At 34.0% G+C, this 69,431-nt stretch overlaps 9 protein-coding genes and 1 pseudogene across 23 annotated transcripts in view; 5 read left to right on the forward strand and 5 right to left on the reverse strand.

Moving 5' to 3' along the window:
* The window catches only part of LOC125419850 (small ribosomal subunit protein uS2c-like), a 697-nt pseudogene extending 327 nt beyond the window's left edge, over window positions 1-370 (forward strand).
* A 2,616-nt stretch (window positions 371-2,986) lies between these two features.
* LOC107426194 (uncharacterized) lies at window positions 2,987-19,120 on the forward strand. Of its 5 annotated transcripts, none has more exons than XR_007243040.2 (19): window positions 2,988-3,827; window positions 3,987-4,121; window positions 5,120-5,191; window positions 5,467-5,537; window positions 5,639-5,738; window positions 5,842-5,940; window positions 7,885-8,071; window positions 9,554-9,687; window positions 9,771-9,830; window positions 10,265-10,500; window positions 11,670-12,099; window positions 12,882-13,205; window positions 13,361-13,963; window positions 14,145-14,318; window positions 14,987-15,217; window positions 15,306-15,589; window positions 16,523-16,807; window positions 17,129-17,243; window positions 18,757-18,989. XR_007243040.2 is itself a non-coding variant. In XM_048480856.2 (19 exons), exons 1-19 carry the CDS (start codon window positions 3,678-3,680, stop codon window positions 18,887-18,889), a joined length of 3,831 nt encoding a protein of 1,276 aa, XP_048336813.1. In that variant the 5' UTR covers window positions 2,988-3,677; the 3' UTR covers window positions 18,890-19,120. The 5 variants fall into 5 exon arrangements, 2 of the variants coding, with proteins under 2 accessions (XP_048336813.1, XP_015891789.1); XM_048480856.2 differs by having other exon boundaries at window positions 17,121-17,243; window positions 18,757-19,120; XM_016036303.4 differs by having other exon boundaries at window positions 2,989-3,827; window positions 7,885-8,011; window positions 17,121-17,243; window positions 18,757-19,120.
* A 1,145-nt stretch (window positions 19,121-20,265) lies between these two features.
* On the forward strand, window positions 20,266-23,105 carry LOC107426195 (uncharacterized). Of its 4 annotated transcripts, none has more exons than XR_007243043.2 (8): window positions 20,266-20,424; window positions 20,545-20,703; window positions 21,492-21,560; window positions 21,666-21,788; window positions 22,055-22,128; window positions 22,236-22,387; window positions 22,481-22,540; window positions 22,625-23,105. XR_007243043.2 is itself a non-coding variant. In XM_016036305.4 (7 exons), the coding sequence occupies exons 3-6, from the start codon at window positions 21,513-21,515 to the stop codon at window positions 22,369-22,371; spliced, it is 381 nt and encodes a 126-aa protein (XP_015891791.1). In that variant the 5' UTR covers window positions 20,268-20,424; window positions 20,545-20,703; window positions 21,492-21,512; the 3' UTR covers window positions 22,372-22,387; window positions 22,625-23,105. The 4 variants fall into 4 exon arrangements, 2 of the variants coding, with proteins under 2 accessions (XP_015891791.1, XP_015891793.1); XR_001582188.4 differs by having other exon boundaries at window positions 22,236-22,373; XM_016036305.4 differs by lacking the exon at window positions 22,481-22,540 and having other exon boundaries at window positions 20,268-20,424.
* A 1,108-nt stretch (window positions 23,106-24,213) lies between these two features.
* Window positions 24,214-28,158, forward strand: LOC107426196 (cathepsin B-like protease 3). Its single transcript, XM_060820384.1, is given in 10 exon segments — window positions 24,214-24,460; window positions 25,199-25,261; window positions 25,626-25,706; window positions 25,887-26,054; window positions 26,216-26,335; window positions 26,417-26,542; window positions 27,187-27,405; window positions 27,520-27,633; window positions 27,718-27,753; window positions 27,838-28,158. Coding segments are annotated over 10 exon segments (1,143 nt in total). The 5' UTR covers window positions 24,214-24,379; the 3' UTR covers window positions 27,973-28,158.
* Window positions 28,159-32,067: 3,909 nt separating this feature from the next.
* Window positions 32,068-35,279, reverse strand: LOC107426177 (protein COP1 SUPPRESSOR 2). Its single transcript, XM_048480243.2, has 7 exons — window positions 35,172-35,279; window positions 34,927-35,067; window positions 34,562-34,843; window positions 33,551-33,674; window positions 33,335-33,408; window positions 32,848-33,005; window positions 32,068-32,683 (listed from the first exon to the last, which is right to left on the reverse strand). Exons 2-7 carry the CDS (start codon window positions 35,043-35,045, stop codon window positions 32,520-32,522), a joined length of 921 nt encoding a protein of 306 aa, XP_048336200.1. The 5' UTR covers window positions 35,046-35,067; window positions 35,172-35,279; the 3' UTR covers window positions 32,068-32,519.
* Window positions 35,280-36,907: 1,628 nt separating this feature from the next.
* LOC107426167 (protein phosphatase 2C 32) lies at window positions 36,908-39,929 on the reverse strand. Its single transcript, XM_060820297.1, is given in 9 exon segments — window positions 36,908-37,258; window positions 37,871-37,984; window positions 38,411-38,538; window positions 38,541-38,600; window positions 38,603-38,738; window positions 38,740-38,835; window positions 38,837-39,055; window positions 39,057-39,785; window positions 39,909-39,929. Coding segments are annotated over 9 exon segments (1,746 nt in total). The 3' UTR covers window positions 36,908-37,015.
* On the reverse strand, window positions 39,909-43,595 carry LOC107426226 (uncharacterized). 3 transcript variants are annotated; one of them, XM_016036347.4, is made up of 3 exons: window positions 43,116-43,595; window positions 40,745-40,912; window positions 39,909-40,215 (listed from the first exon to the last, which is right to left on the reverse strand). In XM_016036347.4, the coding sequence occupies exons 1-3, from the start codon at window positions 43,593-43,595 to the stop codon at window positions 40,033-40,035; spliced, it is 831 nt and encodes a 276-aa protein (XP_015891833.1). In that variant the 3' UTR covers window positions 39,909-40,032. The 3 variants fall into 3 exon arrangements, with proteins under 3 accessions (XP_015891833.1, XP_015891834.1, XP_048336201.1); XM_016036348.4 differs by having other exon boundaries at window positions 39,981-40,490; XM_048480244.2 differs by having other exon boundaries at window positions 39,981-40,503.
* Window positions 43,596-44,555: 960 nt separating this feature from the next.
* Window positions 44,556-47,379, forward strand: LOC107426227 (peptidyl-prolyl cis-trans isomerase). Of its 4 annotated transcripts, none has more exons than XM_048480247.2 (8): window positions 44,556-44,697; window positions 44,929-45,123; window positions 45,338-45,479; window positions 45,743-45,831; window positions 45,927-45,981; window positions 46,114-46,199; window positions 46,501-46,592; window positions 47,154-47,379. In XM_048480247.2, exons 1-8 carry the CDS (start codon window positions 44,656-44,658, stop codon window positions 47,155-47,157), a joined length of 705 nt encoding a protein of 234 aa, XP_048336204.1. In that variant the 5' UTR covers window positions 44,556-44,655; the 3' UTR covers window positions 47,158-47,379. The 4 variants fall into 4 exon arrangements, with proteins under 4 accessions (XP_048336204.1, XP_048336203.1, XP_015891836.2 ...); XM_048480246.2 differs by lacking the exon at window positions 47,154-47,379 and adding an exon at window positions 46,890-47,068; XM_016036350.4 differs by lacking the exon at window positions 47,154-47,379 and having other exon boundaries at window positions 46,501-46,864.
* LOC107426191 (uncharacterized protein C24B11.05) lies at window positions 47,054-49,702 on the reverse strand. 3 transcript variants are annotated; one of them, XM_016036300.4, is made up of 8 exons: window positions 49,422-49,699; window positions 48,786-48,857; window positions 48,603-48,668; window positions 48,375-48,472; window positions 48,141-48,266; window positions 47,791-48,048; window positions 47,615-47,680; window positions 47,054-47,226 (listed from the first exon to the last, which is right to left on the reverse strand). In XM_016036300.4, exons 2-8 carry the CDS (start codon window positions 48,841-48,843, stop codon window positions 47,071-47,073), a joined length of 828 nt encoding a protein of 275 aa, XP_015891786.1. In that variant the 5' UTR covers window positions 48,844-48,857; window positions 49,422-49,699; the 3' UTR covers window positions 47,054-47,070. The 3 variants fall into 3 exon arrangements, with proteins under 3 accessions (XP_015891786.1, XP_024932771.1, XP_024932772.1); XM_025077003.3 differs by lacking the exon at window positions 49,422-49,699 and adding an exon at window positions 49,166-49,357; XM_025077004.3 differs by having other exon boundaries at window positions 47,108-47,226; window positions 47,539-47,680; window positions 49,422-49,702.
* A 19,602-nt stretch (window positions 49,703-69,304) lies between these two features.
* Window positions 69,305-69,431, reverse strand: part of LOC125424078 (uncharacterized) — a 2,046-nt gene continuing 1,919 nt past the window's right edge. Inside the window, exon 3 of the mRNA XM_048480390.2 lies at window positions 69,305-69,431. This exon is cut by the window's right edge and continues 2 nt beyond it. Coding sequence (XP_048336347.2) covers window positions 69,305-69,431 — 127 coding nt within the window.

Below are 69,431 nucleotides of genomic sequence, written 5' to 3' on the forward strand. Positions count from 1 at the left end.
CTACAAAAACGAGACTTCACAAATTCAAGGACTTGAGAACAAAACAAAAGACGGGGAGACTCAATCGTCTTCCGAAAAGGGATGCGGCTGTGTTAAAGAGACAATTATCTCACTTGCAAACATATCTCGGCGGGATTAAATATATGACCGGATTGCTCGATATTGTAATAATTGTTGATCAACAAGAAGAATCTACAGCTCTTCTTGAATGTATGACTTTGGGCATTCCAACAATATAAATTGTGATCCAGATGTAGCAGATATTTCGATTTTGACAAATGATGACACTATAGCTTCAATTCGATTAATTCTTAACAAATTAGTATTTGCTATTTGTGAGGGTCGTTCTAGCTATATACAAAATTCTTGATTAATAATAAGATAAGTAAATTATTTTTGGAACTCCATAGAATAGATTTATTGAATCGGTTACTATTTCTGACTCACACAAAAGAGATAAAAATAACTAAGGATATTATGCGATTAGTAGGTATTCAAAATATCCAATGCAAGTATGCAAATCGAAAATGAGATGGTTGAATCAAAATAATTCCTTTTAAAGTTCTATTTCCTTCAAAGGTTAATATGAATGTTTTATTATGTTCCATCAACACACTAAAAGAGTTATATGATCTATCCGATGTGGAAGTAGGCCAACATTTCTATTGGCAAATAGGAAGTTTTCAAGTCCATGGCCAAGTACTTATTACTTCTTGGGTCGCAATTGCTATCTTATTAGGTTCAGCCATTATAGCTGTTCATAATCCACAAACCATTCCAACTGACAGTCAGAATTTCTTTGAATATGCTCTTGAATTCATTCGAGATGTGAGTAAAATGCAGATTGGAGAAGAATATGGTCCCTGGGTTCCATTTGTTGGAACTATATTTTTATTTATTTTTGTTTCGAATTGCTCAGGGGCTCTTTTACCCTGGAAAATCATACATTTATCTAAACCCTAAACCCTAAACCCTAAATCCTAATCCCTAAACCTTAAACCCTAAACCCCAAACACCCCAAACCCCAACCCCTAACCCCCCTAACCCCAAATCCTAAACCCTAAAACCTAAACCCTAGATTTTAAAGGATTTAATGGATTGTAATGGAATTCCATAGATTTCATAAAGAATTTATAAGAATCCAATGAAATCTTTGGGATTAAGGCTAAATTTCATATTTGCAATTTTCTTCAAAATTTCATTGTTAAAATCCTTTCAAATCCATTAAAATTCATCATTTTTTAAAATCTTCTAAAATTAATAAGTTTTTGAATACCATTAAATTTTAAAAAAATTCTACAAAATTCTAATTGAATACACCTGGATTTTAATGGACTTTTATAAAATTTATTAAAATCTTAATTGAATATTATTGGACTTGTATAGACTCTTTTAAAATTTAAATCGAATACCTCCAAAATTTTAAACACTTTTAAAATCCTTCAAAATCTAGATTGAATACATCCCCCAAAACTTTATAGAATTCTTTTCAATTTAGAAAAAAAAATTTTAAAAAGTCATTGATTTTAAATTTTTTTTAAAAATAATGGATTTTAATGAATTTGAAATGTTTTTAAAAGTGAAATTGGGAATAAAATTGTCAATATGAAATTCATCAAATCTGAATTAAATATCATTGGGCTTGTATGAATTCTTTTAAAATTTAAATCGAATACTTTTAAACTTTTAAGTACTTTTAAAATCCTTTAAATTTTAAATTAAATACAATCTCCTTAAAGTTTAACTGATTTAAAATAAGTTATAGACTTTGAAGGATTTGATTGTTGTTATAGAATTACATAGACCCCATAAAGAATTCATTAGAATCTAACGAAATCTTTGAGGTCAAGATTGGATTTCATATTGACAATTTTCTTCACAATTTTACTTTTAAAATTCTTTCAAATCCATTAAAATCTATTATCTTTTAAAATATTTTAAAATCAATGACTTTTTGTATACTTATAGATTTTAAAAGAATTCTACAAAATCATAATCGAATACCTCTAAACTTCTAAATACTTTTAAAATTCTTCAAATTCTAAATTGAATACACCAATTTGAAGAGGTGAAATACTTATTTTTTGTCAAGAAATCCATTTTGAATACTTTTATTTAAACTTCAAAGTTCCAATTCTCTAAAAAATTATATAATAAAGACTTAGAAAAATAATGCGAAAAAATTATAAATATTTGGAGAAATTTTGAAAAACATTTAATAAAGTTTAGGGTCTGTAAAACATTTCTAGAGTCTTAGTACCTATATTTGATCAAGATGACCATCTTTCTATGGAGAAAAAAAAAATCTTTTTTTTTTATTATAATGTGTTTGTTATTTATAATTTGTAACAAGTTATATAAATAGCAAAAGTTATTCCAAAAAAAAAAAAAAGTGCTATAAAAGTAACTAAAATATATGAACGTATATAGATCAACATACAAGAAAAGAGAGAAGCATTCTATGCTTTTCTTTCATTGATCTCAACGTTTGTATTTTTAGGATCATACATTGACATATAGTATTTATGGATATTAATGAGAATTTTTTAATATAAAGAAAGCATTTAGATTTAGCTAGTTAAATGTATTTATGTTTTTTGATTCATAATGTACGTAATAACTTCATATTATTTAAGTAGAATTTATCAAATATTTAAGCAATGTTGGATAATCTAAAACTAAATATTTTGTCTTAAATGAAAAGAAAAAGAAATGAAAATTTACATAAATTGTGACGGAAGGAGAAAAAATAGTTTTCTCTTTTCTTTTTTTTTTTTTTCCCCCGAATAAGGAGAAAAAAATAATTGGTGAAAAGAAGAGTAGTTTTGAATGGGCTGCTCGGCCCGATACACTTACATTGGGTCGGGGACATCGGGACGTTGGGACAACGTAGGCCGTAGGGAACATCCACGGTAGGGTGGTTTTGAATGGGTAGGCGAGAATAAAAGAAAAAGAATAAACAAATAGATAAATGAAATTCTCATAGAGCACGCAATTCACGTTGTGGTGTCGGGATAGGGGTGGGGGTAGGCATTGGGACGCTTTACACCCCACTTTTACTGACGCACACAGAATTGAAAATATAGAATTGAGAATTGAGATAGTTGGAGAGAAAAACCCTCCAGACTCCACACTTGCGTCTCTGAAAGAAAAGAATAAATTCGTGGAAAGGCATGGCATGTCCATATCTCACCTGAAACCTGGAAGTGAATGAGGTTTTGGGATTGGAATTCCTTTTTTTTTTTTTTCTTTTTTCTTTTTTCCTCTCCAATTATGCTTGTTGGCGATTTATTCTTCTAATTTGATTTGTAATTGATAATTGGGTGGGTGAGGGATCGCCGCCACTGTCGTCTCCATCATCTTCGTCTATATTCATATCGTATATAGTGGCTTGTGTTGCAGTGGAGTGGCAATTGGCATTTGGGGCGGCATTGCTTCACTAATTTAAATTCCCCAATTACAATTACAATCACAATTGCAGTGGTTGGTAAAGAGAGAGAAATTTATATAATCCTTCCTTCCTTCCTATCTAAAACACATCCACCAGCAGCAGCGGCAGCGACAAGTAGCAGATAGAGGATAGAGCTGCTGTGTGTCGGTGGGCACTTGGACTGACTGAAGGGGAGTAATAGTATCAGTATACACTGTAGAGTAGAAAATCTTCTTTTAAATGAGCGATGTCCATACCCAAGGAGCCGGAGCAGGTGATGAAGCTCAGAGGAGGATCAGTGCTGGGCAAGAAGACCATTCTCAAGAGCGATCATTTTCCTGGCTGCCAGAACAAACGCTTGTCCCCTCATATCGATGGCGCTCCCAACTATCGCCAGGTTCTGTCTTATCTCCATCATCTTTTTATTATAATTTAGCGATCGCTTCCAGTTTCTTTTTTTAGTTTTTATTTTTATTTATTTTATTGTAATAAAAATGTATACGTTGTATGCCAATTCCCCTTATATTATTCACGACTGATTGGTTTTTATTAATAGGCGGACTCTTTACATGTTCATGGTGTTGCAATTCCAACAATTGATGGGATCCGGAATGTTCTTAAACATATTGGGGCTCAGAAAATAGATGGCAAGGGAGCGCAAGTTCTTTGGATTAACCTTCGTGAAGAACCGGTACGTACTCGTTTCTTGCCATCACATCTTTGTGTTGCTAGTTTTCTTTTTTTAGTTGAAAATTATTTCATTATAAGCTACTGCATTAAGATAGGATGAACATGAAATCATTGTAGGGAATGCTATCACAATTGTACTCAAAGAACTTGGAAGGTTTTTCCTATTTTTCAGAGCAATTAATACAACTGAAGTCACAAGGGTCTTAAAAGACATCATATTCTGATAGAGCAACGGCATTTGCCTGTACTTTGCATCTGTGGATTCTAAACGGGTTGTTTATTCTCCTAGCATGAATAGTTTGCTAGACCCTTATCCAAAGAAATGTAGCCTATGAGGTGTTAGGCAACAATTATGGACCACATTTTGCCACCTAGTGCGAAAATTGTAAGAACCAATGTAGGTTCACCTCCAAAGCTTCCTCTACACTGACTGTGGAACTGTTTGGTATAATTTACTTGTGAGAAGCTTCCTATTAGAGGACATTTCAAATTACATTACCCTGGTATCTGGTAGCGGCCAGCCTTGTGTATACTTGAAACAAGAGCTTTCATCCTTATTATTGAAATGATATGTTTTTTGCCGACGATTGTGGTAAAATGTTGACATTATGATGAGAGCATATATTAATCTCTCAAGGAAATACTGAATTGTAATGTGGTACTATTTGTTGCCCACTTGGAAAAATTCTTAAGTGTCATAAAGCATCTTGCTATTACATTACAAGCATTAAGCATATTGGACCAGATGAAGTTTTTATATATGTTCAAGAAATCTTAAGAGAAACCAATCTAATGCATTCATGATGCGATGGAATTCTAAAATAAAGGCAGTTTAATTAAAGATTAACACTTGTTTACTTGCAAATTCTATTTACAATATGGTCTACAGATTGACACTCTGGTGAAACTTTTACCTGGTGTTGCATGTCCAATGTTTTTAAGATCCTTTTAGTTGTGTATTTTGACAAGCAATATTGTTCCGTTATTTTCTGCACGCAGGTGGTATACATTAATGGGCGACCTTTTGTTTTGCGTGATGTGGAAAGGCCTTTCTCCAACCTGGAATATACGGTGTGATATGATAAAGTAGTTTTGCCATTAAAAGTGGGAATATGTTTTATCAATTTCAAAGTTCTAGCATTTGTTATTTTGATTTCGCAAAATAAATTATGAGTTCTTCTAGCCGTATTGCTACAGTAAAAAGTTTGGACTTTGAGAACGTATTTTTTTATGTTGTTTCCCTGTCTCTTAACTCGGCTATTTTGGGATATCACTTTATGACACTTGTCTCACCTATGTTAGAGGACCTTCCTAATTGATTGTTGTGCCTTTGATAATGCCATTAGGGAATCAACAGGGCTAGGGTTGAACAAATGGAAGCTCGACTGAAAGAAGATATCCTAATGGAAGCTGCAAGGTATGTTCATTTGTAATCACTAATTATTCATAGTTATCTTTACCATTTGATACTTATTTTCTGCATGATAGCAAGTTTTATTTCCACATCTGACATAGCAGATACGGAAATAAGATCCTTGTAACTGATGAACTACCAGATGGTCAGATGGTGGACCAGTGGGAACCAGTTTCTTCTGATTCTGTGAAGACACCATTGGAGGTATGTTTGCCGATGCTTATTTTGTAGGGTCCAATTAAGAGCCAGATTGTTTCACCAATAGTTACACAATATCTTTTTCTTTTTGTCCTTTTCTGTTACTTAGGTATATGAAGAACTACAAGTTGAAGGATACCTTGTTGATTATGAGCGTGTTCCCATAACTGATGAAAAATCACCAAAAGAGCTGGATTTTGATATTTTGGTGAGTGCTTTTGAAAGATATTGAATTCTAGTAATTTGTGAAATATTTGTTTGCATGATATCATCATTGATTTTCTTTTCTCCTTTTATTACTAGTTGTTATATGACTTTTTGTTAAACCACCACTTTTCTTTGCATATAACTTGGATACCATGTAAGGCCACCACCTTTTCCAGAGTTAAAGATATAGGAACTGTGTCCAACTTTGTAAATTGAGCTAACACAGTAGCTAGTCTAATGACATTTATTATTTAGGGATGAACATAAGGTTTGTATTTGAGTGAAGGTTATCAACTTTCGTGGTTTCTTCCAATCATTCATTTCTATATTTGAATAGGACATATATTATCAAATTGTCTAAACAATTAACTTAAAGGCAAGATGAAGATGATTACTAAAATATATAACAATAGAGACCCATTATTTGCTATAATCACATTGACAATCTGTCCTGATTAAACTACTTTGATAAAATATGGCGTAGACAAGTTTAGGATAGTAGAGGATTCAAGGTAGCATGAGTGGATCACACACTGTTAACATGAAAGAAATAACTAAACATTGCTGGTAAATCCTATAAGAGACTCCATATGAAAGCCCCCTTGATTGACGTGGTTGGTGAGAGGCGTCCTCTACTTTGAGCAGCAGATTAAAGTGTTTTAGCTTCTTAATCTTGATTTTGGTCAAGACATTCAATATAAGTTTTGTTAAGTTATCCCAAAGGCTTAAAATCTTAGGAATGTAAGTCCATCCAATTACAGGACAGAAATTGGGTGTATAGGTTTGCAGAATTTGAACACAATATTGTGTAGGTAGATAGACGTTGATATTATGTTAAGTTACCTCTATTTCTTAAAACTTGTACTATTAGGAAGTAAGTGCAACTATGTTTATCAAGTAATGTAATTGACAGTTTTAACAAGTTTTATAGACTACTGTTGGTGAATGGAATCTAAGTTATGATTAGTTCTTTTTTGGCTAGTTTTATGTTTGAATAGAAAGACATTTGATGAAATATTGAATAAAAACAAGTTTGAAGTATGAATGCTAAGTTACAATCAATCCCAAACGTTTAAGCAAAAGTGAAATGTGTATTTTAAGCAAACAAAAAAAGACACTAACAATCCCCTGCACGAGTAGGTCTAAACTTTTTGATAATAAACAACCTTTTTGATAGGAAATCAATAAAAAAGGTAAAAGAGACGATAAGAAATCCTCAGAAAACAAAATAAATAAATAAATAACTAAAGCAGTAACATTAAGACATTAATATAGACACATAAACCACCTGTAACATCTTTCCAATTAAGAACAATCAAAGAAAAATGGAAATCTTTGAAAGCTTTCTCTGTAAAAGCCCAGAAAGCAGATCTTTGCAGGGGCAATTGTGGGATTTTTTTTCTTCTTTTTTTCCTTTTTTTTTTTTTTTTTTTTTTGTCTTCTTTTTTTTTTTTTTTTTTTACCTGCTAAGATATTTTAGATGTTTTGCACATGCCATTAAGTTATTTCTTGAGATGATATAGATGTTTTGATGAGGAAAGCAATTACATTGTAAGTGTTGTCCTCTTTGCTTCTATGTTTTTTTGTGGATACAAAGGAGGTCACACAGTTTCTAAGGGGTTCTACTATTGTAGTGAGGGATTATTTCAAGAATATTGTTTGCATTTTATTTTTCTTCCAAGTGCGTGTCTAATTCCTGTTTGTGGCAAGCAGTGGTATTACCTGCTTATCATTTAATTCAACGGTTAAGTCTTAGTTGGGCATCAGTAATAGTAAATTTGATTTTCTTTTCTATGTTCAGACTGTGGACTATATTTTGTGCATGGATAACACTTGTATTTCAAGTCTTCTTCTTTTCCATTTTTTACTTTCTTTGTATAAGGTAATTTTTATCATTCATGTTTGGTGCCTTTTGCTTTATCATCTATTTCTTCTGCATTTTTAGGTTCATAAAATATCTCAAGCTGACATAAATACAGAGATAATTTTTAACTGTCAAATGGGACGTGGGCGAACTACAACTGGGATGGTGATTGCTACTTTGGTTTACCTCAACAGAATAGGATCTTCGGGTAGTCTTGTTACTTTCTGTAAACTCTATCTTTTTACTTCTAGTATCAGCATTGGAAATGGTAACTATCATTCATCGATTATTGTAATGATCATAATTACAGTTTAATATACCTATTTTGAATTGTTTGATCTCATATTTTCGATGATTTTGGGGAGTATTGATGTGTTTGAGATGACTCGTTTTCCTGCTACTGCCTCTGCTTAACGCTATTTTTCATGTAATCATAGAGACTAGAGTACATGGATGCTTTTAGATAGGCCTAAGCATTGGAAATACAGATTGATGCCAAAAGAAAAAGAGGGGTGAAGGGGCTTCCCATGTCAATAAGTTGGAGTACAATATATTATTGTTTAGTTGATTACTTGACTAAATAAATATATCTTGTGATTGGGGATCGTTACATCCTTGTTTTACATTGTCTAACAATAAGATGGACAATCTAGTAGGATAGATCAGTGAAATAGTGGGGAAGACATGGAGAAAGGGTCTGGCTGCTGTTGTCTAGATCACTTTCAGAGTTCCTGTTTATTTGGAAGATTACGGTTCATGTGCAGCATATGAGAGCGAGGAGAATATAGTTCCAAGGTCATATCACAAGGAGTATCCAATTGCTGCCATATCACAAAAGAAGTCATTGGTTAAAGAATTATATTTTTCTTTTTTTCCCTGCTTATGGAATCAATGATTAAATCTGTTTTCTCCATCTTTATTATAATTTTACAATCGTTGATAAACGTTGCATATCTAAAGATGCTGTGATTTAGTACTTGGCCTGACATTTTGAATTGCATTTCCTTATTCTCCCTTCCTTTCTTAGTTTTGGATGCGAAAAAACTTCAGAATGATAAAACCAGCCCTTCCATTACATACTTTATTGTATCTGCCATAGCATGCATTTAGTGTAACTGAGCACTAAATAAAAGTTGGTTGATACTCTTCCCAGCTTTTTTCCACATGCATGCATCATGAAATTAAAAAATTTAAAGGTAATCATCTTTAAAGGATGCCTTTGTGTTTGTTTTGTCCGCTTGAGTTGGGGTACGGCTAAGGGATTACTCTTTGGGGTGGCTTTAGACCTCTGAAAGATGCATTTGCCTTTGGTTGATCGCTAAATGTACTCCTTTGAAAGGAAAAACTCCAATGTAAAGTAAGCGGCAGGATATGAAGGTGTATAGTTACCATCTTTTCATTTATTAATGACAGCTATAGTAATGAATATGAGGGATTAGTAAATAACCTGGATAACTTGAATGAAAACTGAACTGGCAATTCTCCTAATCGCATAATTGAATTTACAAACCAACAATCAAGATATTTCCTAAACTTCATGAAAAAGCTAAATATCGGAATGTTCCACGTGCCTGTTTGAAAATATAATAAGGGCTCATATCAATGTTAACTTGCTCAGTCAGATTTTCTCTTGTTTCTTGTTTCATTTTTCAAAACCCCACCCCCAACCCCTTTTTCATTCTTATGCAAACCACTTCGGTTGCTATGACATTGCTTGTTTCTCATGTCATGTTTTTTATTATATAAATAGGTATTCCAATTACCAATTCTATTGGAAAGGTTTCTGAATCCAGTGCTAATGTCACGGACAATTTGCCAAACTCAGAAGAGGCAATCCCTAGAGGAGAATATGCAGTTATAAGAAGCTTGATTCGAGTATTAGAGGTATTTGACATCACTTATTGTTGCTTTTAATTGAACAGTTAACATAACCTTAAATTTTTCATTAATTATTTGCATACCTGTAGGGTGGTGTTGAAGGCAAAAGACAAGTGGATAACGTCATTGACAAGTGTGCCTCCATGCAGGTATATCTCTCTATTATTGTCTGTTATGGTATGGCTTCCTATGTTACATGGGCTCTTCTCTATCCCACCACACCCATGTTGGATTTTTGGAAACTGACAAGGGTATTGCCGTTGAACACACCAAATACATGGAAAAACTTTAAAAAATAGAGATCTGACGCTTGGATACATATCTAGACCTGGCACTGACACCTGAGTTCGAGCAACATAGACGGCTTCTAAGTTCATTTAGTAATATTCCATTCTAATCTTGCACAAATTGGTATTTTTTTCAATTATATGGTCCCTTTAATAATGCTTTTTCTTAGTCTGAAAAATTATTCTAAGTTTGGAAGATTATATTTTATTGTCATAAAAAAGTTCTGTGGTTTATTTTTAGGTTATATTTATGGTTTTGTATTTCTTGAAATCTGCTTTTTTTGAAATAACTGCAGAACTTACGTGAAGCAATTGCTACTTACCGCAACAGTATTCTTCGCCAACCTGATGAGATGAAAAGGGAGGCGGCACTTTCTTTTTTTGTGGAATATTTGGAAAGATACTATTTCCTTATATGCTTTGCGGTGTACATTTATTCAGAAAAATCAGCCCTCCATTCTAGAACCTTGGGTAATAATAGTTTTGCTGACTGGATGAGAGCAAGGCCCGAACTATATAGCATTATTCGCAGGTAACAGAAGGAAAAGTCCTTTATGGTACAGAGTAGAGTCTCTGCTTTTTTCTATTTTCTAGCCACCCTCCTACCCCTCCTTTTTGGTTCCTCTTTCACACTGTTACTAGTTGGAAGAGTTGCATGCTTTTGACTCATATGAGTGACCGCTAACTGATGATCTCAATTCGTCAGGCTGAGTCAAATTCTTGACCCATTTGAGTGACCACTGACTGGTTGCAATATCTCAGTGATTTAGTCTTCATATTGTATAACAGCATAGGTATGATGTGGTAATACTATACATTCCACTAATATGCAGGTATATGGCTAGAGCATAGTAAAAGTGCTCTAGTGCGAACCCTTCTTCTTTATATGCACAAGATAGCAACAGGAAAATACGTAAGGAATCTTGCCCGCCATTCCTGATTAAAGGAATGGAGTAAAGGGGTTACAATATCCCACTGAGGTGGAATTGGGGGAGGGGAGCGCGGGTTTTTTTTTCGCGCGGGGGGGGGGGGGGGGGGGGGGGGGTGGTGGGGGGGGGGGGTGGTAACGTACTGCTTCTACTACTCTCCCTGAGGGAGAGACTGGGGTAATGTTCCTTATATGAGTTATAGCTACCATGAATTCTAATTAGACTACTGTGAGCTCTAGTAACTCTACCTCTTTGAGTTAGAGCTTCACTAATTCTATCGCTATTTCTCCTAAGGAGAAAGTAGCATTTCACGTACCCTGGTTAAATAAACCATGGTTTCTTGCCATAATGATTTTGGGTTGAATTCGGATTAGCAAAATGACAGGGTGCATATGCATGTTTGCTAAATGCTTCAATCTGTTCAGATTGAAGTATAGTTCATCAAATGCTGAAAGGGGCCCAAAAAAAAAAAAAAAAAAAAAGGGTGCTGATGTGCCTTGGAAATCAAAGATGATTATTAGTGTTGTATTGTATGGCTTTTTATCAATACAAAGCTACATTAGCTTTGTCCATTATGCCTTAATTGGTTTAAGAAACTGTGTGCCACATCCATCATGTTACAACTGTCCACCATTTGGAATTAAAGAATGAATTGTGGAGATATTACTTCTTTTCTTTTGGCATCCAGTTCACAAGGAACTAAGGCATCTTTGGCATTTTCTACTGGCATGCATTGGCGGCTAACTTTTTCTGCAATTGGATGTTGTTGCAGGTTGCTAAGGAGAGATCCAATGGGTGCACTTGGATATGCAAGCCTAAAGCCATCTCTGATGAAGATTGCTGAATCTGCTGATGGCCGCCCCTGTGAGATGGGTGTAGTTGCAGCCTTGAGAAATGGTGAGGTTCTAGGTAGCCAAACTGTTCTGAAAAGTGACCACTGTCCAGGGTGTCAAAACCCAAATTTACCTGAAAGAGTGGAGGGTGCCCCAAATTTCAGAGAAGTCCCTGGCTTTCCTGTTTATGGAGTGGCAAATCCAACAATCAATGGTATACGATCTGTCATACAACGGATTGGCAGCTCCAAAGATGGTTGTCCAGTTTTTTGGCACAATATGAGGGAGGAACCTGTTATTTACATCAATGGAAAACCATTTGTTCTCCGTGAGGTTGAAAGACCATATAAAAACATGCTTGAATACACGGTAAATAGTCCATGTCATATCTATGTAAACATCCTTGAGGTGTAGTTCACGTTTTATTTAGACACTTAGCTTGCTATGTTAAATATCCTTGAGGTGGAGGTCACGTTTTATTTAGACACTTTGCTTGCTATATTATTCCTGGAGCAGTACCTACATAGTTTTGGCATTGAGGACATATTTTGTTATGCTGTTTTGTGTTGATCAATCTTTTGAGGACCTGTATCTGAGTTATCATAATCTTCTATCCTAGTTTTGTCAAAGCATGCATAGTTAGATACATAAAATGGTGTATAGTTAATACAGTGCACACATGACTGAAGTATGTCAATAAAAATGTTGGAGTTTCAGCGCTGCTGGTCCCAACATGGGCAGGAACCTACAGAACCAAATTACCAGTAGTCAAGCACAAAACAATAAACACTTGAACATATACATGATTTGCCATTGTGCTCACACTCAAGAGTAAGTTTGATGAAAGTATTATAATAAGATTGTTCTCACAACTCTAATTTATTGCTTCCATATCCCCCAAAAAAAAAAAAAAATTGTTTATCTCTTGGTTCCACAGTTGATTTAAAGCAAATAAGAATTTCAGGCACAAAGGCTGAACAAAGCATATAGCATTTTGATGGGCTAGAACCCTGGAATGTTAACATAAGTCTTGACCACTATACTTGTTGAAGTGCTGTTTTTCCTTTTATCTTACAATTGTTAGAAACTGTTTCTTCTTAATTTATGCTGGATGTTGTTGGTGATAGTAAAACTTTGATCTCTTCTTACAGGGAATTGAACGTGAGAGAGTGGAGAGAATGGAAGCTCGATTGAAAGAAGACATCCTGCGAGAAGCTGAACATTATGGGGGTGCCATAATGGTTATTCATGAAACAAATGATGGGCAAATATTTGATGCTTGGGAACATGTAAGTGCTGATTCTATTCAAACTCCACTTGAAGTTTTTAAAAGTTTGGTGGCCGATGGTTTTCCAATTGAGTATGCTCGTGTGCCCATAACGGATGGTAAAGCTCCCAAAAGTTCCGATTTTGACACATTGGCGATGAATATAGCTTCTGCTTCCAAGGACACTGCTTTTGTCTTCAATTGCCAGGTTAACTTTTTTACTGTTTGCCTACTTTACTGTAGATATCCATGTAGATCCTAGCAAAAGTGTTGTGGATCTATAACACGTGTGTGTGTGTGTGCGTGCGCTTTTTTTTTTTTGGGCCTTATATTCTCTCAATGCCTTTTTTTCCTTTACCACAGATGGGTCGAGGAAGGACAACCACTGGTACTGTAATTGCTTGCCTTTTAAAATTACGGATTGATTATGGTAGACCTATTAAAGTTCTGCTGGACAGTATGATCCAAGAAGATGAGGATGGCGGTACCTCAAGTGGTGAAGAAACTGGAGGTACTGTGGCTGCATTAACTTCCAGCATGGAGAAACCAAAAACTGAAAAGGAGCAAGGTCGAATTTTTGGCATAAATGACATCTTGTTGTTATGGAAAATAACAAGATTGTTTGATAATGGGGTGGAATGCCGGGAAGCCTTAGATGCTATTATCGATAGATGTTCTGCTCTGCAGAACATTCGCCAAGCTGTTTTGCAGTACAGAAAGATGTTTAATCAACAACATGTTGAACCAAGGGAAAGGAGAGTGGCGTTGAACCGTGGTGCCGAGTACTTGGAGCGGTACTTCCGTTTAATTGCTTTTGCAGCATATTTGGGAAGTGAAGCATTTGATGGATTTTGTGGACAAGGAGAATCCAGGATGACATTTAAGGATTGGTTGCATCAACAACCTGAAGTCCAAGCAATGAAATGGAGCATAAGATTAAGGCCTGGGCGATTCTTTACAATCCCTGTAAATTCCTTCTACTTGTTGACCAAGGGACTTCCTTTTTTTTGTTCATTTTTTCTTCTTGTTGCTGGGTGACTTTAGATACTTAGGGCTCATTGAATGCATCATATCCTCCATTCCAGTTGTTTTCTTGTTTAAATTGGCGTGGATTTAATTGAATTGGTAATTTGATTTTGAATATCAGGAGGAGTTGAGAGCTGCCCAAGAGTCCCAACATGGAGACGCTGTGATGGAGGCCATTGTCAAGGCTCGTAATGGTTCTGTTTTAGGGAAAGGATCTATACTTAAAATGTATTTCTTTCCTGGTCAGAGAACTTCTAGCCACATACAAATTCATGGAGCACGGCATGTTTACAAGGTACACTTGCATAAATAATCCTACAACTCTCAATAATTAATGTCTCATGTGCCATGCATGATGGTTTTCCTATTGATCACTAATCGAAGGACATAATATTTGGAGGACTCTTTTGACCAAACGAATAATTGTCAGCAAAGTTTTCTCTCTCTTTTTTTTTTTTTTTTTTTATATATAATTTTGTCCTCCCCTCAAATACAAAGAATTCTTCTTACTTTATACATAAGTCATTGATTCAGCATTGGATAAAAAAGACATTTAAAATAAAAAAATAAAAAAAAGAGGGGAGGGTTGAAATATCCATTTTTCCTATTTTTAAAAATCATACAAATAACAGGTTCAAGTCATTTTTTTATCTTCATGAGTGCTTTATATCAATAAAAAAAATTTCCAACTCTTTGAAACCATCTCTGGATTGACATTTCTGTATTAACATTCCAAGCTAATGACTGCTAGTAAGGCCATCTTGGCTCTTTAAAATTATTGGGGTTATGTCAGGCAATCTATTATTATGTTTCAATCCCTTTGCTCTTACATGAATCAGACACATACATCTATGTGGACAAAGGTTTCTTGTAGAAGCAGTATATTATGTGTTTATTTGTCAAATAAACTGCATGGTATGATGAGCGTTTGATAATGCTTTTTAAGTGTCCCGTTCTCTTCAGGTTGATGGATATCCTGTTTACAGCATGGCAACTCCAACAATTTCTGGTGCCAAAGAGATGCTAGCATATCTAGGTGCCAAGCCCAAAGTAGAAGGATCTGCTACTCAAAAAGTGATATTAACTGATCTGCGAGAAGAGGCAGTTGTTTACATTAACGGGACACCATTTGTCCTCAGGGAGCTAAATAAACCTGTTGATACGCTCAAGCATGTGGGGATCACTGGTCCGGTGGTGTGTTCTTAAAACGTGTTTTCTATTCTAAGGACAAGTCAGTAAGCCAAATATGTTTCCCAGCTTCATTTCTTGCAACCATATGCAGGTGGAACACATGGAGGCACGGCTGAAAGAAGATATATTGTCCGAGGTTGGACACTCTGGTGGTCGAATGCTTTTACATCGTGAAGAATATATCCCAGCATTAGATCAGTCCAGTGTCTTAGGATACTGGGAAAACATATTTGCAGATGATGTGAAGACACCTGCTGAAGTATATGCTTCTTTGAAAGATGATGGTTATAACATTGTATACAGGAGAATTCCATTAACAAGAGAGAGAGAGGCATTGGCTTCTGATGTTGATGCTATCCAGTACTGTATAGATGAGTAAGCATCATCCCTGGCACTCTTATTTTCAGCATTGCAGCTCCAAAATTTTTATTTCCTTAAGTATGGTATGTTAGAAGTTATTGTTCCACTGTTTGCATCATAGTTTAACTGACAACATCATCTGTATGTTTGTTGGTGCCAAGGCATATACCAACCAATCTATGGTCATAAACTGCATCTGTCACCACCTTCTGACTTGAAATTACATGATTGGAACATTGAAATATCTCTATTAGGTAGTCTGGTGTTTCTATGCCCCAGGCCTGAGTTCTTGTTGCCCTTGGAGTTTCATTTTCATGAGAAAAACCTTAGCATCCAAATTTGATTTGGCTTTTTTTTTTTTTTTTTCTTTGGCATTTCTTCATGCATGGACATTTTAAATTTTTATGTTTAAGTTACCATCGATTTTAAAAACTTAAATGATCAGGAAGTGGACCCTACTATGTAAAACAAGATAACACAGCACATAAATATGTTAACGCAATTACCACCCCTTATGTGCAGTATGATAAATTAACAGATATAAGGATTAGCACGATTCAAACACAAGACAAAGACATATTTATATATTTTGATGCCATGTTAACATAAATCTCAATTGTTTAAGCTAATAGGAATTAAATTCAACCATGTATATCAAGCTAACAAAGCACTATGCACTAAGCACCTTATGTTGCAAAATTGCACTATGAAAGGATGTTGCACCGGTTTAAATCTCTACATCTTAAACTTGACAAAGTCTTCCACTAGTCAAGGTCTTTGATTGATGGATCACTTTTCTTCTATATTGAACTAAGAAGCTTCTCTTCTAGTCTATTATCTTTTCCTTTTAATTTGGGAAGTGGGAAAGGAGGGTAGAATTTTATGAATTGAAATAATTTTCTCCTTATTTAGAAATTATTCTGAAGCTAAAGTAACTTATTTTTATAGCTCTGCAGGGTGTTATCTTTTTGTGTCACACACAGGATTTGGAGGTGTGGCATATGCAATGTCAATCATTTGCGTCAGACTTGGTGCAGAGGCAAACTTTGCTTCAAAGATGCCACAATCATTTGTTGGCCCGAATCGAATGTTTTCACCTCAAGAGGACTTGCCTTCCCGGATGTCTGATGAAGAAGCTCTTAGGATGGGTGATTATCGTGACATACTAAGCCTTACGAGAGTTCTCATGTATGGTCCCAAAAGCAAAGCAGATGTTGACCTTGTCATTGAAAGGTATTTATCAGAAATTTACGTAGAGTGTGCCACTTTTATGTTATGACCTACCTGTCTAAATAGAATAAATGATTTATGGTTTAGAAAAGCAAAAGAGTGATGTGTTGGCTATATAATCTTGTGTATTGTGCAGACTGAGAAAACTTACCTCCGTACTTGTTACGGCAGGAGAATTAATCAATTAATATTTGTTTCAATTACAGTTTTTATTTATTTATTTATTTGTGGGGGGCTTTATCCTCCAACATAATTTAGCATGCTTGCTTTTGGTTCTTTATTTCATAAAGTGCTGAATTTGTTCTTTGTTTAAAAGGTGTGCAGGTGCGGGGCACTTACGGGATGATATTCTTTACTACAGTAGGGAACTCGAAAAGTTTCCTGATGTTGATGATGAGCATCGGGCATACATTCTGGACATGGGTATCAAGGCTTTAAGGTAAAACATATACCTCAAGAGTTGAATCCTGCAGTACTTGCTGATGGCTGGTTGTATTTCTCCTTTTGCTATGTCTATAGGAACCTGTGTTAAATCAATTATTGTTAAGAGTTTAATGTTTAGTTGTTTGTGGTAGTTGGCTGAGATGGTTGGCTTGTTGTCATTTGTCACTCTTATATGGTTCCTAAGGACTTTATGTATTGCATTGGAATTGTGTTTTCTTTGGCTTAAGCATTGAACAAACATAATTAGCAGTATGCATGATCTTGCACCCACAGTTTCTCCATCTATGATAATAGCTACTTATCTTACTTTAATGTTCTGTATTTCAAGAGAGAAATCACCTTCTATCTTTCTGCTCTCCCATGGTCAGTGGTAGGAAAGTATACTATGGAGCCATTCTTGGCATTCAATGTTCTTTATCTATCTCTTCTCAAGTCTTATGTTACTTATTCTTTTGGTTTGATGTCATTTAATGATGAGAATGCCATCTAAAGCATCGATAAAAATTGCTGTATAGATTGTAGAGTGATGAAAAGGCAATAGGTTTACCATAACAACAGATGTTACATTTGAAATATGCATATCATATATAATTTTACTATAGTGGGTTTGCATATATATATACTTTATGATGGATGTCTCACGTCCAACCACATATAGTGTGACTACTGTAAAAAAAAAAAAAAAGAAAAAAAAGAAAAAAAAAGGGGGTTCATGTCCCATCTCATCTGATGGGATGTAACATGCCCACCATAAGGTAATCATGAAAGTCTACCATAATAGAACTATATATATATATATATATATATATGAATCGCTCTCATCAGGTTGACTTGATGGTTACCATTAGGAGTTTTTTATCAACCTTTGTATCACTTCAAAGATTGAGATTTTTAAAATGCATTAGTGGCCTAATTCAGGTTTACTAAAATACTTGGGCATAGTGAACCCTATATGGACCGAGAGAATAATTAGTGTATGTCTAAAATCTCAATACTTGAAGTGATTAAAAGGCTAAAAAAGGAAATCCAAAGGTAAAACTATAACCTCGACCTGATATGAGATTGGTGATATATATGGTCCTATATTAATAGGCTGGCATGCTCACCTTATGGTGAGCATCTCACGTCCTACTAGATTTGGTGGGATGTGAAGAAAAAAAACTTGTGTATAAATCATACGTCTCACAAGATGTGTTGGGACGTGAGACAGCTACCATAAGCTAAGCATGCAAACCCACCATTGTGAAATTAATTGTATATATATATATATATGTATATAAATTGTTATTCATAGATTTTCTGTCATCTGTAACCTGCATTTCACACAATTTACGTTTGAAGTTAGTCTTTTTGTTCATGTAAACGCATGCATAGTGAAAGCACAGGCCTTTGTCTTTTTAGCTGTAAATTTTTTTTCTCGTGGAATGCAAGCATATAAAATTTTATTGAGTGCACAAAAGCCATTATTCTGTTATGTGTGACTATTCCGTTTTGATGTCCATTTGCAGGCGTTACTTTTTCCTTATAACATTCAGGTCCTACCTCTACTGCACTTCTGCAGCCGAGGTGAAATTCACATCATGGATGGATTCTAGGCCTGAACTTGGACATCTATGTAATAACCTCAGGATTGATAAATGATTTCTATTTTATGAATATACATGAAGATATGTATAGGAATGAGATATAAATTAAGGTACAGAGGGCATTGCCACTAAGAACTTCCTGCTATTATTCACAACTTCTCTCTCGCCCTCTCCTACTGTCCTCCCTGGGCAGTGGTCGTGAGGCACCATGCGGCCCTAAGTTTTGTATGCTAAATGCAGGTAAATTATTGGCAAATGATGTTATTGGGAATTTGGGATTTCGTTAGTTCTGGTCTCTTGTTTCTTCGGTGCACGCAATGGAATTCTCCTAGTGTGTGGCTTTTTCTTTGTTAGGGCCCTCGGGCGCCATTCTTACTCCCCAAAAAAATTATAAAAAAAAATAAATAAATAAAAAAGAAAAAAAAAAAAAAAAAAGACATATTTCCATCACACATTTCCCATGCAACTGCAGAAGGGTTGTTGTGTATGGTTACAATCTATACTTTTTTTTATTATTATTTTATTTTTGCAGCAGTTTTAAAAATGTTTGCGTTTTTCTTTATTTAGAAGATTAAAAAAAATAATAGTAATCATAATTTGTCTGTCTATTTTTTTTCTAAATTTCCAAGCCCGAGGATGGTGCTTGGCCTAAAAAATAAACAAAAGCTGGCTATGTCCCCAAAAAAAAGTTAGTCTTTACCCTTTCGCTTTTTCCACCACCCAATTGGCCCGACATGAGTGAAAATGTACTTAGAATTTTATTTATTTATTTATTTTTTTCCCTGTTGGCTGGTAACTTGGAAATTTTAATTAATTTTTTAATGTTTCATTTTTGGCATCACTGTTCCCTTACTTTTAGACTTTATTTGGATGTTTCAAGACGGAAGAAAAAAACAAAATAAATAATAAAAATAAAAAAAAATTGAGAGGAAAAAGGAAGAGAAAAAATAATAAAATATTTCTTAAGTTTCGTTAAAAAAAAATAAATAAATAAATAAAAATAAAAAATTAAAAGATGAAAAAGAGTAGAGTTTATAGGACCATTTTAAAAGCGAGAAATGGACAGAACGGAGAGAAGAGAGCACGTAGAAGAAGAAAGATTTATTTAAAGCGAACTTGATAAATTCTACAGTTCTAGAATGATTTTATAAAACTTCCAGATGGATAAAATTTGGTTAAAAAATAAAAAATTATTTTATAATAATTATGTTATTAGAAACTCATCAATTTAATAATTCTATAAAAAGTACTAAATAAGTGACTTTTATAAAATCGGATAAAAAACCACTTCCAAACAAGTCCCTAGTTTTCCACACTGAAAATAACATAAAATTATAATTCTCATGCCTTAATGGTTTTCATTTCCTTTCTCGGTTGATTTTTTTTTTTCTTTGTTTTTCTGTAGCCAAACAAACAAAACTAAAATCCTCCCATCATTTTTTCCCTTCTCCATTGTAGTCCAAGTTCCAAAGATAGCATTAATAATTTTTCACTTTACCTGCAACAATATTGAAATAGCACTACCGCCCCTTGAAATTTGTAAATATTGCTATATCAGTGCAAAACAACCAAATAGAATTCTCATTACTGGTAGGAAAAATGAATATTTTTATGTGCGGGTTTTTTTTTTTTTTTTTTATAGAAAAATTTATTTATTTAACCACTAACTAGTAGGGAATTGGTGTAAAAACCCTTTATTTTTCCTTTCAGCGCTATCCGCAGTTCCTTGGGCGCCAACTTTGCGAGCGAGAATATACGAGCTATCGAAATTTCATTTTGAGGTCCGGACGTTTCAGTTGCTTCCGTCTCCTTCTTCACACTCTGGGCAGAGCCCTCTACCGTATTCTCGCCTATCGTGACTCGAACAAGGTACAATGATGATTTCCTTTCCTGATTGTTTCCATTCGCCGATAGAAGAAGTTTTGTTGTTCTAAATCCATAACCGGTCAATTATAAAATAATTCCATTTCTCGATCAATTCAGTCATCTAGATTCTATAATTTCTTTATTTCGTGCAACCAACAGATGCATAAAAGAAAATATAATGTGCAGATTATTTCAAGTATGAATCAGACGATTCATTTCCTTTTTTCCTATCATTCTTTCTTTCCTGGTGTTGTTTTAAATCCGTTTCCTCCAAATTCAGGCTGGCTTTCGTACGAACATGCATAATTATGGTATCTTCACTGTTTGTTTGCTTGTTTTTTTTTTTTTTTGGTTGCGTTTTTTGTCCGTCCATACGTGTGTCATAGCAAGCGTTAATCGTATCATTCTTCTAGATTCTTTACTTTTTTAACACTGCGATGAATCAGAAGGTGATTTGATCATTGCAATTTTTTTTTTCTTTCAAAAAAAAAAAAAAAATTTGTTAACTTGTTATTCTTTAGTTGTCTAACTTAAATCATTCCTTAAAAGGTTGACTGCTACGATTGATTAAAAAACAGCAATTCAGTTCTGCTTTGCTTGTGCATTGGTCTACTACATATTTACTCTTTCCTTGTACATTCCTTTTCACGTATATAAATGCATCATTTGTCATATGCATGCCAGTTTTCTGATTTGAGTACAAAATGATATTCTGCCTCTCAGTTATACACTATATCTTTTTCTCTTTTAGTGCCATATTTATATTTACTCAATTTAGTGCTCCCTTGCAGCCTTAAGTAACATATATTCAAATGGAAAGCAAAGGAGCTGAAGTTACGAGGAAACGCTTTAAACCAGCTGTATCTTCAGCCCTCACTATTCACATTTTGTTATGCACAGAATGACAAATTTAATCTACTTTCCGCTGTGTTATTATGTGAGTGACTGATTATTGGAGTTAATAGGTGGAAGAGAATGAAGGAGGTAGGAAGTTTGTAGAAAAGGTTGAATTTGCGACGGAAATTGCAAGATCTGAGGAGATGGATCTTAATCACATCCTTGAAAAGATTGAAAACTTCACTGAGCTGGTAACTATTCACAATGACGTTGTTTATGTAGTTGATCAAAAGAAAAGTTTATAATGAAAAAAACAGTGTGGTATATCTAGATTACAGTACTGTAGTCAACAAGTAGTCCATTGTTGGCAATTTTTGGATGATACTATGATTAGATTAATTAAAGTGCAAAAGAAGATTTCTAGATTTACAATTCCTTTTTCACTGGTGTAATTACCCCTGTGAAACATTTTTTGCTGTCAAATATCACAGTTTTGAGACATCATTTCGTGATGTAGGTATCTGAACTGCTGGAATCAGGGAAGGCAATGTTGAAGCAGCTGAGTAATGAATTTGAAGAGCGGATGATCATGTGATCCACAATTTAATAAAATAAATGAAAACATTAGACTAGAAGAAGAAGATTTTTTTTTTTTTTTTTTTTTTTTCGTTTCCTAACTTTGAACTTTATGTGGGCAGGATACATAAAGAACAAATTGAGAAATGGCAGGAAGAAATCAAAGAACTGAAATTGCTTGATGCCTCAAATGTCCAGTCCCATGCTGTTCTGCATGATGCTCGATGTTTACTCCAGAATGCTCATATTGATTATTGAAGGTATCATATATCAGGTGTGCCAATGCTTTTTTATTAGTTTCCCTTTACAAAATCTTCTCTGAAGACACAACGTTGCTGTACTTTCTGTGGATTGGAAAAATTTTCAGACTGTGCCTAATTAGGAATCCAAATGAGGCCAAGCCTGGCCAAGTTTGTCTGAGCTGGCGGTAGGTCATGCTCAATTTGATCTTTACTTGCATTAGTACTTTAACATCAACCTAACGTGTACTTGACCTGGATATGCAATGCAGGATTTCCTAAGCCATCGAGGATCGATAAATTCCAATCCGCCAATGTCAAACATGTTAGGACTGTATGTTGACTGATTTCAAGCTATAAGTAACCTGTAGCGTGTTGAGCATTTTGTTTTTGATCATTTGCCGCTCTGACTAGTACTCATAAACCTCTTCACCAATCTAGATTACAAGATTTATATCAAGAAAAAACCATGTTGTCTAGTTTCTTTTATGGAAAGTGAGTGGTTAACCAATATTTTATCGGTCTAATAAGATGGACAAGTGCATCTGTTACTGACACGTACACATCTGCAGAGAGTAGAAATCTCTATCATTGATATTCCCTGTACTTTGGATCCTCTCTGTGATTTCTTATAAAGTACGCATCTCTCGGCTCACAGAGGGCACCAAGTTAATTGCATTGCCTAGTATTTTACTTATTTTGAGTTTTTTGGACTGGACCAAGTATATAATAATTGATTACCATTTTTACAGATTTCTGATTCTAATATGTACGTCTCTTCATATTTTGAGTTTTTTGGACTGAACCAAGTATATAATAGTTGATTAACATTTTTACAAATTTCTGATTCTAATATGTACGTCTCTTCTCAATACATATAAAAAAAAAAGAAAGAAAAACGATACCAAACTGAGTGGTCCTTTCTCTGGTCCAATGAGGAAGACTTATATTAGATAGTGCCTTTAGCTTACGTGAACGCTTCTTGTAACTCAGCCCTAACATTGAAGGTGTGGCTGCGAACCCTTAAATTTATATGAAAGAACATTGAATAATATGAAAAAACTTTTCAAAACTTTAAAATTTGACAAATAGTTCCGTCGTTGTTGTTTATGTAGGATTTTTATTGTTAAATGATCTCTATTCATTTGAACAGTGGTGTTACAGAGGTTTACTCTTATTTTGTTTGGAGTTCTTTGCTCTTTTTTCTTTTCCATTCGAAATTCCTTTCTTTTATATATTAATGTTGTAAACCAATAAGCTAGTTGTCAAAGGTTGTATTTTTGTATTTTTTTTAAACAAGCTAGAGATCGTTGTCAAAGTTGAGGATTGTAATTGTTTTAAAAAACTATATTGAAGGACCAATTCGAAATTTGTAATAAAGTTAATGAGTGAATATTATACTGTGAATTTTATTACAGCCCCTTCATCTAACGTTTTTCCATAATAAAAAATAAAAAATAAATTAAGTGGGCAATTTCAGTTTATGAAGTAGACGAAGTGGGCAATTTCAGTTAAAAGCATGAATTATGGGATAATTTTAGGTAGTTTATAAATTAAGTGATTTGTTAAAATATATATATATATATATATACATACTTTATAAAGTGGTAACAATACCATAAAATGAATAAATATTTCAAAACTCTTAAATGTTACCTACATGATCAGTTATACGGTTTATGATCCATTCTTTCCAATATTACCATGCATCTATTCTTGCCTATGTAAAGAAAATTTCTACAAGGGCTATATGGAAATTTACCCTCAGGCCACCAATTGAAATTTGCTCTTTCAATCAGTAGGACCCTCCAGGCTTCCAGCAAAGATGGATGACGATGATTTGTACGTCAGTCTTATCTTCCTCCCGAGTCCCGATGGCCGATGCCCAAACCATAAATTAAAGAATAAAATATATAAAAACGTGTAATATTATTATACTAGAAAGAGCTAGTGGCAGACTGGTGGAAGGAAGCGAGCGATCTCCAATCCAAGCAGAAAAAGTCAATCTCATCCACATCGGGAGGGAAATGGCCAGAATTCGGCGACTGGGACTGCATCTGGCGATCCTTGCTCTACTTTTAGGGGTCTTCTCCACTTTAAAAAACCAGGTTCGTCTACTATCTTTGGATTTTGGCCCCGAATCCAATCAATATTATGTATTATACAGAACCAGGCTGTGACGCATCGCATCGGATCGGTAGCATCAACTTACTGATTTGTGATTAGAACTTATATATGTTGTAGTTCCCAATCTGATCTATGTTATATGTATGCATATATTATATACGCGGAACTAGGCCTGCAGTTGATGCATCGCATCGGATTGTTAGCATCCAACTTAGTGGGTTTTTACTAGATTTTTTATTTATTTATTTATTTATTTATTTTATGAACAGATTTTTAATTAGAACTTGATTGAGTATATATATATATATATATATATATATATGTTTGTATATGTATGTGTTTCTGTGCATATGCATGGAGTAGCTTCTTAGCATATGCATTGGTGAAAGATTCAGGAAATTCACATGACAACTATCTGTCTATGATGAGCTCATATACTAAATCAGCAAACAGATGTCTTTGTGGTTTCTGAAAACACATAGGTTGATATGCACAACATACTTCTTCAAAAAATAAATAAATAAATAAATGCAAAACATATGAAAGAGTGCTTTGACTTTTTTAAGTATAAGGTTGACCTAAAAAGAATCAAAATAGAATAAAAAATCAAAAGATAGAAATAAGAATATTAACGAACAAATCAAACCTAATCTACTTGCTCCTTCATGTTTCAAATGCTCATAATCAATACTTGAATTTAATGGTTTGCATCTTGTCAGCAGGCCAAGGCCGTTGCAGAAAGACCGGTGAACAAGATTAAGCTTAATTCTCATATTCTGCAGGTATTCCTCTTTTGGTTATTTACAAGTTCACAAGTTTGAGACATAATTGTTAGTGGTGGTTACATATAGTGATGATTATACTGCTGTTCCCTATTGGTCCTCAATCTCTATTGTCGGATTTAATTTTTTTTGTTATTTTATTTTATTTTATTTATTTATTTTTATTATTATTATTTTTTTTTTGGGTTAAAGGGTGATTGACGTCCCTAGAATTCTTCTTGTTATACTTTTACCCCTTGGTAGGGATAAAGGATAGAACAGAAGAGATGGGAAAGTGAAGGAAAGAAAAATCCCTATAACAGTTATTGTTATATTAAATAAATATATATTATCCTTGATTGCACCTATTACTATGCCGGTGCAGGAGTCAATTATCAAACAGATAAATGGAAACCCTAATGCTGGATGGGAAGCTGCCGTGAATCCTAGATTCTCCAATTACACTGTGAGTCTTCAACTACACAGGACCTTGTTAAATTAAATTCTTAAATTCAGCAGATTTTAACTGCCCTTACTTGCTTGATCGTGTAAAACTGGTGTTAAATGCCCTAAACTGTGGTGGAGAAATTTTTTATTTTATTTTATTTATTATTATTATTATTATTTTTTTTTTTTTAATGCACAGATTGGCCAATTTAGGCACCTTCTTGGAGTCAAACCAACACCTCAAAAGGATTTGAAGAATATTCCAGTTATAGCTCATGCAAAATCCTTGAAGTTGCCAAATAAGTTTGATGCAAGAACTGCTTGGCCTCAATGTAGCACCATTGGAAGAATTTTAGGTTAATTGCTTGTTATTGTTCAGTTATTTTGATTTAACAGTTCTTTTAAGAGAGAAATAAATAAATTGCTGATGGTTCATACTCCTTTATATCGACTGCTGGATCATTTTTTGGTGTTAAAGACCAGGTACACATTTACTGTTTGCTTTTGCCCACGATGATATCTCTTAAGATATGCTTTTTACGTAAATATAACATATGGATTTTGTACTGGCAGGGTCATTGTGGTTCTTGCTGGGCTTTTGGTGCTGTTGAATCTTTGTCAGATCGTTTTTGCATCCATTTTGATGTGGTAATTGAAAATGGATTGCAACTTGATATTTCTCTTTCCATTGTAACCATGAAAGTATATTTCTGATTTGGTTTGTTTCAGAACATATCTCTTTCAGTTAATGATCTCTTAGCATGCTGTGGCTTTATGTGTGGAGATGGCTGTGATGGAGGGTATCCAATTTATGCTTGGCGGTATTTTGTCCATCACGGAGTTGTCACAGAAGAGGTAAGACATCTCTATTTCAAACTATGATGTGGAAGATGCACAAGGTTCTTTTTTTGTCTCTGTTGTATGGGTATGTAGGGTGATTTTATTTGACTTCTGTGGTGGCGGAGTTGTATTCTTCCTTTGTCAATGTTTCAGACAATAAATGGAAAAGGATGCTCTCATCTTTTTCTTCTGAGGTATCGTAATTGTCTGATCTTATAACAGCTATAGATGTGTATATTAACTTGATTTTACAGTTTAGATGTTTAGTCACTGCCACCCAGTTCAGATCTGATAGCTGATACTTAGAATTTTCCATGTTTACTTAAGAATTTTATAAGCCTTACTGCAACATGAGAGCAGTTTATTGAACCCTAAAATGTGGAAAAAGAATAACAAGATTAATTGTCATAAATAAGTGGTTCTTAACTTTTTAGCCATACCCTGTATGAGGTTCGTCTGCATCCTTGCTTTTCTTCTATACATGGTTCTGTTTTAATGTTAAATTTTGTTCTTGTTCGAGTTTTTCTAGATTAGAATTCCTCTACTTGCTTCTTGTTCTTTTCTTTTCTTTTCTTTTCTTTTCTTCTTCTTCCTTTTGTTTTTTTTTCTATTTTAATGATGATTTGTCCTTTATGATGGATAAATTCTGAATATGACAGTGTGACCCATATTTTGATGATACTGGCTGTTCCCACCCTGGTTGTGAGCCTGCATATCCGACACCAAAGTGTGTTAGAAAGTGTGTAAATAAAAATCAGCTTTGGAGCAATTCAAAGCATTATAGTATCAGTGCGTATAGAATAAAATCTGATCCCCACAGTATTATGGCAGAAATTTATAAGAATGGCCCAGTTGAGGTCTCATTCACTGTTTATGAGGTAAGTTATTGTTTCATACTGTTTTTGACATATTTCTTTGTAAAGATAATGCAAATCTCTTTTAATAGTATACCGTTGTACTGAGTCTTATAAGTTTCAATTACTATTTTACAGGATTTTGCTCACTATAAATCAGGAGTTTACAAACATATTACAGGCGATGTAATGGGCGGTCATGCTGTCAAGTTAATTGGATGGGGTACTACTGATGCTGGGGAGGACTACTGGGTACGTTGATATGTTCCTAACCCTATTTCCTTGGGCTTTTCTTATCAGTAGAGTAGAATTGATTCTGTATTCTTTCTGTCGCAGCTTCTTGCAAATCAGTGGAATAAAAGTTGGGGTGATGTAAGTTTCTGTTAAATCTTTCTCAACCTTTAGAAAGTGTATCAGAATATTTACCCTAAAAAAATCATTTATTTTGAATGGCAGGATGGTTACTTCATGATCAGAAGAGGAACAAATGAGTGTGGCATTGAAGAGGACGTGGTTGCCGGGTTGCCTTCATCCAGGAATCTTGTAAGAGAGATAGCCAGCGTGGAGGCCGATGCAGTTGTTTCGTTCTGATTGGAGGTACCAATGGCATGATCGGCCAAATAAAACCTGTAAGATGATTGAAGATGTGACACTACTTTTTATCTTTGCTACCAAACCTGTGAAATTGTTGTTTAATTAAAAGATTGTCATATAACTATAAAAGAAAGCGGAGCATTATATTTTATAAAAATATGTGGAATGTTTAAACTTCTGCTATTTATATTGCTCATTTTATTTTATTTTATTTCCCCGTAACTTTTCTCTTAAGTAAATAATTACCCTTTTCTTGAGGCTTCCAAATATAACCTAAATAATGTTAGAAAGAGAGAAACTGAGATAGGTTTATGAGACAATGAACAATTGGAGCTGAAGATTTTTATAAACAGAGACTGATGAAGCAAAATCAACAGGGTTCAGACTTTTAGTTTCTTCCCTATATATTTTCACCACTAAATTTGAACAAATTGTTAAACTAATCCATTTATTTGTATTCTCTTCCAATTCTTGAAGTAGATATTCTATTGAATATGTATGTTCAATACTATAACTGACAAAGAGCACGAGGTTATATAATTTATTTTAGAGCATTTTAATGAAAAAGAATTTATGCTTGTACCACATCAAAGTTAGATTCTAATCTGGCATAGTTTTTGAAATGCTACGGAAGTTGTTTTTGGGATTTTTTTAAAAAATGCTTCTGGTTTCTAAAAATATTTTTAATCAAAATTAGTAAGAATGACTTCCTTAAAAAAAACATTTCAGCAGCCTAGATATTAACTCTCACTGCCGTTGGCAATTGTGCAACAACTCTGAAACCACTCATGATGGGAATGTCGATATAAAGATGCATACGGTTTTTTTTTTTTTTTTTTTTTTTTTTGAGTCATACTGAAGTATCTTCTATATACAGAAAATATTAAATAGTCATTTATTACCTTTTTTATTAAGTTTTTCTCTTTCAACTATGCTACTAAAACAGGAGAAAACAGTAAGCCAATCTTTTTGTCACTAGTTAGTTCAAGGAATAATTATTCTTCAACCTTGGAAAAAGAATAACTATCTTTTAAATGAAAGAATACTTTTTCTTTTTTGGGGGGTAAAATTTAAATGAAAGAATACTTAATCATAAGAAATGTGTATTTTTTTAACATAAAAATTAACAAAACATAAATTTCATGCATTCCTTCATTTTTGCCAATCAAACATGCCCTTAATCCATAATTTGTAGGACCTTTAGTCATAATACATTTTTCTTCAAAATTAGTGAAGTGGTCAGTTCGAAATAATAAAGCTAATCTGAAAACGTATTATGAGTTATTATAAAATATATATATATATATATATATATATATATATATATGTATATATATATTCTCTATTATTTTGGCCAACTTTTTTTGGATGAAGTATTTGTTAATATAACAAACTTATAGCTAACACAACAAAATGAATCAATTTGTACGAAACTGCTAGCTTTTATAAAAATAATCGAAATCTTCACGTAAGTAGAAGAAAAAATCTTTATATAAACAAAAAAGGATGTAGTTTGTTCAAATATTAATGTAAAATGAGCCAAAGAGTGGGAGGTTTCCGTAATTGGGTAAGTACGGACTAGTGTCAAAGATGTATCAATATTATTGTCTTTCTTAAATGAGTGAGTTTTTTTTAAATAAATCACAGTAGTTGCATTTGTCTATTTGTCATCTATAAAGGAAGAGTGGGCATGTCTCAAAGCTTATCTCTTGATGTGGATGTGAGAGGCTTACTATTAAACCAACTATAAAAATAAAAGTGCCAAAATTGATCCTGTTCGTTCATAATTGGCTTTTAATTTTTCAAAAAATTTTCTAGCCAATTGTGTATAATTTACTTATTTCAATTGTTTATAATTTGTTAGTTTTCTACATTAGAATTCCTCTGCTTGCTTTAATTATTGTTATTATTATTATTATTTGTCTTTTTTTGGTAAATTATTACTTGTCCTTTATGATGAACAAATTTCGAATATGACCCATATTTGATGATGTTGGTTGTTCCCACCCTAGTTGAAGCCTGCATAACCAAAGTAGATGGTAAGGTTCCCCGCCCATTATCCGATATTACATAAAAACTTAAAAACAAATTTTCACAAAAAAACCCAAATAAATAGATCTGAATAGTGCCTAAATCTAAATAGATAAATAAAAAATGACAAAAGCAATTAAATCTAAACTAGGGATGTCAACGGGACGGGACGGAGCCGATTTTTAAAATCTCATCCCCGTCCCCACGAGGAATTTTACATCCCATCCCCGCGATTTTCCCCATTTCTTTAGGTGCGAGGCGTGATTGGGGATTTTGCAGGGCGGGGATGGGACGGGACAGTTTTCCCCATTTTGTTTTTTAATTGATATTTTTTTTTAAAATTTATATAAAAAAATTATTTTATGATTAAAATATAAAGAAAATGACTATAATGCAATAAAAATATAATAAAATACATCAAGGAACAAATTTACAATTATAATAAAATACATATTTAGAAAAATAAATAAAAAAAAGAAGAAAATAATTTTACATAAAGAAAATTTTATAAAAAAAATAATAAATAAATATATATATATATATATCGGGGCGGGGTTATTATTCCCCGTCCCCGGCCCGTCCCCGACTCAGTTTTTAGGCATTTGCCCCTAGCCCGCCCCGCATTCCTGAATTTTCGGGGAAAGACCGCCCCGTTAAGGGCGGTGCACCGCGGTTTTGGGGATGGGCGGGGCAAATTGACATCCCTAATCTAAACTTAGAGATCTTAAGCTTGTAAGAGATTGAGAGAGTTGGCTATGAAAATTTAGGATTGGGATGGTGCTTTAACGTATCTGCAAAGATTTGAGGGCAATGACGGATAACGGTGGCCGATGGATGTGGTAGGGTTAATGAGGGATCAACTGTAGTAACGATGGCATATGGGTGTGGGTCCTGATCTGCAAGAAAATTTATGGAGAGATGGAAAAGAAATGGAAGGTGGGGAGTTCGGGTTAGAGTCTCTAGCTTTTGGTCTCTAGTTTGGTTGTTGATTTAGGATTCGAGAAGTGGAAATCTAGAGGAAACGAGGAAGAAAAGTGGAGGTGCTGTTAGACACAAAGTCTAATATATATAATAAATACATAATAAATTCAGCTTAAGATAAGTGGTAATTTAATATAGTAATTTAACATGGTATTAAAATCAAAATCTTAAATAATGTTAGAAGCTTGATATACATAATAAACATATAATATATTCACATTGTACACACTTAAGCTACAAATTCAAAATGAGAAACTATCATCCCATTCAATCGAATTAGGATGTCCTGGATCTGATAGCTTTTGGGATATAATAAATTCATATATTACAAACTTAAACTTTTAAGATCAATGATAATGTACATGTGCTTATGCAATGGACTGAAGGTGTAGAGGAATCTTAGATTTTCTTATTTTTTTTGTCTTTTGTTAAGTTCAATTGTTAAAAGGTATTTTTAAAAATACAATCATAATACATAAAATAATAAAATATATTTAAATGTCCGCATGCAGACTGCATCCCAAACCGATACATTTTGGATGAAAACGTCGGTTTTGATGTGTACAGTATACTGCAAAGCCAACACTTTCAGCCAAAAAATATTGATTTTGGATGCGTCCACATGCGGACCGATCCACACCATACAACTACTATATATATATATATATATACATATATCGAGGTGGAGATTATGTCCTCCATCCCTGATCCGGGACAAAAAATTCTACCCCGGAGCTGGCCCACCAACTCAAATAATTGGGGAATATCCGCCCCATTAGGGTCGGGTCCCCATGTGTATCTGGTTGAACAGGTCATATTGTCATCCTTAACCAAACTGTGTTAGAAATTAACACTAAAAAAGAAGAAAAAATTGTGTTCAATTTGATTTTTTTTTTTCCCTTTTTTTTTCTCCTTCTTTAACATAAGGTTAACTTAAATGTCTAGTAAACTCCACTAAACTTTCAACGACCCAAAAAAAAAAAAAAAAAAAAAAAACCGCATTAACAAACGACACCAACTTTCAGCTAAAATTATTTTTCATATTGCACTTTGTATGCAGCACATATGACGAATTCAAACTTAAAGAAAACAAAATGCGACTGCATTAAAGTTCCATCCGATGTTCAGTTCCCTCATCAACTAAGCCTAACCTATGGATGCTATCAAAGAAATTCTAAGTAAACAGTCTTCCTTTTTTGTTTTTTGGGTTAAAGAAAAGGCTAGAATGCTGAGGTTGGCCCCCAATTAGACAATTTGCATATGTCTATGTTCATAGTTCTATAGGTATGACAAAGCCTCCAACCTAGGTAGTACTTAAACTTCTGTTCTCTAGGTCAGAATCCAAGTGCACTACCAACCCATATCTTGGCACCTGGATAGCAAACAATTTCTCTAGTATCATAGTCTTGTGATGCAAAATGACATCCAGGAACGTGTAATCTGGCAAATATTACATATCAAATGACAAGGTTACTTCTTTGTACACAAACTATTTTGAAGCTTTACCCCAGATGGAGATCAGCAAGCAAATGCTATCTCCGCATTACACGGTGGCGCTCTCGTTTACGGAAGCGCTCTAGCGTGAATTCATCTGTTGCAGCTTGCCTTTGTCCTGTTGCATCTGTACCAGCATCATTTTTCCTAGATCCGCCACCTTCATCTTGTGAACTTCTGTCTTTGTAAAGCTCTGGATGTTCTGGAAATCATACATTTGTTTCAGTAAAAAACAATACTAGAGGTTGACATAACAGACCAAAATAAGCACAAGTAACCAAAATCTTGACTTGACTTCCTTGATAGGTTATCAATCAGGTACTCCTGATCGTTAAATGGGCAAAAAGAACAAAGATGCTAAGCAACCTCTTCGAAGCTTTTCAGCATAATCCCTTCCACGCTGGAAATAATCAGCACTGTAACTTGATGGGATGCTAAAATCTGATTTCATCCGACCAATGAGCCGCTTCTCCTGTAGAAGCTTTTTGGCAGCCTCAGTTTCCTCAATATTTCTCAACTTGTATCTGCAACCATTGGAAATAATTCAACAAACCAAACTACAGAATCCCATTTTCTAAAGAAAAAGAAAGGACCACCATCATAGCCTTTCTTTTTCCTTGTCTTTGGTCTTTTTCTTCCCATGAGACAATAAACATGGAATGTGCCCACATGACAGGAATTAGCTCTAACCAACTGTAGCATAACATTGATGCCAATATCCACATTCATATTTTCAAGAAGAATTATAAAAAAAAATAAATAAATAAATAAAAATAAAAAAAAAAAGCTAATTATAAAACTAGCACAAGAAAGATGATTAAAATTATATCTAGGGATAGAAAAAGAGGCTTACTCAATGGGAAGCTGAACCTCAGCAATCCCAGTAGTCCATTGGGTAGAGCTTTCTTCTGAGTTTCGCCTTTTCACCTGAATGAATAATCCAAATATTCATAGGTCTACATCTGCTATGAATTTCTCAACTGCAAAGCAGCATCACATAAAGAAGAAAAAAAAAAAAAAAAAGTACAAAGAACTAAGATGGAGAGAACAAGAGGACACACTGACTCACTTTAAGATGCTCAGGGATTTTGTACAATTCATCTTCTGCACGTTTTAAATCATTATCAATTTGATCCTTTGTGTCTATTTGCCTGCCCCTCTTCTTTGCTAATTCTTGTTCAACATACATTAACCTATTAAAAAAAAGTAATCATAGAAAATTTTAACATATATAACCCATATTTAGAGCACATAACACGAAGTACAGAAGCTCCATTAACCTGTTCAACATACATTAACCTGTTAAAAAAGGGAAGCATAGAAAATTTTAACAGAGATAACCCATATTTAGAGCACAGAACACGAAGTACAGAAGCTCCATGAAACTCTATCCAATTTTAATTTCAACATGAGACACTGAGGATGAAATGGTGGTATTCGAGGAGGGAAACAAAACTTTAGAATGAGCTAAAATTGTTTAATTTGAAGAAAAGATTATCTCATCAAGAGGTCTTAGGGTATGTGTGAGGTGTTATAATTTAACGATCGGGTTTATTTGGAAAATTTATCGTAATCGATTGAAAAAATTAAATTAGTTTTAGTGAATCGCTTATTTAATAAACAAAACTAGCTTTTCAACAAACAACAAACAGGATGATTTTGTATTGTGTGTTCTTCATTATTATTAGCCTTGACTCCTAAAGGTTCGTAAAGCGTGTAATACTGTTAATTTCTATAATTTTAAGCTTTTACTTTTGAAGAAAAGTGAGTAAGGTCTTCCAAATTTTTTATCATACCAAATATATTTTATTATTCTAATTTTAAATTGTTCAGATAAGAAAAAAAAAAAAAAAAGGGAACAATTTGCAAGCACTTAAACTTCCTATTAAGACACACAGTAGAAGAAAGAAATGATATTTGAACACATTAAGAGAAGCTGCTAGTGGTAGAGCCTAGCGGGGAGCACAATCTCCGAAATTGCACCGCAGCAGTAGTAATGCGAATTATTAGCAGACTGAGAAATGAGAATTTACAAGTAAATTTAAATTCAAAAGAAAAAAGAAGAAGAAGAGAGCGATACATATTGGGATCTTCAACCATGACAGCAGTTTCCTGAGCAAAGGTATCTTGGAGAACGAGGTCGTCCTTGTCGGGATCGGCGGCATCGCCAGTGTTGGAGGTATGATGAAGAACACCATCGCTGACTTTCTTATTCTTATTCTTATTGTTAATGGCCGTGCTGGTGGTGCTGGCGGCGGCTGCATTACCAACCGCAGACTGCGATGCGCCGGAGCTTAGAGCGGGAATGCCTGACTTCCTCTCCCTCTGTTTCTGAAGGAATCTCACCTCTTCCAGCGCCATTCTGAATACAAGAATTGAAACCCTAAAATCTTAGATATCTTAGTTAGAGAAAGAAATAGAAAAGAAATATAAAGAAATATAAACCTCCTTTCTTCTTCTTCTTGCTGTACGTCGTGGGCCTTCTCATAATCTTCTTCTGTTACTGCGCTTCTCTTTCTGAAATTCTTCTTCCGCTGCTGCCGTCGCTGTTCCTCCTCAACCATTTTTGCCTCTCTCTTCTTTTCCCTTAAAAAAAAAAATATATATATATATATATATATATGTATATAAATAATAATAATAAAATTGGTTATTCTTTCTATGACAATTCCTAAAAGGATCTAGCTTACTACAATTCCTCCCCTTGGGGCTATCACAGAGAAGAGAAGGGATAGATTTATCATTTATGAGAAACAGCGACAGTCGGAGTTTAGCGATATTAACCATATAAATAAATTAATTATAAATAAATAATTAACACTAAAATAAAGGTTTAGATCATTCCAAACACTCTTTCATAAAATATAATAAAAAAAACATCTTTAATGTTTAAAAAGTAAAATTTTTAAAACTTTCCCATTTTTTATTTTTATTTTTTCAAATAAATTAATTTATTATTATGTTTATTATTTCTTTTTTACAATAAATATTTTTAAAATATATTAATTTTATATAATAATTTTACAATTTGATAAATATTAAATAATATTAATATAATATTAAAAATAAAAAATATTTTTGACTTTTTAAATGTGGAGAGCTAAATTTATTTTATATTTTAAAAAATTAAAATATAGAATGTATTATAGCTTATTTTTATAAAGTCAAAAATATAAAATATATTAGAATATATTTTTAAAAATTAATTTTTCAAAATAAAAAATATAATGGAATATAATGGATGAAGAGGTTTTCAAAAATGCTCTTAATTCCCCATCAATGTCATAATGGTTTCCCTTATTATCAAAAATTTATATATATATATATATATATGGTTCAAATATAAAACTGACATAGAATATGAGAAATTGTTTCAAACTTAATATTTACATTCAAATTAATGCAATGTATATTTTTATATATATCTTAATATTTGTTTTTGTCTTCTTTTTGGATAAAATGGAGAGGATTTTACCAGCAGATCTTAAACTTAAATCTTGTGACATTCAAATATTAAATATGATTGACGAAAATTATTTTTATTATTATTATTTGAGGAGAAAAAATTTCATCATCACATCTTAAACACAGCTACTCAAAGTTATCGAGAATTAAAAACTAGAAAATTAATCATAAAAATAAAAATGAAAAGGGATAAAGTAAACACATTTAATCACCTCAACTTTTATTTAAAAAAAAAATTCACCTTAACTTTTTTCTTAAAAGACCCAAAAAAAAAAAAACAAAAAAACAAAAAAACCTCAACTTTATTGTCTTTTGCGCTTTACCTTTCAAACTACAATATCTTTCACATTGTCCTTTAAATTATTATTTTCCTGTTATTTCATACAAGCATGCAATTTTTTCTACTAAATTTTACAAAATTAGTCATAAATATTGTTCAAAAGTAAAATGAAAACATAATAAGAAGATAGTTTTTTTTAAAAGGAAAAACTTACATGTTTAATTTAATCAAATTCACATATTAATATATATTATTAAATACATTATTATATTTAACTCATAGAAAAGAAATAATGCAGACGCAACATGAAGGATTTGAAGGATTTTATAGTATGCTGCAAAGTGCAAAAAATTGTAAAGTTGAAGGTGATATAATTAATAGTCACGGAGCTCAAGTTACCTTGTTAGGAGACAATTAAGCACCCACATATTCTGGCTCCGGCCTTTGGAGAAAATTTCCTGATATCCCAAATGAAAAAGATGGTAGTTTGGTTAAATAGTTGACTTTGATTTGAAATTCTCTATTGCATTTGCATGAAGCCTCAAGACGGTGATTCTGATTTTTAAAAATAATATTCCCAGCCCAAATAAATTATTACGACGTTGATCAATAATGGGAACTTAAAAATAAAAAATAAAAAAAACAAACTCTATTCGACCTAAAAGAATGAAAAGATGATATTTTACGTCGTCTCCGTAAGGTATATCAAGCAGTTCACGAAAATCCATTCCTACAATCAACATCAACCATCATCATAAGATTACCGCCGATAAATGCAAACCAACAAGACTAACGATTCCTTTTGGCAGCACGGAAGAGAAACTCAGCAATGAGATAATGTGCAGGATCACCTTCAGGTACTTTTTCCATGAGCCGTGTGATATGGGCAACTACCTCTTCATTGCTTGAATACCGATAAAGCCCATAGGAAAGTGTACCACAAATCGGGGAAAGTCGATGGTGAATAATAGAGGGATGCAGTTCCACATAATCAACCCGGAATATTTCCAGCAAAGCTCCATTACAAGTTGGCTGCAATAACATTTGTTATTAATGGGGACTCAACTATGACAAGTCAATAAGTGATAGATACATTGTGTCAAGTTTATTCTGAAACAATGCCATTACTCCATAAGCACAAAATTTGTATCACAATCCAAAATGACACTAACAAAAGCTATCTCTAAACACAAAATCCCACCTTTTAGGGAATATGCTTGGCATCAATATATGAATTCTCCCTTAAATTAAAACCCAACCAAGATTGCAGAAAAAAATAAAAGACAACTTGGACCACAGTGGGAGCATACAAAAAATCATGTGGATGGTGTAACTAATAGAATTCATGTTCAAACGCAGACCAGTCAACTTTGACCCCGGTTTCTGAAATGTAGTTCTCTTGAGAAATATGATGAAATACACTTTTAACATTCCAATATCTCAATATTCTAATTGTTTTTATTTGGAAAGAGAAAAGGCCCAACAGCTTATCAATTGTGTCCCTAAGCATTTTAGGGGCACCTAGCATGTCGTCTGTCTTTATAACAGAGGTTAGACTAACCAAACATTTATAGTATATATATACCAACACTGTATCCAAGAAACAAACTTCTTATATAGGTGCAAGGTTCAAGACCAATTGACCCTCTTCAAGAACCCAGCACCAAATGCTTTGGTGACCTTTAATTGGCCCTTCACTCTGTCATTGAATATGGCTTGGTTGTCATCATGGTGTTCTGCTTTTATCCTTAAAACTTCCTGGAGAAAACAATCAAGATAAATATAATTCTTCCAATTATTATTAATGCACTAGTAAAACCATTATTAACTTCCATTTTTTTGTTGATATATTTCCGGAATTAAATACATAACAGTTGGATAAAGCTTATTAATTTTTGTAATAAATCTCAGATGAGGGTAGCTTATGTGTATTCAACTGATAAGCACAAAAATGTGAAAACACACACACACAAAGTGCCATGCAAGCGTGAAATACAGTAGATTGGAAAACTGAAAAGACATAATCACAGCATAAAACACATAATGTGTAGAGTAGAACATTTTGTTCTTATATAAATGAAATGCTAAAACCAAACTTAAAAGTAACCAAAGTAAATATAGTTCTTTTAAGAGAAAGCCCTCAAAAAAATAAATAGGTTGAACAATTCAGAAGTGGCAACACACCTCCTCAATGTTTGTGCTGTGATCTGAGAAAAGTTGAAGTGCCCCCATCTTTAATCTGCATATGGAGATTTCCCCCTTTTTGTTTACCATGTTAACCGGACTGTTTCGATTGTGAATTAGAGACTCTCTGAGGTTCTGTCCAGCTTCATATGAACCAGTGACTCTCTGGATCTATTCCTGTGCCTCACATATCCTTCTCAAAATTTTGATTTGGATGGCTACCATTTGGTCTTTCTTGTGCCAAAATCCCATGGCTATCGCTAAGGTTCATGACATACACATCTTGATCCTTCATTAACATCACTAAAACACATGAACCCATCAAAGCATGTTACTGGGTTTTTGTCAAGAACCTTTTCCAACATTTCCATAAAAGCATTTTCAGTCTGTTCAAGCGCTCGAGCCATTGCTCTTAAAACTGCAGCCATGATCTACAATTCTTGATTTGCATGTCCTAATAGGTCCCATTTGTTCTGCCATTTTCACATCAACACAACTATCTTCTTTGTGCCAATCATGACTCCAAGGAAAAAGTTTCTTACGCAATGACTTCTACTTGATATACATTTTATTAATCTTGGAAACGATAAAAACCTTTCCTATAGTCTGCCTTTGCCCCAAATATAGAAGCTTGAAATCCTGGACAACTGTTTTCAATCCCCACCCGTCTACCTTCTCCTTACGTGGTGGGATCTTCACCCAAGTAGCTAGAACTATCTTCCTTCGGGTGCAATGAGCTAGGTTGTAGCTGTTATAATTATGAGGTTTCCCCATAAGCCAAAGAATCTAATTTCGGCTAACAAACCCATGGATCCTTTATTTGTTTCACAACAACTGAGGCAGGCAAATAACCTGGTTCATCCCAATGTTCCATCTGAAATAGCTCATAAAGTTGCTTGCTTTTTCTGCCTTGACCAGTTATATTTGCAGTTGGAACACAGACAGAAGAAGTTCCTGAGATGCTCGAATTTACGCAGTTAGGTAATTGCTGTTCAAAGCTCATCCCAACTTGGGCAACTATTTCAGAGCTAGCTTGCGGACACCCAAAAAATTCCGGTTTACATGATTCTGCTAAACTACAAGAAATTACTTCCGTTGAAGGAATGTTTGGTTGGTCCTCCCAGCTGCACCCAGAACTAATCTCAGTATTTTCAGTCTTGTGAGGTACAGGTTTTAATGAATTGCCTGGAGATTCATCTTCATAATCCCAAAGCAGTCCTTCTAGTTCCTTATCTACGGTTCTGTATAGATAGCGCATTAAACAATCTGGTGCATCTGACCCACTGAAGCCATCATATAACTGAATATTTAGACTATAAAAATGGAACTCACTTTCAACATCTAAAGTAGAGATCAAATGCAAAATACAACCAACCTAATCTCCGCCAACAACTTGTTATTCTCCTTCCTTTTTAGCTAACAATTTTTTAACTCATTGGTGACCCATCTGGTAATTATAATTACATTTGCTCCATTAGTAAAAGAATTTCTAGTCTACTGCGGTTTGAAACATTTCCATTTGGATTGCATTGAATTGAATGTGCCACAGGCACACTTGCACATTAAAAAATAAATAAAAAATTCACTATTGTAAATGATATTTATCTGTACAACTAGTGAAATTAAAAGACTGCTTTCCGAGCCTCTTCTCGGATACATGCTAAATTCACTTTAATCTCATTGCAGAGTCTTCCCTCAACGAGCCTTACGGGCAACCATAACTTTGGCTTTACATCAACTAAATACGAGAGAGTTGTATGTATTTCTTGGTCTATCCCTGAATCATCTTCTCTTCCTCTGTCCACCTGCATCACTCAACACCCCATCATGATGAATTAATTGCATAATATCTCTTTAATTTATTCAAAGTGGCCAAGCAGGCATAACCATATACTCTTGGATTAGTTACATATCCAGAAAACTCTCAACACATAAGAATCCCTGCTACCAACGAACTCCATTATTTTGTTACTGCCTCTGAGTTCATAGTCACAATATCTAGATTACCTAAACAGCTTAATAGCGATACCATAAAATCCTCAAACCCGATTCAAGTTTCCAAGCTAGAATACTTTCTTCCCTGCATTAAAGACCTGTGAGCTGAGCTTTTATATAGAATTGCTGGAAGGCTCGCTTGAACCAATTATTACAACTTAGAACACAAAATTTAGAGAGGTAGAAAGATAAGAAAGAAATTGTTAATTGAACAAGCATGTAAAAGCATACGAGAAAGAGAAAGTGAGAGATAAATGCATTAGCTATAAGTCTTACAGCTTTGCATATTCAACAAGTATCTACAAGATGCCCAACAACAACAAAACAATAAAATGTTACCTGTTCAATTGACCATTTTCCTTCAAAGATTTGAAAGTCTCCTTCTATCATCTTAAATTCAATATCACGCTTCTGTCCAAAAGGAAGGCTCTCAAGTTCTTTTTCATAACAATCTATAATTCCTCCAGCATTGAATTTCAGCCCAAATGCCAATTTCTGTTCTCCAATCTGTCAGAGGTGTAACATCACAATAAGTATGGCAGAAACCAAATGGTGTGAGCCATACAAAATTGATAGGTCAAAAAAAACAAAATCAAAGTATCTCAAGAAACTATCAAAACTTGCAATCCAAGGGAAAATATGGTGCGTCATAAATGTTGTAAATCTTAAAGGAGACTTTTACAGCTACACACATTATGTTGAAGAAAGAAGGCTTGGACACAAAGGCTTTGTGTCAGATCTGTTAGTTGAGAATACCAGAATGATATCTCAGCATTAAAGCTGTATTACAGTTCAGTTTTCTTTCTTAGAGTAAGTAACATTGCATGCTCTTTCTGTTAATTAGAGGAGGCTAATATAAGCCTGTGTAGTCTCAGTTTCTCATTATCAAAAAATTAATTCAAAGATTCTCTCTCGTTTTCTCTTATTTTCTTGGACTTTCTTTTATATTATAGCTGCGCATTTACAGACCATCATTTTAGTCTTAAATGACCATGTCCTTAATGTATAATGATCTTTTTTTTCCAATCTCACATATTGTTTGCATATTCTCTCCTCAACTTGGAGAAATTTGATTTTGGCAAGTGAATAGAGTGAAATTCTCATGACATTGAAAAATTCACACGGAACAAGCTTACTTCAACAATGACCAAATTCTGATACAAACTTTTTTATGACTTAAAAAAATTTTTTAACACACAGAGAGCCCAATATATAAGCATTCTAGTAATTTATTAAAAATGTTCATGGAGTTAACGTTTCAATAAGCAACTGCCTACACATATTAATTAAAAGTGTTCTAATTATATGTCAATGCGAAATAACCTAAGCTTTTTTGTTTCTTTTTTCCCCCTATCTATCGGGTTTGGAATGCCTATAAAGAAAAATAGCATCAATAGACTAAAAAAGTCATCTCCTCTTGTTAGCTTCCTCTCTCTCTCTCTCTCTCTCTCTTCCCCCCAATTTTCTCTTCTTGGCCAAAGCCCAATGGCTAAGCAATGAAACAAACATCATCCTTCTAAAGTAAATCCAATTTCCCACGCTCTCTCTTCTCTTTCCTAGCACAGTTCGAGTCCTCATCATTGAAAATTGAGGTAAAGCCATGTTAGTTGTCACCTATCTCTCTTTCTCTTTCTCTTTCTTACCAACAACCTTCATATCCATCGCATTCTCTTTATTTCTTGCTTCCCCGTCTTCCTTCATTTCTCTCTCTAACCAACACAAACTAGTAACCTTAGCAACGACAGGAGAGAACTTGAGACCATTCGAGTGGTGGCATGAGTTGAACTTGAACCCCCTCAAACTGAAGTTTCGGGGCTCAAGTTGATTTCATAAGTGGCAAGTTCAAGTGTTTCTCAATTGTATATTCAGATATTGATGTAACTTTGAATATCTATTTTGGTTTTAGTGGTTGATTTTGAGTTTGGGCTCAAGTTTAGCAGCGGAGATATGATAGAGGCTGATATTGTTAAATTATTATTGATCCCAAAAGCTAAAGCTGTTAAGAAGTGGGTTTAATATGTATATCTAGCTAGTGTCTTTTTATGATGCTGTTCACTTTGTGAGTTTTTAGCTATTTTGGCTGATGGAGGTATATCCTGCAAAGGATGCTATAGAGGTGCATGGTGGGTTTGCAATGGAAGTCGAGAAGAAGGGATGTAGAAAGTTTGACTGTATGAGATATTATGTGACGTCTAAGAAAGATAATTGGGTAATCTAGTCATAGGATGGATTAAGTGCAAGGCAAAATAAGTTTTAAGTTAAATAATATTGGAAATGAAATAATAAAAAAGACCATAAAGGGGTTATAACTTATAATGGAAATGAATAATAATAATACGAATAATAAAAGACACCAACTTCCCCTGTATTCATTAATTGGGAATTGAAAACTAATTCCAACTCCTGCTGGCCAGCTGTTGGGATGGATAGGATAGGAGTAACACAGCAGAAATGCTAATAAGCCTAAGGGAAGGAAGTGTGATGACAGAGTAAAGTTGGATACAGAGGAGGGATTGAAAGTGAAATTTAAATTCCTCAGTATGAGCTGCGTCTGGAAATGTTTCATAATGCTTACAGTATTGCTCCAACCCAATTCATTAGAGAATTAATTATAATTATTATTAACTATTATTAGTATTATTGGAAAATAAAAGAATTTACAAAAGAAAACAAAATACAAAGTTGGTACTAGGTCGTGTTAGGTAGGGACCTGAAAGAGTCGAGCAGAATTGGAAGTCTTGTGAAGCAACTGGCTGACGGCAAGACCGGGAATGAAATCCGCCAATCTCTCGTAATCGGTCAATATATTCCACACAATCTCCAGTGGGGCCTGGATTGCAACTCTGGATAGGATTCTCCGACCCTTGTCTCCGAACCTCTCCATCTCTATCTGCACACCATCCGTACATATCGACGATTGCGATTGCGATTTCGACAAATCGTCGACGACGCCGTCGCTGTCGTCATCGTCGTCCTCAGGAGGCAGTAGGGTAGAAGAATTGGTGTTGTTGTTGTTGTTGGAAGAGGAACAGAGCAGACGAGGCGGTGTAAATAATCGAGCAAGGGCAGCGGTTTGACAAGTCCTAGTAGTAGCATGGAATGACGAGGGGAGCGAAGGGTTAACGACCACACGCAATGATGATGAAGATGACTCTGAGACTGAGACTGGAGGAAAGGCGCGCATCTCCATACAAGACAATTACACACACGCTTGCTTGGAGTAACGATCGCATATCCTAATTCATTTTTCGGGGTTTTCTTCTTCGTTAACTTTATCGTCCTGCCTAGACCTGGCAATTTGGATCATGACACGGCGACACGACTCGAAAACGACACGAAATAAATGGGTTTGGGTTTATTATAAATGAGTTCGGGTCATAATCGGGTCAACCCGTTTAACACGATTATTAATCGTGTCATTTTCGGGTTGACCTGTTTAACTCGAAATTGACCCGTTACGACCCATTTATTAATCGTGTCATTTTCGGGTTGACCTGTTTAACACGATTATATACCTATTACAACCCATTTAAATTTAATTTTAAATTAATATTTTATCACTAATATAATATTTAATAACTAAAAAATATTATAAATTAAAAATTTTATAAAAATAATTTTCTATTACTAATTTTTTAAAAACAAAAAATACATCTTTAATAAAACAAAAACATAAAAATAAAAAAAAATAAAAAAAATTTCGGGTTAATAGGTTAATTTTCGGGTTAACGGGTTAATAGGTTAGTTTTCGGGTTAATAGGTCAATTTCAGGTTAACGGGTTAATAGGTCAACACGACCCGTTAAAATAATCGTGTTAAACGGGTCGTGTCGTGTTGACCTGTTTATAAACAGGTCGGGTTAGTGTTTTAGGTACCTGACACGATTAATAAATGGGTCGTGTTCGGATTAGGCATTTTTGACCCGATTATTAAACGGGTTGACACGAACACGACCCACCAACCCGAATTGCCAGGTATAGTCCTGCCCCCTTACCTTTTTGTGTGGCAGGCCAGGCATTGGCCCATGGACGTCCATTGTTTTGGGCTGCATTGGTTAGTTTCTCTTGTTTCCTTCTTGCTTGTAAAATTAAAGCGGCCCGATAGCTGTACTGGCGTGGCCTTCGGACTCGAACGTGTGAAAATGCAGATAAGATGAGATGGGATGGATATATATAATGAATGAAACGAACGCCACAGTCTCCTCTAATAAATAAACAATCCTCATTCATTTCAGACATTACAAGACAGCGATGGCAGATGCAGTTTCTTCCAAATATTTCCACCATGTCCAGGTCTTTCTTTAAAAAAAAAAAAAATGAAAGTTTCCAACACGCGCACACGCTCAAAATAGTGCACTGTGTCTGTGTTTACTCTTAGAATATGCGTCTACATAGCATTTTATTCCAGATAAGAATTCTGGAAAATAATTAATGCTTTCACCACCATTTGGTTGAGAAGCTGAAGTGAACTGAGTCTTTTTTTTAAGTTAGGATCTTTTCATTTGTTTTGTCATTGTTTTTCAGAGCCAACGCACTCTACCAAATGCGTACACATCCAGGGCATGTCGTATTCCATACATATTATGCTGGCATCGAAGAAGAAGAAGGAGATCATCAGCATTTTCCAATGTTTTCGTAAGTTTACCAGATCATCTTCTTCAACCACGACCACCTTCTTTAACATGCCAGAGAATGGTGTGCATCAACTCAATGGCAAAGGTAACTAAGCTCTGCATTTCCTGGCTTATTTTTCTTTAACCGATTAAAATTTCAGGATTTTCGATGCATATATAGAAACCACTCAAGGAAATCTGACATAATATTTTGACGCATGCAATTGGACTAGTCCTAAAAATATCTGAAAAATCTTAATTGCATTCTCTTTTTTTTTTTTTTTTTTTTTTTTTTTTTTTTTTTTGGGGTGAAATTTAAGGATGTGGAGCAGCAAGCCAAAGTAACAACCAAGTGCTTCTTTGATGTAGAAATCGGGGGTGAACCTGTTGGTCGAATTGTATTTGGCCTGTTTGGAGATGTTGTTCCAAAAACTGCTGAGAATTTCCGGGCTCTGTGCACAGGCAATCTTTCCCATACATTTTAATCGATGCACTTTTGTTGTTGTAGTTGTTTGTATCAATTTGAAATTGATGTCTCAATTTTAGATATGTATATTGTTGAATGTTACTGATTTCAAAAAATAAATCTTTAAAATGAAATATCTACTGTTTTGATTGCTTAAGATTGTTTTCTTCTATTGATGTCAACTTCTTCTTCTTCTTATTCTTCTTTCTCTTTCCTTTTGTGCGTAATGTCTTGAAGGTATACTAACTTACTAATGCAGGAGAGAAAGGATACGGTTACAAAGGCTGCTCCTTCCACCGCATTATAAAGGATTTCATGATCCAAGGAGGGGATTTCACTGAAGGAAATGTAACCTCTGTCTTTCTGGATGCGCTCAGAAAGCTGGTTGTCTACTTGGAACATTCTTTGTATTAAGCCAAATTTGTGGTGTTTTCTGCCTGCAGGGAACTGGGGGAATGAGCATCTATGGTTCTAGATTTGAAGATGAGTGCTTTGATTGTATGTCCTTACCAGAGCCTGATTAGGGTTCTTTTATTAGAGACTAAGTTCTATTAAAATTTTAGTGGAGGGTCGTTATACCAATAGCCAATATTAGACTATATTGCTGACACCTAAAGCACCTATTTGCAGTGAAGCATGTGGGACCTGGAGTATTGAGCATGGCTAATGCCGGTCCTGATACTAATGGAAGTCAGTTTTTCATCTGCACAGTCAAGGTAAGATGGCTGCTGAAGTTCTCTGTTCTTTAGATATTATACTTCACGTCAACCAAACTTCTTGCATGTGAAGACAGACTCACCCTGTGCTAATAAAAAAATTTATCAACGTTTGATAATGAAAATGCTTAGCTTGGTAGCCTAGAAAATGTTGCTGTGACTATCTCCTTTTCAGCTGAAGTCAGTATCGAATTAATTCCCTACAACTCTGGTTAATATGGAAACAATTTTATCTTTGATCAAGTTAGTTGCTTTTATTCAAATCTTCAGAAATGTAACATTATTACTTTTGGTTATGCAGACTCCCTGGTTGGACAATCGCCATGTTGTGTTTGGACATGTTATTGATGGAATGGATGTTGTATGGAAACTTGAAACCCAGGAAACAAGCAGGTTAGATATCCCACGTTTGCCATGCAGAATTGTTAATTGCGGAGAGTTGCCTATGGATGGCTGATTAGTTTGCTGCTGACTAATCATACGACTGTGAATTAAAGTATTCTGGTTTGTTCACTCCATTTCTGTTACCAAACAGCAATGTAATCTGAGACTTCGTTCTGTACTAGGCTAGAGATGGAGATGCATGTGTTATGTAACTATGGAAACAAAAAGATGTGTCCCACATGGTACCTTTTTTTTATTATTGTAAACCACTTTTCCCTTTCTGATTCTTGTTTACATTCCAAACAGGTGGAATCCATCACTTGAATTTAGTGCAGTAAAATTTATGATAAGCTGATCGCTGGGATTTCCTGGGTTAACTTTATTTTACCAGTAGCAAAGCCATTTATCATAAACAATAAGTTACATGACAGGTTGACTTACATGTGTGATTAGAAAAATTATGCAAGGTTCTTCTGCAAAAATAAATTTATGCAAGGATCACAGTTTCCACCGACGTGGGCTGTATAACTTGCTCTAGCTGTTTCCTCTCTTCACCGTCCCATATTTCAGGTAGTGCTTCTTTGATATTGTGGATGCTACTCAAGGCATGATCTGCACCAGGCGCTGGTACTGTGCTCCCTACCTGCCATCAAAGTTGCACTTATCAAATCTTACCAAAGATTATTCAAGAGAATCATCAATTTATGCTGATTCAGAGTGCCACACGACTCTGTATCTGGATTTTTATTTTCTGTAATAAATATTTATCTCATCATGGTTTATGAGTTTTTGACCATATATTTGTTTTCCTGTAATTTTTGTGTCTTTGAGCTACCTGAAAATTTTCTTGTGCATCTCAATTTGCAGGTAGCAAATGATTTTCCCTCTTTTTCCTTTTTTTTTATTTTTATTTTATTTTAAAAAAAAAAAAGTCTTTTCGGGAAAGGGAAAGGACTTTTTATCTGTTAGAAGTCTTAGCAAATGTAATCTTTAAGTTGTTGATGTTAATCTATCTTAGCTGCATGCCATACAATAACCGTTTGAAGTCCCGCTTCTTTTCCACTTGCAATGTTTCGGGCACTATCATCAAAGAAAATCTGAGAATGGAAGTAATTAAACAATATTACTAAATATCCGTTCCATACACCACTAGAAGAAAGAGAGAGTAGGATCGAGTCGTGTAGTTGGGGTTAGCATTCAATCATACCGTTGTACTGGGGTCAACATTTGCAATCTGAATAGCAGCTTCAATGGCTTCCACAGAGGGTTTGCATAGGATTTTAGACTTGGAACTGATACCATTGCCATCTCCTGCAGGGAGGGTATTATCTGGTGCAGCCATAGAACCCACTCGTTCAATATGTGGGTTAAGCGTTTCAAAGCATATGATGCCTTCAAAACAATCTTCCAAACCCAACCTATGGAGTACTTGAGCTGCATGTGCTTTGTCAGCATTAGTGAAGATCTGCAAAGGCCGATTTAAAGCATCTTAGAATTGCCATATTGCATATTGTCTTTGAGCATTCTTACCAAATACTTGGAACCATGTTAACATACTATTTTTCGTTGTGGCATGGATAATAAAAGGTTCCTTAACAGCAAATCGGGCTTTAGGACATCATAGGGTAACCTTCCATGGACATAAGCATGAAACTCGTCGTTATCAAATTCATAGCCAAAAGCCTGATTAAGAAATTAAAAGATGTTGGCCACAAATACATGATTAAAAGTTTTGGGAAATCAGAAAGATGGAGGAAAAAGAATATCGACAAACAGATAGCTCCGTTTTACCTTTAGACCAGCCATAGTTGTCCCATATTCCCTATATAATTCCCCGCACATCTTAGGAACTTCACTTTCTTCAATTTGCAAGTGTCGCAGCATGAATTCTACAATTTTAATTTAAAAATAAATTAAAAAAATAATTGAGCAGCTCCATTGGTACTCTTTTTAATTGATCATATTATGTATGATCACCATAGTTAATCGATTGTTTGAGACATATATATATGTACATACCTTGGATGTTCTTGCGGCATGCCAAGTTGAGACCTGAGCTCATGGGGTAGAGAGTATCATCCATATCTGTAGATATATCGAATTTTACATTTCAATTGCTAAAGTTAGGATCATTACAGTTTTATGCATAATTATATATATATATATATATATATATATATATTAAGCTGCTTTATTTCATACCAAAAATCAAGCACTCGTATTTGGCTCCAGCAGTGCTGGACGTCCCAACAGCATCCATCTTTCATGAAATGCCTGCAAGAAGGTTCTATTTATTTTTGCTTATAACTCAGGTAATAAATGAAGTGCGTGGAGTTTTCGAATTGATTAAAATAGTGATTATAAAATAGTTGCAGCGTCTTATCATGAAAAAAACAACCTGGCAAAGCAGAGATTAATTGTTCAATTCAAGATGCAGACAATAAAATTAAGAAACATTAATAATTTTTTCCAAATCTTTTGTATATAGCTTCCAGATTGGGATAAGTAGAGGGGATCCAATATATCAATCATAATTCAGTAGATACTAAAATTTGATGAAAGGAAAAAAGTTAAAGAAAGACCTGATGAGATCAGAAAATCTTCAACTTAGTTCAATAAAAGAGCATCATATATACATATATAATAGTCTCTCCATCGTTTTAATTCAACCACGGCATTGGAAGGACAAAAAGTTGAGCAAATTTCAATCTTACAGTATGATGAAAGCAATGCAAGTCCATCGATGTTAACCACAAATAAACCGCACGCAATAATCTAATTAAAAGGCTCTACGTGTAAAATGACTATGAGGCTGATGGGAGAAACAATAAGTTATACCTTGAAATTAGTAGACAAAGAGTATTAGAAGAATGACTCGTACTTTTACAGCTCTGATTGATGGATACACCACAAATAGTGATTCAGATGGCCTATATATATGTATGTATATATATATATATATATATATATATAAAATACGAATACTCAAAGAGCCACCGAGACCCACCACCAACTTTTATTGGAATGTGCAGTAAGTATGATGCTTTCTGTGGAGTGTGTTACGTACGAATAGATTATTCCGGTATGTTTCTGGCAAGGGGCATTTTCTGCAATCAGAGTAGCTTCTCTCGTCATATTCCACTCATCCATCCATGCATCTTTATGGGAATAGACAGGGTTCTGAATTTGCCATACGATTTAACAAATATGCGATGGCGTACAGCATGTTCTTCACCTTAATTTATTTAATTAAATTATCTTGGCTAGCTCTAGACTGGCCTCTGGGGAGATTACAGGATATTATATATGTACATATAATTAATGCTTTAAATTGGGGGCACAAAACAAAGAGATCGAGCAAGGGTTCAAATTGGTGACGAATCAAGGAACCCAATACAATGTGGGCGATATATTATACCAAAAGATACATTCGGGGACCATTGAGTAGAAGATTATTAGGATATGTTTCTAATTGGTATATAGAATATATTATAAAAGCATATCCGCATATAATCGATCCGCACAATTTTCCGATGACTTTTGAAAACTAGCTGCAGGCTGCTGGCCGTAGCTACTCCTAGCTAGGCAGCATGAACTAGCTTTAACGGGGTCCATGAGCATGACGGTGAAGCATCAAATTAGTTGGAAGCATATATGGAAGCCAAGTTGGTGTACACGTATGGAGTACGTGGTTGAAAAAATGCAATCTGCTATCATCATCATATATATATATATATATATATATATTAGTATTGATGCCATACATGCTCGGTGTATATGACTGCAACAGATGTTTTTAAAAATAATTTATGATAATTATTATATTCAATATATTTTTATGAATAAACATTAAAAGCTATTGATAGCTTGTTATCAATTTTATAATTTTCTTGATTTTTTTTGATAGTTTTGTAAAAATTAAACAATTTAGATATTTCTTAATGGGTACAGACGTGCCACTTTAAATAAAATATATATATATATATATGATAATAAAATAATAAAAATTATACAAAATAAATTTGATAAAAATTAAACGATTGTACCAATTTGTAAAGAAAAAACAAATTAAAGATTCTTAAATATCTTGTAACAAAAAGGATTTTAAATATAAATTCAATAAACTATGTGAGACAATAAAAATAACAATAACTTTTTTAAAGAATAAAAAAATACTATAGCAAAAATTGAAATTAAAGAAAAAAAGTATTATTCAATAGTTGTATATCTAATTGATTGGGAATTAAAAGATCAATTACGGTTATTTCATTACATATTTATAGGTTAAGATTTTCAAAATTTGATAAGGACGCAAATATTATTTTAAATAATACATGCAAATTTTCTCCAATTTCTAAAATCAAGTCATTAGTTCAAATCAAAATTTTTTCCTTCATTATTTGAATCAATTTGAAAAATAACTATCTATAGTCACCACCCATCTCAATCTATATATTATGAACCTGGTCTTATTTATACCCTCATTCATTCAAAAAATTTATTTATTTTCAAAATAAAAAATTAGTTTTATTCAAGTTTTATTTTGCTCCAAAAATAATTATTATTTCAAAAGGTTGTTATTTACCTTATCCAACTTCATTTATTACCTCCCAAAAAATAAAAATTACTTTATTCAGGCTTCTTTAATTCCATAATTAATTTTTCAATTTATTATTACTATTTAAAAAACATAATTTAGGTGTTTAGGAAAAAAAAAAAAACACGTAATTTGGGTATTTTGGGCTAACATACCTTAAATAATTTTTGCTAGCTTTATGTTTATTTTTTTCATATTTAAAAACTCAAATGAAATTAAATATAATCTAATTGCCAATTGTAATATTAGTCATATATGATAGCAGTTAATTAATATTTATGACCTAGTTGAAACTTTTTTAGTTTATTTATTGGAGAGTGTTTGATCATAATTAATTATCCTAATTTTCACTTAGATAAGAAGATCATTTTTAAAGTTTTAGGATTAATAATATTCATTTTATGGGTAAAAAATTTCAACTTTTAACATTTCAATATAATAGTTGATATTTCAATATGATCTTCTTTAATTGCTTATATCAATTACTCATTAAAATAATATGTACAATTTAAGATTTGAATAGTCTTATATTGAAATTGTCAATTTTAAATTAATGTTATTTATTATTGGTAAATAATATTCATAAATAATTTATATGAACCAAAATTTTAAATATTAAATTTTAAAATTTAAAGTATAAAGAGCCTTATATTAAAAATTTTAAATTTTAAATTAATGGGCATTCATTTTGGCTAGTTTATTTGGTAATTTATGGAAATAAAAAATTTATATAGTTCAACACTTTTAAATTTTAAAATTTCAAATTAATGATTAATTTATTTAGATAGTTTGTTTAGTAAATTGTATGGCATAGTTTTACTTATATATTAAAGGAGGATATTTGTGTAATTTTTTCATTATTTATTAATTACATTTTTTTTTTTTTTTTTTTTTTTTTTTGGGAGTAAAAGAGTCAAGTTTTATAAATCATGAGATAGTATTACACAGATCAGCTCGAAGTAAACTGGTTAGCCATTGTGGACCATCCTCGAGCCATGACTCAAAATTAAATGAAGTAGTAGCATACTGAGCAATACACTGGGCCACATTATTCGTTTCCCTAGACTCAAACTTACAAACAATACCAGGACTAACAGATAGCAGTTCTTGTAAATCTTCCACTAAAAAGCAATTATGATCCAAAAGACAAGCTGTGTGAGTAAAGTTTATAGCTTGTACCGCACCAATACAATCACTTACAACTTCACCTTCCCTGAAACCTGCCTCCATACAGAAATCAATAGCCACACGAATGGCCATGAGCTCAGCATATTGAACACACTAGGAAGCTTCAAAAGGTTTTGCCAATGCCCCCTTTAGCTCACCAGAGGCATTTCGAACAAAGATACCAATGCCAATCATAGAATTACCAATTTTGACAGAAGCATTCACATTGATTTTAAGTTGTGTGCATTGTAGTGGAACCCAAATATCAAACCGATGTTGTGGTCATTGTACATTTGTGGATTGCACGGCTTCAAGATACTCCACATGTAGACGTACAATGAAATCCAACAATTGAGCATCTGTCTTAACAAAGCTACCATGTATAAAAGCATTCCTATTGTTCCAAAAGCACCAATAGGTCCATGCAAAGCACTCTCATTGAAATGGTGTCAAATGAGTGAATACATAAGTGAAATGGTGTCAAATGAGTGAATAAATAAAAGCACAAATTAGAGAAAGTATCAAACACACCATTTTTTATACTTTGATAAAAATCATATTGCTTCCATATTCATCTCATTACCACACATCTCCAGAAAACATGGAGCACAGTTTCCTCCTCAATTGAGCAATTAGGACACATTCTGGAACCTATAATATGTTGAGATGCCAAAGAAGAGAAACAAGGTATAGCATTGTGACATGCACGCCACAACAGGAGCTTCACCTTGTTTAGAGTAGATAACTGCCAAAGGTACCTCCACCATTAAGCGACGTGAGGATCACTAGTACTACAAATTTGACCTCCATTGCCCAGTTTTTTAGAGTCCCAACAGCCACTCTTGACAATGTAAAACCCCATTAAGTTATACTTCCATGCAAAACGGTCTGTCCATCCAAAACCAGCAATAGGAATACCTTGAATAACTGCAGCTTCATCAACAGAGAAAATACTTCGGACAAGAGTTATATTCCATGCACCAGTTTCCGTAAGAAGACAATGAACAGTAGCATTATCATCCAGAATCCTAGGTGACAATATTTGAGAATTGTTGCTGTTTGGCAACCAAGAATCCTTGTAAATTCGAATCGACTTGCCATCACCCACACGCCAAATCCCACCACTCTCCAGTGCACTTCGACCTCATACAAGACTACACCAAGAGTGGGAGGGGTGACGGCCCAAACCAACCATCCAGAAAGAACAGTGAGGGAAATATTGTGATTTCAAAACTCATGCTAGTAATGAATTCGGAAACTGAATAATTCGCCAACACTTCGCTAAGAGAGCATGACCGAATTCATCAAGAGATCTAAACCCCAGACCACCCATAGCTTTAGGTTGTGTTAGCCTCAACTAGCTTATCTAAGAAATCCCACGTCCATAAGAGCCCCACCAGAACTGAGATATTAAACTCGTTAAATCATGTATCAACTTTTTTGGCAGTTTAAAACAACTCATAAAGTAACTTGGTATCGCTTGGGCTACTGCATTAATCAGAACCTCCTTTCCTCCACGAGACAATAGCTTGTCGTTCCAGCCTTCTAGATTTTTCCAAACCTGTGCTTTAATAGAGTGAAAAAGTTCTATTTTTTTCCTTCCAATGAAGGACAGTAATCCCAAATATTTGTCATGACTTGAAGCATGTTGGATGTGGAAAGACTGATACATAAAATTTTTAATATCGTGCGAAGTATTGGGACTGATAGTGACCACCATTTTCTTCATGTTGACCTTCTGACCAGAAGCCTATTGATACGGTGTAGAATTTGCAAAATTTCTTCACAATTAGCTTTAGAAGCATGAGTGAAAAGGATTGTATCATCAGCAAAGAACAAGTGTGATATTTTTGGAGAAGTAGGAGTGAGTGATAGACCAGTGAGTTTATTCAACACCAAAGAATATTGCAATAAACTAGAAAGACTCTCCGAACAGAGCAAAAATAGGTATGGCGATAAGGGATCACCTTGACGCAAGTCATGAGATGGTTTGAAAAAACCATATTGGTTACCATTTTTTAGAAGTGAATATGAAACCCCAGATACATACCTCATAACCAAGTTAATCCATGAAGAAGCAAAACCCAATTCCTACATAATCCATCTCAAAAAATCTCACTCAACTCAATCATAAGCTTTACTCATATCCAACTTTAAAGCCATCAAACCCGAAGGACTTGTATAATTCCTAGCAATCATATGCATATGTTCGAAGGCAATAAGAACATTATCAGTGATCTGTCTTCTGGGCACAAATGCACTCTGCTCCTCTGAAATAAATGCAAGGAGGAAAACTTTGAGCCTATTCACAATACTCTTTTAGATGATTTTGTAGATAACATTACATAAATTGATTAGCTAAAACTCATACACAAAAGATGGATGAATAACTTTAGGAACTAGAGCTATCAATGTATGGTTAAGATTATCCATATCCGCCTCTTCATTTAACACACGTAAGCATGCATAAGTTATTTTGTCTCCAATAAAAGGCCAAAAATGCTTAAAGAAACAGGTTGGGAGACCATCAATCCCAAGAGCCTTAGAAAGGTGCATTTAAAGTAAACTTGTCCTAATCTCCTCAATAGTAAAAGGCTGACATAATTTTGAATTCATAAAAGATGTAATGCATTGTTGAATGCCAAAACTGAGTTTTGGAACATACTTTATTCATTCTGAAGAAAACAGAGATTGAAAAAAGTCCAAAAATACATTTGATATTCCCCATGGACTAGTAACCCAGCAACCATCACAATCTGTTATACCTGTAATACTATTTCGACGGTGCCATTAAGTAGCATGAAAGTGGAAATATCAAGTATTTCGATCACCCTCTTGTAACCAAGAAATTCTTGAACATTGTTGCCATTGTGATTCCTCCTTCACTAAGAGACAGTTGATTTCTCATTCCAAGTGGTGAATATGCTCAATGTTGGCTGGAGTGGGAGGTTTAGTATGAAACATGGATAAGGATTGGTTACAGTGCTTCAGGCCATATTTAATATGATTAAAGTTGAACTTATTCCAGCGTTTCAATTTGTTAGCACACCGATTGGAAATATCTGAAATGGTAGCCATACTTGCACCTCCAGAAACCATTGCATTCCATTCTCCCTCAACAATGTCGTGACACTCGGCATCCCCTAACCAAGCCGATTCAAAATGAAATCTTTTAGATTGCCACAGATGTTGCTGAGTAGAACTATCCAGATCTAAACAAATTGCCTGGTGATTAGAGACAGAGTTAGGAAAATATTTGACCAAAGCATGAGGAAATAAGAAGTGTCCTTCAATGGTTGCAAAACCTCTATCAATATATTCTTTAACATGTGCATCACCACTCCTCCAATTAGACCAAATATATTTCAAACCCTTATAAGGGATAAGACATAAAAAAACAGCCATTAATGATAAATTTAAAACGATCAACATTACTAACCAAATGTTATCGACCACCCATCTTGGCATTTTGGTCTAGTATTTCATTAAAATCACCAATTACAAACCATGCAAGAGTAGAAAAAGATTTCAATTTCTCCAGCAATTGCCATGAGAAATTTTGTAAAACTGAATCAGGGTTGCCATAGAAACCAGTCAGTCGAAAAGAGCCCGGCACAGGATGGGAAATCACTAAATCTATATGACCAGGAGAAAAGGAAGTAACCTTAACATTAATGCTTTGTTGCCAAAGAAGAGTTAAACCACCATTGAGCCCTACCCGATCCACCCCAAAACAACCAGCCATATCACATCGTATCCGTATTCGTTCCAATTGTCAATAGTGAAGTTTTGTTTCCATCAAGTAAACAATATCCAGGATAGTAGTTTGAAGCATTTGGATAAATGCTCTGAATGTCCAAGGGTTCCCCAAACCTTGAACATTGCAACTTAAAATTTTTATACTTTGTGGTGGGGCTGAACATCAATCCCCACCACTTTAGAAGATTCCCCATCTTCTGCTTGTAAAGAAGAACAGCGTCTTCATCTTGTATTCTTTGACTGTAGCAAAACAGAGTTGTTGCATTTTTTAACACCAGAATTAGCCTTTTTCCCTGCTGACCTCATCAAAGCACTGTTACTGGACCTAGTTTTACATGTTGGAAAAATAGCCATGGAAAGGACTAGTATAGGGGATATAGAAGTATCTCTTTTATCTAAATATGCCTCCACGTCCATATGAACATCAGAAAGCAATGTGTGTGCATCCAAGGACTCCATGTCATTTAAATTATTCATATCATCAGATTGAACTATATAAGTGCCAGTTCCTGGTTGTTTTCAAAATAACCATTTTGAACCGTCTCCAAAGTCGTAATTGCCATGGCCGATAACTGCTTCATCGAATGGTCTTTGACAGGTATCAACGAGGACACCATATTTGATGTAGGTTCATTATCATGCTTCAAAGGTACCAAAGATTGTGAAGAAACTTCGTCAGATGCTTCCTTAGTTCGAACTGGCTTTCTTGGAAGATTTTTCCTTCCCACAAGTAAATTAATAGAATGGTTTGCTCATAGCCATGCACCATATTGATCCCCTTGACCAACATCATCAAGCATAAAATCTTTTTGTGTAAAACCCGTCCCAAAGTACATCAGAATTTTTACATGTTGACCGTTGACCGAGTGGGTTAAAATTTTAACTTTTTGTTCCGGATGGAATTTTACACTGACTGAGGCACCATTGCAGAGTACACATTGAGCCAAGTTCATAGACCAGTAGCACATAAAAAATGGAGCTACTGTTTGGAAGTTACAAGTAAGACAAGTAGCAGTCCAAATTGTTCGAGGGTGCCAAGTTTAACTTCTTAATCTTGTAAGACTAAAGTTTGACTTTTATGTGTATGTAAAGTACTCATTGAGACGAGTCCATAGACTAATGGCACGTCTAATTTGGATATCTGGTTAAAAAGTTATGGACTCGCAAATTTCTTCGGATACCGCATTATTTTATATTATTTTATTGGTGTGTAAAATGTATGCTACATGTCGAGCTCGCAACCAGTCCTGTGAATGTACAGTGACACCCATGGGATGGCTTCTTATTGGCTCAAACCCGTGTTTGAGTAGTGTGAAAAGAGAGAGAGAGTGGGGAGGAGAGAGAGAGAAGCCACCACCCACGACCACCCTCTGTTCACCATCCTCCGGCCCCTTCTTCCTTACATGCGCCTGACCACCACATTGCCCCTTCTATTTTCGGCTAGCCCACCAGATCCCACAGCTAGCGGACTACCGATGCGCTCGGATCGAGGTATTTTCTGGCTGTGGTGCTAAAACCTTCCTACGTAGATTTCTCCCAAATCCGGCCTCCGTTTGCCTCACCGCCGATCCCATCAGTTCACCCATTCTTCGATCTACCTTTTCTCCAAAAACGATGGTCAGTAGCCACCGGACGCACCGCCGGCAATGAAAGTTTTTGGTGACCAAGGCGGCTCATCGGGAAATCAATTTTCGGCGAGTTCTCAGTCACACCGCCCATCTTCTCCCATTAATTTTGACCCCCTGAACTCAAATCTGGTCTTCTTTTTCCCCAATTCTTAATGGATTGTGAGAATTGAGGGCCTAAAACTCGAGAGCTTTCCGGTAATATTTCGGCCACCATAGGTCTGATCTTCGAAAAGTAAGACCTAGTCCGTAATCCTCACTTCACAAGCTTTAATTCGGTATATCATTCATAAATTTTGGTTGTCGTTTGTGTTCGCTCCCTCGGGTACCCGTTTGTGAGTTACTTGATTAAAATATTAATTTAATCGATTTTCTGTAATATTGATATTTTAGGTACACGTGTGGGTAGTGAAGTTGATCCTGCAGAGGATCTTGATTGATACACGTGCTTGAGGTGAGTGACCCACCTTTAAAACTATTTTTGGGTGATTAGTTATATTTATTTTGTGTTAATTTACTATTTAGAGAATATGTTCATGTGGTGGAATTTATATATAATTTTAGTTAATTTGTATTCTTAATTTTGGTAATTTTTTTCATATATATATACATATTGATGCTAAATTAAGGTTTGGATTATTAAAGAAATTCTTGATTGTTATTATTGTTATTTAATTGAATTTATTATGCATAATCAAGGTGTTTCATTAAATTAATTGTACTTGAATTTTATATGAATTTTAATATTATTTTGACATAGTGGTTTTAATCATTTCAAGAAAAATATTTGTTCAAGTTGGTGCTTCCAAAATATATATATTTATGCTCTTAAATTATTAATTGATTGATTTTACAGTATTGAAAAAATTGTATAGTTATAAGGATGGATATATGATGAGGATTTAAGAGAATGTGGGTTTAAAAAATGGTAATTCCCACGCTGAATTTTGGAAAACTTGGTATTTTAAAAATTAATTTAGTAATTGATTTTAGATGCACTCATACAATACTGGTGTTCTATACTATATATATGGATAAGCACACAGGTTGTAATGTCTCCCATGAGTTGCTATGCAGTGAGGGCAGGCAAGTTTTATATAGTGCACATAAGCCGCCCCCTCCATGGCCAGGATGACGGTTTAAGCAGCGGCGCTGTCGAGCACCGAAGCGACCATATGCAAGTTTCTCTCTTTAATCTCCCACCAGATGGTGTTGGGGACGCTGGGTATCGTAGGGCATCACTGGTATATAGTGTGGTGCGTCAAGTATTTTTCAAATATAAATTTCAAATCCCAAAGTTTTAAAGTAGTATTTAAATTAAATGTATTTAATTTGTTTGATCACCTATTTCCAACTAGTATTTCCTAAAATATGTTTATTCATATTTTATGTCAATCATTTTAAATCAATGTTTCTAAAATGCATCTTGCCATATTTTTATTATATAGATTGATTTAATATTTCAAAATGAATTTTATAATATTTTTACCACTTATTTTACATGGCTGTTTGTAACTTATTAATTTTTTTTTTGACACTGTTTGTATTGAATTATTAAATCAAATTTTATGAATTATATGTTGAATTTCACTTTTATGTAACATTCCTCTAATGCAAGTATTTTATTCGTACATTGATTATTTAATTACTTATTTAATTATTTCTCGATTTTGGGGTTACAACAATTGGTTTTGTAAAAATGTTTGAAAAAAGAAAATTTTTCCAACGGAGAGAAGTGTGAGGGTTTTGAGAGAAAATTATTTCAAATTATTACTAGTAAGTATATTTATACTTATTTAATACTAATTAAACAATTTGGTTATATTTTATTATTATTATTAATTCATCATATAATAGATGGGGCCACTCACTGATACGGCTAGCATCTCATATTTTTAAATCCATTCCCCTAGGTACAAGGATTGGTAGACGTTCGTCCAGAGCAAACTTGACCTTCGTTGCTGTCGTGTTTCGAGGAGTTCTTTTTCTTTTTATTTATTTCTATTTGTATTTCTTTCTATCCTATATTGTATAACTTTCATACTTAATTGTACCCTATGATGCTCTGTATACTATATTGGATATATTTTATTAAATACTGCATTAGTTCCCTGTTTAATTTATTGAAGTGCTGATTATTGTGAAAATAAATTGTAGTGAGATGGGATGAATAAAGTTGTGTATTTAGAAGTGTGTTTTCTGTGTAGGGAATTTTGTAGTAAGTACAACCCTTAGGAAGGATGCTGCTAGATTTTCCTTAGAAGGTCCAGTAGGGTTCTCTCTGGGATCGAGGCTTGTCTAAGGTTCCGATGAGAAATCTTGAACGGGTCCTGACATTTTGTGTGTGCCCTAGAATACATAGCGAAAACAAAAATCGGGCAATTTATCATACTGAAACTCCACCCACACATGTTCACATTCCATCAAAGCCAATTTCATGCCACAACGTAAAGGCCAGTCATATATCCAACCTCACACGAACACGCATGAATTTTCCCATACAAAAACCATCTTCATCAGAATCAACCATTATGCAATCTCCCAATAAAGCACTAATTGCCTCCCCAATGGATTTTGTCATAAAAGGCAAAGGAATGTTATGGATTTGAATCCAAAAGAGGGCTTTATGAATTAACACAGAATGTGGGATGACAGAACCCGTGACTTCATCCGTTTATACTAACACGCGTTCAAAATGCCATGGCGCCCAAGTTGTAACATGCTCTTTATCTCGAACACTGATGAAATGGTAGAGGAAAGTATTTTCATTTAGTTCCTTAAACTAAACATAAAAAGAGATACCCCATAAAGATTGCATCATGTCAATGAAAGTGCATTTGTTAAAATGTGACTTTGTAAGGACTTGAACCAGAAGATATTTCTGTAACCGATGCACATCCAAATGAAGATCATGGTTATTAACCAAAGTGTCACTCTCCTCTAATGTTAATTTTTAATGTTTTTGGAAAATGTTTTTGGAAACTGGTAGTGAATTCATCCATCAACAGCCAAGAAAATAAAGACAAAGCAGAAATAGATAGAAGAAGAGAAACAAAGAGAAGCGAAACATAAACCCAAAAAAAAAAAAAAAAAACTCCTCACAAAAGAAGAAGGAGATGAAATCTCATGCACCCGAAGTCATGAGAATAAACTCCCATGCAGAAAGAGAAAACCTCTCGTGCAGAGAGATAATGGATCAAAAAACTATTTTATTAATTGCTACATAGAAGAAGAAACTCCGATAGAAGAGTTACTTTTTTGTTTGGTTAAAGAAATTGCATTAAGCACATAAGGAGAGAAAGGAACCAGATAGAACACTGATTACCTTCCAGTACAAAAAACTTCCTCAGAGTGGATTTGAGAAACCAGAGCAGCAGGACAATTACAATGAAAATCATAAGAGCAAAATAAAATGTTATCCTTCAAGGCACACCTAGCTGCAAGGTCTGCACATTTATTGGCTTGTCTTGGGGTCCATGAAACCGACCACTTCTTCTCTTTCAATTTACATTTGATGGATGAGATAATTTCGTCTGTTTCCCAGTCACATGGCTTAGAAGATTTATTAATCTGATTGACCACCAAAAAGGAATCACACAACCAATCAACATAAGGCCAATCAAATTACTCAGCTATAGTTAGGGCCCACTCAATTGCCTTAAGCTAAGCCATTTCAACACTCAAAGGAGGGGACTGGTTTAGCTATAATAAGCATAATCTTCCCTTTGTCGTCTCTAGCAATCAAAGAAATGGCTAATTTATCTGGATTACAAGCGGCATCAGTATTAATGCAGATCCTGCCACTTTGAGGAGATGTCCAGTTTTTCTCTTTAACAACAGTTTGTTCAAGGCTCCTTTCTAGTACAACTGATTTAAATTCTTCAACAAGAGAATCCATCTTATCACAGCCTGGGAGATAGAGCTTTTACTTTCGAAGACCCTATTGTTTCGAAGCTCCTAAACCATGTAGAGAAAAGTGACAAGAAGTAAAGTTGTGAGCTCTTTACCTCCCAGCATATTGGCCATCTAATCCGAAGGGTTCACACACCATCTGACTAGATCCTGCGAATTACTAGTGATGACTGCATCTAACTTTAGCCCCCATTTGCTGCAAAAGGCAATGGCTCTAGCAACAGGGCATTCAATTAAAAGGTGGGAAGAAGATTCCTTAGAGAACCCACACATAGCACAATAAGGATCTTTTCTTGTTCTTTCGAATAAGGTGTTCTTCAAAGGAAGAACATCTGCAGCTAACCTCTATAAAACATTTTAATCTTTCATGTATCTTGGCAGTCCATATATCCTTCCAGATTCCATCATACCTTGTCTCACCGCAGGAGAGTAATTTATAGCAACTTTTAACTGAGAATACACCATTACTAGTACCTATCCAGAACAATTTGTCTTCCCTATCAGCTCCATGAATCTTCACTCTTTTGATGGCTTCTATAGACTTTTGATCAAAATTCTGGTGTAATTTTGATTCATCCCAGCTTAGATACAGGGGGTTCAGGAGGTCAGCAACTCTCCAAGCCAAGGCTTCCTCAGGGACCCAAGGACCAGTCCAGGGATTAACTAACCACCCATTGCCAATTTTAAAACAAGATCCTTTCTTTACTACCTCTTTCGAATTTAAAATACTTCTCCAAACATAAGAATCTCCTACTTTAAACCTACTACCAAATAAGGACTTGTTGTGTAAATATTTGGCACTCAAAATTCGGGTCCATAAACAATCCTTTCCTTTAGCAAGTTTCCATCCGAGTTTATCAAGAAGAGCTGAGTTGATATCTTTGAATTTTTTGAAACCAAGACCACTCAAATCTTGGGTTTGCATAAGCTTCCCAAATCCTTGAGCACTAGATAATGATTGGTTTCATTCTTTATCCCCCACCAGAATCTTCTAATCATAGCATCCTTCTCATTACAAATGGAAATAGGGACTTTGAAAGTCGACATTGAGTAAATTGGAGTAGCCAAAGCAATAGACTTTATAAGGGTTGCTTTTCTTACTTTCGAAAGAAGCTTGCTTTGCCAGTCCTCCAAGATGTTTTGCAATCTGTCCTTCAAGAAATTGAAATCCTTGCGACTACTTTTTCCAAAAACAAGAGAATTACCTAGATAAATAGAACCCGATTTGAGCTATTTGAAATCAAGCAATTCCTTTATCAATATCTTGGACCTGCCGGGGGTATTCTTAGAGAATAGAATCTTGGATTTGTCAAAATTGGGGAGCTGACTAGACCACTGGCTGTAGACATTCAGCACTTCTTGAATTGCCTTGGCATTTTGCGAGTTTGCACGATAGGCAACCAAAATATCATCAGCATAAAGAAGATAAGAGATAGCTGAAGCCCTTCTACATATCTTGATTTCTCGAATATCATTATTTCTTTCCATGAGTCTCAAAAAAATTTCCGAACATAGAATGAATATGAAAGGTAACAACGGGTCGCCCTATTGAATCCTTCTTCTAGGAATAATAGAATTCATTCTACTGCCATTGATGAGTAAATTGAATTCAATCAAACTTATGCAACTGAAAATCATTCTTCGAAAATCCTTCAAGAAACCCCAAAGCTTCAACACTTTTGTGATAAACGTCCATTCCAGCCTATCATAGGCTTTCTTCATATTGATCTTGATCAACATCAAGCCATTTTTTTCCTTTGTGGTTCAAAATTTTATGGACAATTTCCTGAGCAACCACCGTGTTCTCCGCAATCCATCTGCCTTCGATAAAGGCCCCCTGATTAGGTGAAATAATTCTAGATAGGAGGGGCCTTAATCTAGAAACAATGATTTTAGCTACAACTTAATAACTGAAATTGCACAAGCTGATGGCCCGAAACTGATTGAAACTAGCTGTATTTTTGGACTTTGGTATGAGAACCAACAATGTTTTATTAACGCCTCTGGTGATGGTCTTGGTTCTGAAGCTTTCCTGGACCATTTTGATTAACTGGGACTTTACCGTATTCCAGTAATTCTTGTAGAACACGCCTGGAAATCCATCTGGTCCGGGGGCCTTTAAGGGGTGAAGCTCCCAAACAATATTCCTAATCTCTTCCTCTGAAGGTATTGCCATGAGACTGATATTCTCTTCATCGGTGATGTACTTTTCACCCAGTTCCTCTAGCTCTCGAGTGAAGATCATATTTGACGTTGTGAAAAGTTCAAAGAATTCTTCCTTGAAATATTACCCAATTTGTTTTCTGTCCTGGAGCCATATGTCGCCTTTTTTAACTGCAGTAATTCTATTTCTTCTCCTTCTGATAAGTGTACTGGTGTGGAAAAATTTTGTATTGCAATCACCTTCGAGCAACCAAGCAAGGTTCAAAATATCAATGTCGATGGAAATATCGAGAGTTTAACATACTAAAATTCCCATGGAAATATCGAAAAATATCGAATATCGATAAAAAATTATAAAAAATGATGGAAATTTGTTTTAAAAGATGGAAATTTTTATTGAAACTTTAGAATTAGCTTATTTAATCCGTCAATTATCAAATTGATTATAAAACTTACTAAAATATTGAATGGATGTTATGTTCTTCTTAGTGAATTGATTTATAATGAGCAATTATCATATATGTATTAATTATTCATTGAATAAGGGTTATGAAAATGACTTCCAACCCTCATAGATCCAAAATTCATAGAAATTGAATCTTCTTCTTGTTGTGATATCTCCATCATAGATTTCTCTTTACGCGTATAGTCTTTTCCAATAGCACTGAATCCTTGACCTGCATCTCTACTCCCATGATCTTCATCCTGTGTTGCATGTGTGTAATATTGTTCACCAGTAAATGGGCTTAATCCAACTTCTTGACTTGGTGATTCCCTTTGGCCCATACCTCTTCTACCTTCTAATTCAAATAATTTATTGAAGTTATCTTCATCACCACTGGAGCTAGAGTGACTACTAAGAGTCTCAAATTGTGAATGTGTACCACCTTATGGAGCTGAAGCACTAGTAGTTCTAGTTGGCTCTCTCATAAGCTTTTGAAATGAATCACCACTACTAGAATTTACTTCTTCAGTAATCACTTTTTGAACATTTATCCCTTCTTTTTCAGCTTGTTGAGCAATCTTTGGATCAGGATTCCCCTCATGATCATCTAAATGAACATCTCTAATCCATTGGTATATATGGTTGCCCTCTTCATCATCATCTTCCATTATAGTTTTAAATATTATTGTTGGATCCAAGTCTTGATGATTTTCTTCTTCAGCTTCCATATCCCTCAACTTGAGTTTCATATTATAATAACAATAGACTAGTTTTTCAATTCTACTATATGCTAGTCTATTTCTTTGTTTTGTATGTATTAGTGCAAAAGTGCTCCAATTTCTTTCACAGGCAGAGGATGATGCTGTTTGTGACAAAACTTTCAATGCCAATTTTCTTACTGTAGGTGCACAATCACCATACATGATCCACCATTCAACTATTGCAAAATAATTATTATATGATTACATATTTGTACTATTACATCAATTGATATTCACATACTACAATATTTAAACTTACCAGGAGACATATCTTTTCTAGAAGCAATTGTTGTTGGTCTTGCAAATCCTTTCCTTGCATTCTTGAAGTATGTAAGCTGTAAAATAAAATAAAATAAAGTTATAAACCCTTAAAATATATTATGTTAATAAATTATCATCATTATACCTCCTTTCCAAACTGGCTAATTGCGGCTGATTTAGGATCCAATGTAGCATAGACATTGTGTACAGCCTTTATAAGATTAGAATCTTCTCCAACCCCAGGTCTATATTGATATTGAGGATTTAAATAATAAGCTATATAAAAGGGATAAAAATATATATTTTAGTTTAATTAGAGATAAATAATGAAAGATATAAAGTATTTTACATTAACAAAAAAATAAAAGTCTAACATATTTTATTTAAATTGACTATGAGCTCATACCTGCTGCATGTAATGGATGCTTTAAGGTTTTATCCCACCTATTATTGATAATCTTTAATATCCACTTTGCACCATGCATTTTGTCAAGTTCCTCTTTAACAATTCGCATCAACTCATACATTGCTCCCATTGTTGGATAAACCTCGGTGTCAACAATACGTAAAAACTTATATAAAGGCTGAAATAATTGACACACCTTATGTGCTTGCTCCCAAAAAGCATGATTAAGCACTATATTTTCCATTGTTTGGCCTTCTTTTGAAGCACTATAATTATGATTAGTCCAATCAGTAGATATGAATAGTTGCTTAAGTCCTGCTTTCTTTTTAACCAAGCTATCAAGCGCAAGATAGTTTTTGGCACATCGTATAAGTCCCGGACGAATGATGTCACCTTTACAAGTTTCACGCATCTTTGCTAGTAACCAATTATGATTGTAGATGTAAGTTGTGATTGCTCTAACCTGCTTAATCACAATAGCCACATTCTCATTCTTTCCAATATCTTCAAACATGAGATCAATGCAATGTGCTGCACATGGAGTCCAGTACAAATTGTAATCTCCCATCAATTTCTTCCTATCTTTAACAAATGCAGAGCCATTATCTGTTACAATTTGTACCATATTTTTCTTCCTAACTTCCAGAATTATTTTCTTCAATTGCTCATATATGTATTTATGATCCTTTATTTGATTTGAAGCATCAATAGATTTTAGAAAAACTGTGCTTGCTTTTGAGTAAACCATGAAATTAATAATAGACATCCTAGTAGGACCCGTCCATCCATCACACATGATTGTACAACCATAGGTTTCCCACTTTGCTTTCATTATGTTTACATGGTCTTTTATCTCCTCATACTCCATATCCAAATATTTTGTGCTGATCTCATAAGGGGTTGGAGGTTCTATACCTGGCCCTGCTTGTTGGCATCCTGCTACCAAATTCTTGAAATGATGGGATGATACTTTATTTGCTGGTAAATTTTCATAAATAAAAAATTTACTTATTATTCTTCCCATACCTTCTTTTATTTTTCCTCCAAAAAAATTTTTTTTTATATTTTTTTGCTTTGCTTGATAGGACTTGTATAAGCTTGGTGCAACAAATCTTGATTGTGGATCTTTAAGACTCTGTGTTCGTTGTACTGCAGGTTTAGCACAACTGCTAGATTCGCCTCCTTCAGCTTGATATCAAACTTTGTGGAGATGACTTCTTTCCCACTCTGATTGTTTAGAAGCACGAATTGCCTCTCGATAATCATTTTTCTCATATGGATCTATTCCAGGTGGATATGCTATGTCATCATCATCCTCATCTTCCACATCATATGTTTCAGCATGCAGTTGTCCTCGTAAATCTGCACGAATCTCTTCCATTCTATTTGCTTTTTTGATCTTACATTGTTGTTTTCCTTTTAACAAATCTATTATTAATTTTTTAACTTCAGAAGGCACTTGACCACAAGGTTGTACATTGTGTGAAGGATAAATACCACTAAGGTGGTATTTTAATCATGTTACTCTACCACTCTTCATCACACGATTACAATATTTGCATATTGTTCCATTTTTATTACCTTCAATTGGAAAATCATGTTCCCATGCAGGATCACGTTTGCTTCCTCTACTAGCCATTATTCTATAATAATAATAAGAAGAGTAACAGTAATAGTAACAATAACAATTTTAATATTTGTCTATGAATATATATATATATATATATTTGAATTTTTGATCGGAATTAGATAGAGATATTTGATTAAAATATTTTCTTATAACTATGAAAAATAATTTAGTATAACAAAAAAATCAAGATCTTTGAAATTAAATAATTCATTTTTAATGAATGTACCTGGTACGAAAATGATTCCTTATAGACTCCAATGCCTTGAGTATAGATGTTTACAATTGGAAAAGGGACAAAACACTACATAAAGAAATAACCAATATTTTCAAAGCAAAAAAAGAAATAACCAATATATTTAGGCAAATTTAATATACTTTAACAATGTATATTCTAGCCGACATATATATATATATATATGTACAAGATTTATTTTCGCATCAAGTTTTTATTTATTGTTTATAAGTTTTAGCATATTATATTATGAAGTTTTGCTTAAGTAGAAGACAACATGAAAAAATTAAATGACAAAGTGGGTTTTTTAAGTTATGCTTTTTATCCAATAAGAAAAAACAATTATATTTTCAATCACACATCATACATTAAGTTTAAGGTATATATTAAATTTAAGTTTGTAAATATAATCATTTATGATTACTACATATATATATATATATATATATCTATACATATATACATGTTACATTTTCACCATATATATAGAGATAGATACATATGTTAATATATAATTAATTAGCTTACAATTAATAATTCAAATAACAATAATACAAGTGAATTAAAGAATTTAGATCTTAAAGTATAAAAGTAAATATAAACCTCTTTTTTTTTTAAGATAAAGAAACTAATCTATAAAAAGGATATCCAAAGAAGTTGTATGAAAGAACTTGAAATTTTGTGAGAACCGAAAATATGTATAAGAAAAAATGTTAAGAACAAAGCATCAAACTTGCTGTTTAAATAAAATAATAATGTGAATTTTTTTTTTCCATGGAATATTCAAAAGCACACTCATGACTCATAAAGAATATGTATTGGCTCTGGTAAAATATAAAAAACACGTGAAATTATGCAAAGACAAGAGAGTGGACAACCAAGTGTAGTATATAGAGACAAGAAAGTGCCCAAGCAATGGTCAAACACACATTTATGAAGAATATTTTTTAATTTCAAAACTACATAATGATGTACTAATATAAAAGACACGTGAAATTATGCAAAGACAAGAGAGTGAACAAGCAAGTGTAATATAAAGAGACAAGAAAATGTCCAAGCAATGGTCAAACACACATTTATGAAGAATATTTTTTTAATTTCAAAACTATATAATGATGTACTAATATAAAAGACACGTGAAATTATGCAAAAACAAGAAAGTGGACAAGCAAGTGTAATATATAGAGATAAGAAAGTGCCCAAGCAATGGTCAAATACACATTTATGAAGAATATTTTTTAATTTCAAAACTCTATAATAATGTACTAAGATTCTCTAGCATAAAAATATTTTTTCTCTAGCATAAAAATATTTTTTCAAAACTATATAATAATGTACTAAGATTCTCTAACAAAAAAAATAATTTTTTAATTTTAAAACTATATAATACTATTGTAAGATACCCCATGGTATAAGAAATTCATGGAGAGTATTTGGTTGATTGATATAATTGAATGATATATTGTCTTCTTCTTAAAAGAAAATGAAAAATAAAATTTATGAATTTTTAAAAAAATTATGAATTGTCTTCTTCAATAATATTTATGAATTTTTTTTTTAAAAAATTTCATAGATATTTTTGAAATTTCCATGGAAATTTTCATGAAATTTTAGAAATTTCCATGGATATTATGGAAGTTTTATCCATTTCCATGTCGAACCTAAATTTTACATCGACCCCTTCAAAAAATGGAAATATCGAGGAAATTTCGAGGAAATATCGGATATTTTAAACCTTGCAATCAAGTTTCTCTCGACTTCTATCACCAAATACATTCAAGCCGAGCCCGCTGTTCCCCTAACTCCTTTTCAATTCTAGCATGCTTCATTCTGTCTTCTAGATTCCCAAACTGACTTTCTTCCAACTCTTTTTCAAATGCCTTTATCTTT

The sequence above is a fragment of the Ziziphus jujuba genome, chromosome 9 (assembly GCF_031755915.1).
Source record: "Ziziphus jujuba cultivar Dongzao chromosome 9, ASM3175591v1".
NCBI classification, from domain to species: Eukaryota; Viridiplantae; Streptophyta; class Magnoliopsida; order Rosales; family Rhamnaceae; genus Ziziphus; species Ziziphus jujuba.

Bases quoted from the DNA above. Each gene is read 5' to 3' on its own strand.
- LOC107426194 (XM_048480856.2), top strand. From the start codon at position 3,678: ATGTCCATACCCAAGGAGCCGGAGCAGGTGATGAAGCTCAGAGGAGGA. The intron at 5,192-5,466 runs GTGTGATATGAT...TAATGCCATTAG, and splicing joins TCTCCAACCTGGAATATACG to GGAATCAACAGGGCTAGGGT. The intron at 10,501-11,669 runs GTAACAGAAGGA...ATGTTGTTGCAG, and splicing joins CTATATAGCATTATTCGCAG to GTTGCTAAGGAGAGATCCAA.
- LOC107426195 (XM_016036305.4), top strand. From the start codon at position 21,513: ATGGAAAGCAAAGGAGCTGAAGTTACGAGGAAACGCTTTAAACCAGCT. The intron at 21,561-21,665 runs GTATCTTCAGCC...TGGAGTTAATAG, and splicing joins GGAAACGCTTTAAACCAGCT to GTGGAAGAGAATGAAGGAGG. The intron at 21,789-22,054 runs GTAACTATTCAC...TTCGTGATGTAG, and splicing joins TTGAAAACTTCACTGAGCTG to GTATCTGAACTGCTGGAATC.
- LOC107426177 (XM_048480243.2), bottom strand. From the start codon at position 35,045: ATGGTTGAGGAGGAACAGCGACGGCAGCAGCGGAAGAAGAATTTCAGA. The intron at 33,675-34,561 runs GTATCGCTCTCT...TTTTTTTAATAG, and splicing joins ATGGTTGAAGATCCCAATAT to GTTAATGTATGTTGAACAAG. The intron at 33,006-33,334 runs GTAAGCCTCTTT...CAATGGTTGCAG, and splicing joins GAGGTTCAGCTTCCCATTGA to ATACAAGTTGAGAAATATTG.
- LOC107426226 (XM_016036347.4), bottom strand. From the start codon at position 43,595: ATGGAGATGCGCGCCTTTCCTCCAGTCTCAGTCTCAGAGTCATCTTCA. The intron at 40,913-43,115 runs GTCCCTACCTAA...CACCTCTGACAG, and splicing joins ATTCTGCTCGACTCTTTCAG to ATTGGAGAACAGAAATTGGC. The intron at 40,216-40,744 runs GTAACATTTTAT...TGAGTGATGCAG, and splicing joins GAAAATGGTCAATTGAACAG to GTGGACAGAGGAAGAGAAGA.
- LOC107426227 (XM_016036350.4), top strand. From the start codon at position 44,656: ATGGCAGATGCAGTTTCTTCCAAATATTTCCACCATGTCCAG. The intron at 45,124-45,337 runs GTAACTAAGCTC...GTGAAATTTAAG, and splicing joins GCATCAACTCAATGGCAAAG to GATGTGGAGCAGCAAGCCAA. The intron at 46,200-46,500 runs GTAAGATGGCTG...TTGGTTATGCAG, and splicing joins TTTTCATCTGCACAGTCAAG to ACTCCCTGGTTGGACAATCG.
- LOC107426191 (XM_016036300.4), bottom strand. From the start codon at position 48,843: ATGGATGCTGTTGGGACGTCCAGCACTGCTGGAGCCAAATACGAGTGC. The intron at 48,669-48,785 runs GTATGAAATAAA...ATATATCTACAG, and splicing joins ATACGAGTGCTTGATTTTTG to ATATGGATGATACTCTCTAC. The intron at 48,049-48,140 runs GTATGTTAACAT...CGGCCTTTGCAG, and splicing joins CCATGCCACAACGAAAAATA to ATCTTCACTAATGCTGACAA.